Source organism: Harpegnathos saltator, unplaced genomic scaffold (genome assembly GCF_003227715.2).
Source record: "Harpegnathos saltator strain DR-91 unplaced genomic scaffold, Hsal_v8.6 scaffold432, whole genome shotgun sequence".
Taxonomy (NCBI): domain Eukaryota; kingdom Metazoa; phylum Arthropoda; class Insecta; order Hymenoptera; family Formicidae; genus Harpegnathos; species Harpegnathos saltator.
Genome location: NW_020230242.1, coordinates 4,599 through 76,687, shown reverse-complemented (window position 1 = coordinate 76,687; position 72,089 = coordinate 4,599). Strand labels below are relative to the sequence as shown.

The 72,089-nt window shown below is 39.9% G+C and overlaps 3 protein-coding genes across 3 annotated transcripts in view; 2 read left to right on the top strand and 1 right to left on the bottom strand.

The window, feature by feature from the left end:
* Positions 1-25,906: 25,906 nt before the first annotated feature.
* LOC105192669 (uncharacterized) lies at positions 25,907-26,629 on the top strand. The gene has a single exon (XM_011156944.1). It carries the CDS (start codon positions 25,907-25,909, stop codon positions 26,627-26,629), a length of 723 nt encoding a protein of 240 aa, XP_011155246.1.
* Positions 26,630-41,372: 14,743 nt separating this feature from the next.
* Positions 41,373-53,863, top strand: LOC105181092 (secretin receptor-like). The gene is given in 5 exon segments (XM_025301584.1): positions 41,373-41,742; positions 46,612-46,784; positions 47,501-47,622; positions 53,262-53,303; positions 53,391-53,863. Coding segments are annotated over 5 exon segments (795 nt in total). The 5' UTR covers positions 41,373-41,479; the 3' UTR covers positions 53,586-53,863.
* Positions 53,864-68,150: 14,287 nt separating this feature from the next.
* The window catches only part of LOC105186183 (zinc finger CCHC domain-containing protein 8 homolog), a 4,275-nt gene continuing 336 nt past the window's right edge, over positions 68,151-72,089 (bottom strand). The window contains exons 1-7 of the mRNA XM_011146228.3: positions 72,001-72,089; positions 71,370-71,634; positions 70,362-70,657; positions 69,861-70,074; positions 69,241-69,421; positions 68,814-68,992; positions 68,151-68,738 (exon numbers count right to left, since the gene is read on the bottom strand). The exon at positions 72,001-72,089 is cut by the window's right edge and continues 336 nt beyond it. Coding sequence (XP_011144530.1) covers positions 68,325-68,738; positions 68,814-68,992; positions 69,241-69,421; positions 69,861-70,074; positions 70,362-70,657; positions 71,370-71,634; positions 72,001-72,089 — 1,638 coding nt within the window. The 3' untranslated portion in view covers positions 68,151-68,324. The remainder of the gene's footprint in view (positions 68,739-68,813; positions 68,993-69,240; positions 69,422-69,860; positions 70,075-70,361; positions 70,658-71,369; positions 71,635-72,000) is intronic.

The window sequence follows — 72,089 nt, the reverse complement described above, 5'->3', positions numbered from 1 at the left end:
TCATATAATAAATTAATTTAAAAAATTTGTGTTTTACAGAGAAAAAAATTTACAGAGAAAAAAGCGATTCAACTTCTATTAAAATTTCCTTGTCTTTTTCCTGTATATACAGTAATTGTAAGAAAAGAAAAAAGTGGAAACTAAACTTTGAAGCGATGTGAATCACTATGTGAAAGACGAGAAAATTTTTATGGCACATTCAGGTATATATCTTATCGCTGCTTTCCTATATATAATATCAGGTGTAGTAAAAAGAAATCCATTATTTTTCCAATAGATGGCTTTAGTTATCTGTATCTCGCGTTGTATAAGTCCGATCGGGTTCCATTAGATGGCGTTAGAAAGATGAGATTTCGTATTAAAAAAACTTTTCTGACAGTTTTGTGATTAGTTGACTCAGTTTTGTTTGAGCGCGCGTCAAAGATGGACACTAGCAAAGAGAAAATACGCTATATTTTACAGTTTTTCTTCGATAAAGACGAAAACGCAAGCCAGGCGGCTGAAAATGTGAATAGTGTTTATGGTCCTGATACTGTAACAGCCAATCACGCGCAATTTTGGTTTCGTCGATTCCGTTCCGGTTTTTTTTCGATGTTAAAGATGCACCACGCACTGGAAGGCCAATTGTCGAAAATATCGATAAAATCATGGACATTGTCGAGTCCGACCGTCATGTAAGCACTGTTTCGATTGCCCAAGAGCTAAAGATTGCACAAAAAACCGTTTGGAACCATTTGAATAAGGCTGGATACAAAAAGAAGCTCGATGAATGGGTGCCACACGAGTTAACGCAAAAAAACCTCATGGACCGAATTTCCATCTGCGAATCGCTGCTGAATCGCAACATTCGCAAAATCGACCCATTTCTGAAGCGGTTGGTCACTGGTGATGAAAAGTGGATCACTTATGACAACGTCAAGCGAAAACGGTCGTGGTCGAATCGCGGTGAGCCGGCGGAAACGGTGGCCAAGCCAGGATTGACGGCCAGGAAGGTTTTGCTGTGTGTTTGGTGGGATTGGCAGGGAATTATCTACTATGAGCTGCTCCCCTACGGCAAAACTCTTAACTCGGAACTGTACTGTCAACAATTGGACCGTCTGAAGGAAGCAATCGCCCAGAAGCGGCCAGCTTTGGCCAATAGGAGAGGAATTGTGTTCCATCAGGACAATGCCAGGCCACACACATCGATAGTGACTCGCCAGAAGCTCCGAGAGCTTGGTTGAAAGGTTCTTATGCATCCACCTTATAGTCCGGACCTGGCACCAAGTGATTACCATCTGTTCCTGTCCATGGCGAACAATTTTGGTGGTGAAAAATTCGCTTCAAGAGAGGCTTGTGAAAATCGACTGTCTCAATTTTTTGCCAATAAGGACGAGGGCTTCTATGAGAGAGGCATAATGAAATTACCTTCAAAATGGCAACAAGTTATCAAACAAAACGGCGCATATTTGACCTAAATCGGATCATTCTAACTATGGTAATTAAAGCCTTTAATTTTATGCAAAAATAATGGATTTCTTTTTACTACACCTGATATAAAAGTATTAATTGCGTATTATTTGTGCACACATTTATGCACATATGTTACATTTATATATATGTACATACACAGTCTGTCCCAGATCCAATGAGACTGGTCTAAAAAAAATACAAAACGTTTATTATTTTGATTTTTTATTCTTGTTTATTCAAAATAGTCTCCTTCTAAGTCAATACAGCGCTGGAAGCATTCAACAAATTTTTCGAAACATTTTTTATACTCATCGGCTGGAGTGGCCTTTAGTATGGCGGTCGAAGTCTTTTGGATGACCGGGATGGTATCGAAACGATTTCCTTTCATCGCCAATTTCAGTTTGGGAAATAGCCAGAAGTCGCACGGAGCTAAATCAGGTGCATACGGTGGATGATCGATAACAATGATGTCTTTTTTGGTCAAGAATTCACGTACCATGATGGCTTTGTGCGATGGTGCATTATCGTGCAACAAAAACCAACTGCCTGGCTCTCGATATTCCGATCGAAGTCGTCGAATTCTAGCCCACAATCGTTGTAGAACTCCCAGATAATACTGGGCAGACACACAACGGTCGCTTCGAAGAATTTCTTTGACTTTCTCGATGTTTTCTTCATTGCGAGTAGTTTTTAGCGGCGGTGCTCGGTCATCGTCTGCAAGGTCCTCACGACCGTCACGGAATCGGCCAAACCAACGGAAAACCTGTGCACGGGACATGCATTCATCCCTGTACACATTTTTTAGCGTTTCGTACGTTTCTGCACCACTTTTACCCAATTTAAAAGTTGGTTTTTCGACCGACGTACACAAAGTGACTTTACATAAAATGACAAACCACAGTGAAATATCAACCGAATTCGCTCAAATTTTGAGGTTAAGTAGATGAAGGGTAGAACATTCACCTACCATTATTCACTCATAGATATCGCTGCGCTAAGAACTTTGATGGAACCAGTCTCATCGTATCTGGGACAGACTGTGTATGTATCTATATATGTATAATATATATGTGTATATACAGGGTGAAGAAAAAACCTCGGGACCCCTGAAAATTTCGAAAAATATACACTTAATAAATAATGTTTCAAACAAAAGTTGTAGCGTTGAAAAAGATCTATTTACCGATCTTAACAATTTGACCTTGGGTGGCGTCATCAAGATGAGAACAAGGTCACCTCGGATTTTTTAAATGGAACCCCCAATTTTTTATTACATATTCGTATAGCCCTTCTTCAGACCTTTTCAAAGCACTATGATTTTATCCAATTTGAGTAAGCTGTTCCGAAATTATCGAGTTTTTTAAAGTAAGATATCTAGCCAACTAAGGCAAGGTCAGAGTGATCGAGTCAACTAAGACAAGATCGGAGGATGATCCAGCCAACTCGTAAAAATAATTGCGCGACTAACTTCCAGGCGTTGACTCCTATTGGCTTATCTTAATTTCGTTGATTGATTTATTTCAGTTATTTATTTATTTAAACTATTCTGCTGTTCGATGTTTATTTCTTCCATTTACTCATTTAATACTCATTACAGTTTAGTGAATCGCAAACTCGACTGAAATTCTTGTATTTTACAACTACTTCTTATAACTAGCTTCAAACTGTTTCTTAATAATTTTCAAAAAAATAGAGGAATTTCAGTCGATTTTGCGATTCACTAAACTGTAATGAGTATTAAATGAGTAAATGGAAGAAATAAACATCGAACAGCAGAATAGTTCAAGTCGCGCAATTATTTTTACGTTGGTTGGATCATCCTCCGATCTTGTCTTAGTTGGCTCGATCACTCCGACCTTGCCTTAGTTGGCCGGATCATCCTCCGATCTTGCCTTGGCTGGCTAGATCTTACTTTAAAAAACTTGATAACTTCGGAACAGCTTATTCAAATTGGATAAAACCATAGTGCTTCGAAAAGATCTGAAGAAGGACTATAAGAATATGCAATAAAAAATTGGGGATTCCATTAAAAAAATCCGGGGTGACGTTGTCCTCACCTTGATGACGCCACCCAAGGTCAAATTGTTAAGATCAGTAAATAGATCTTTTCTAACGCTACAACTTTTGTCTGAAACATTTTTTTATAAAGTGTATATTTTTCGAAATTTTCAGGGGTCCCGGGGTTTTTTCTTCATCCTGTATATATGTATATATATATGTATATATATATATATATATCGATTCTAATATGAATTATTTTAATATAATATAATTCATGTTTCTTTTTATTGTTAGACATATGGTGATTTAAACAGAAAAATTTGTGGAAGAAGAAAGAAATTGTCCACTTTCAAGCTAACATTGCAACCAAGACTGTTATCATAAGTTCATCAGAAATAGATATAAGACGCAGTTTTGTCATTGTCGACAATCAGCATTATATAAAGTTAAAACTCCTATAATGCTGAATATCCTAAGGAATGTGAACAAGTAAACCTTTTTCTACAAACATGTATTTATAGTATTCATACAAAGTACGATAAAAAATTTACTACAGTTAGCACTTTGATCAAAGAATATGAACATTTTTTCTTCTGCGAGTATTATTTTTCAGTTCTTTCTTTCTTCAGGTTTTAGTTATAAAATAGTGTTTATAATCTTTCCAAAGCATCGTTTTATTAACATTATTAAGAACATAACTTACGTAATGCAAAATAAACATTTAATATTAATTAGGACACTCATTAATCAAAATGCCGATTTGTTTTAAATGCAAGAAAGAATTTCGTAATGTTCAACTTTTGCGCATTAATTTCAAATTTAAACACAAAAGAAACATACACTACAATTGTGCAGAAATGAATTGCTATAGAAAATTCGATACTTTGGAATCGTTAAAAAGCATTTAATTTATCATCATAATATGCAACAACCACAAAGGTTAACTATAAATCAAGATAAAGAATCAAATAACGACAATATTGATAATTTTGATTTGCACATAGCTGTTTTTCATGTCATTAAAGAGAACGAAACGTTGACAGGAATAAAAGAAGGAAGCATTTTTAATCAATTAGAAAATTTTCATATGACTTTAAATTCTGCTTTAGATTCGATGCGTGATTTCGCCAAAGGAATCTGTCATTATGATATGTGTCATATAATATAACACTGTATAGAATATGATTATTTTAGTCTGAAACAACTAAATAGTCGAATGTCTGTATTTAACTATGGACCTATAGATAAATCGTCTGAACCTCCTTTTATTTTTAAAAAGCATCTGGACAGCTTAACATTAGAAATGAGTGCTACTCACACCTTATGTTTTGTAAAATATTTTGGCCTTTTGATAGGTGATCTGATTCCTGAAAGTGATACTTTTTGGTTGTTGTATAGACTTTTAAGAGAGATTCTTGACATTGTTTTTGCCAAAAACATGCAAGAAAATTGTCCTGATATTTTGCAAGTACTTATAAATGAATACCACAAGTTATATAATATATTATAAGTTATATAATACGTTATATTTATTACTAACAAAAAATTATTTAAAACCAAAGTATCATTTAATTGTTCATTATCCTAATTTTATGAAGAAAGCAGGACCTGTGTGTCAATTTTCATGCTTCAAATTTGAAGCAAAACATAAGTACTTATAAATGAATACCACAAGTTATACAATATATTATAAGTTATATAATACATTATATTTATTGCTAACAAAACATTATTTAATACCAAAGGATTATTTAATTGTTCATTATCCTAATTTTATGAAGCAGGACCTGTATCAATTTTCATGCTTCAAATTTGAAGCAAAACATAAGTTTAAGAAAGGCGGCTTCTGCAAGTATTTATGTAAGAAAAATACAGCTTATACAATTGCTATAAAGCACCAATTGCACATGTGTTACAGATTTTTAAGTTTTTCTTCTATTGTTCAAACTTTTTCAACTGGACCTTTAAAAAACATAAATGAATTGAAACAGACTTAGATTTTAGCTTCTTTACCTGATAATATTAAAAAAAATTGTAATTTAAACATTTGTAAATGGATTAATTATGAAGGAACTCGTTTTCATGAGAATTTAATTGTTATTATTGACGAAAGTGAATTTGGGCCATTATTTGGTTCAATTAGTGCTATAATTGTATGTGAGCCCACAGTGATATTCCAATGTCAAATTTTAGTTACTATAGGATTTAATGAATATGTTCGTGGTTAGCAAGATTAAGTAAGATTTTCAGGATCAAAAAGAAACATTAATATAAATGATCTTTATGATCCACTTCTATTGAGTTTAAACACAAACGTATATAATGAAAAATATGTTATTATGTGTTACGCACTTTAAGTTCTTTTTCATATTAGGTATATATTGCTGCGCCCGTGTCTTTGGGAGACATGTTATCCCCACGCTCCTGGGAGTGGACTGCAAAGGAATCGAGTAGAGATTGTTTGACAGCTGTTGTTGTAGAGGAGGTTGTTTAATAAATAAAGGAGAGAAGGAGAGATGAGAGAGAGTCGCCCTGGTCTTGTCACGACGAACGGACGTATTAAAATAAAGCTTCTTTTGTTTTGTTAATTCCGTGTTATTTTTCTTGCGCAAGGACGCAACATTTTGGGGGCTCGTCCGGGATCGACGTCGTGCGGGAGCATTGACGCGATTTTTTTTTGTCCGAGTGAAAAGAAGTGTTGTGAGAAATGTTAGCCCGCAGCAGAAGCCCGTCAGACGGTTGCGGCCGGACAGGAAGCAGAGACAGAGGCTCCGACGTTGATAGCAGCGATACGAGAGTTGCGTCAACTACGCGAGGAACGGGAACGAGAGCGACTGGAGCTTCAGGAGTTGCGACAAAATCGGAGGATGGAGCAGCAAGGACAAGGGGAAAATTGTCAAGGCCAGTGTCAAAAGTTTCTTAATTTAAAACCCGATATTTACGACAGTACTGAGTCTTTTTATGAATATGTCTCTCAGTTTGAATTAGTTGCGCGAGCTAATGAATGGAGTGAGGGGGAAAAGGCTTTAGTTTTTGCGACAAATTTGAGAGGGAAGGCGCGTTCAGTTTTAGATGGGATAGAACAAAATTTAGATTATAATGAGTTGAAATCGAAGTTAGAATTACGTTTTAGAGAAAGTAATTCTTTTCAGCATTTTTATTCTCAATTTATTAATAGGAAAATTAAAATTAATGAAGATTTTGCGTCTTATGGGGGGGAATTAGAAAAATTAGTCAAGTTAGCTTATCCAGAATGTAAAAATGAAGTTCGTGACAAAATAGCTTGTGCCCAATTCATTTTGGGATTATCAGAAGGCCTAGTTAAACAAACATTACAGCTTGAGGGAATTGTTTCTTTAAAAATAGCAATAGAGCGTGCGAAAATTATTCAAACGATTTCGGTAAGTTAGCTACTTATCAGTTTAGAAAAAGATATTAAAAGTTATTTTTATTGCTGTAGATTTTAGTTAAAATTGTAAAAAACAGATACTCTCTTTTTCTTGTGTGAATTTCAGGAAAGAATAAGGCTGGTTGTGAAATTGATGAAGCTTGGATGACATCGAAAAATCTAAGAAGGCCACCTTACTCACGGTTTTTGACCGTGGTTTTCCCGTGAGCCAGAGGGCGAATGCCAAGGTGGGAGTAAGGGGTGTTCTTTTAAAGAACGTTTGGTCCACGGGATATACCCCCCCTTTATCCAAAGAAGGAGCTGAAGAACGGTGAGCTGAAACTTCAAGAGTTAGGTCGACAATTTTTCGGCCTGGTAGCTGTTGGGACAAGAAATGGCGTAGTCAAGAGAACCTGAGACAGCAGTCCAGGTTGTGACAAGGAATCGCCAGAAGTGCCTTGGAGCAACAAAGATGGTGTGAAATTTTTGGAGACTCGTAGAAGAGCATTGAGAGCAACTTTTCCATGAAGTTGTCGGGACGACAATTTTGGAAGAGGGGGGGCAGTGCTGCGCCCGTGTCTTTGGGGGACATGTTATCCTCACGCTCCTGGGAGTGGACTGCAAAGGAATCGAGTAGATATTGTTTGACAGCTGTTGTTGTCAAGGAGGTTGTTTAATAAATAAAGGAGAGAAGGAGAGATAAGAGAGAGTCGCCCTGGTCTTGTCACGACGAACGGACGTATTAAAATAAAGCTTCTTTCGTTTTGTTAATTCTGTGTTATTTTTCTTGCGCAAGGGCGCAACAATATATACATAATATATATATACATAATATACAGGGTATCCCATTTAACCTGATAAATCGTAATATCTGGAAAACTACATGTCGGATCAAAAAAAGTGGGTAATAAAATTTGTTCGTCTCGAAGAGGGACATCCAATGATATCAAACTCGACCTCCCACCCCACTCCCGGGGGTGGGGAGGGGGGACAACTTTGAAATCTTAAATGGGAACCCCCATTTTTTATTGCAGATTCGGATTCTACGCCACAAAATACGTAAGTTTCGTCCGAAACTTTTTTTTTATTCGTGATAGATGGCGCTGTAATCGCAAAAAATTAGATTTTCTGCAATTCTCCAGAAATAATCATTGGATTGAAAAATAAAAAAATACAAATTGACAGCATCGTCAAAATTTCTCCTACATTCGCCATAAATGAAAATCATTTCAATTTTTTCTTGCACAGTTACATAATTCATGATGCAAAGTCAGAAGAGAATGATAGTGGCATGGAATACTCTTCAAAAATTGATCACGCACCTCTCCTGATTAAAAAGGTAAGGTTAGGTTAGGTTAGGCTAGGTTAGGTTAGGTTAGGTTAGGTTAGGTTAGGTTAGGTTAGGTTCCCCCCTCCCCGTGGGTGCCACCTTGACGTGGTGGGGAGGCTTGAAGGTCCCGATGATGTACAGAGCTGTACCGGCGGGGGTTTCGGCCCCTGGCAGGTTCTACCATGCCGGAGTGGTCTGTACGGAGGGACTGGACCAAGAGCACCCGACCGGGCTGAGTGACCAGCCTGGTCCATGACCAGCATAGTCACAGAGCGGGTGGGAGGAGATCATCATCCCTGAAGGCATTGCACGCTGGTGCTCCGGCAGCCGACAGGGATGACCTCCTCCACACTCGCTCCAGGAAGGAGACCTCTCTCTCCGAGGCATTGCACGCCGGTGTTCCGGCAGCCGAAGAGAGAGAACCCTTTCCTCCCGCTTCGGTTGGACCGTTACCGTTAGACCGGGGCGGAGGGACGTACCCGCATCCAGGGCTCCACCCCATGGGGATCCTCCTCCCCCGTGGTGCCTGAGATGCGGAGGGGTACTCCGGGCCGCTCGGACGTTTCCGAGGTCGGGGTCGGGGTACTCTACCGCGTCCTGAGAGATCCTCCCCTCCGAGGCATTGCACGCCGGTGCTCCGGCAGCCGAAGAGGGGAGGACCTCTCTCCCTCGCTCGTCCCAGCCACGGCTGGGCGAATGAAGGATCCCATACCCGGGTCTGCACACCGTGGGACTATTCCCACGGTACCTGGGGGGTGGAGGGGATGTCCCGGGCCGCTCGGACTTATTCCGAGGTCGGGGTCGGGGCACCCTAGGGTGACGAGGGGAGAGGACCCCACCTTCGTCTCGAAGGTGGACTCCCCGACTTCCCTCACCCGTTCGGCCCCGGTCGAACGGACAGAGGAACCCACACCCGGGTCTGCACACCACGGGGCTTGCCCCATGGTACCCGGGGGGTGGAGGGGTGTCTCGGGCCGCTCGGACGTATTCCGAGGTCGGGGTCGAGACACCCTCATGCGCCAACCAGAGGACTCACTCCCGGAGGCATTGCACGCCGGTGCTCCGGCAGCCAAAGGGAACGATCCTCTCCCTCATCCGTCCTGGCCACGGCCAGGCGGAGAGAGGTACCCACACCCGGGTCTGCACACCGTGAGGGTTTGGAACCCCTCACGGTACCCGGGGGGTGGAGGGGTGCTCCGGGCCGCTCGGACGTATTCCGAGGCGGGGCCGGAGCCCCTGTGTGCTGTGCCCGAGGGAATGCGATCGCATCACCCTAAAGCGGACCCTCGGGCGGCGCGAGCACGCTGGCTGCCATGGGGGAGACGTTCCCGGTGGGGTGCGACACCGGTGAACTATCTCCTTCCATGGGGCCCCCCGCGTGGCGGCGCTCTGCACGGTGCCCACATTGTCGGAGGTGTGGGACCCCCGAAAGCGGTCTGGCCACCAGAAATGGTGGTCAGGGCGCGTGTAGGGGGCGGGAGGCCAGTGCCGACGATGATACATTCCGTCGGCCCGTGCCATATGGTGCTCCTCCGGGGGAACTCGGAGGCTCCCCCTTTCCGGGGGGATGCGGGCATGCCCGGGCACCGGAGCCGTGCAGAGTTGTGGGTTAGAAACCACCATGACAGACTCAATAACTTCAAACGACCTAACGGATTTGGACCAACGTATGACGACCCTGGCAAGCAAGGATAGGAGTGAGGAGGCAACCGGTCACTGCTCTCGCAGGAGGGCACCGGGAACTGTCACCTCAAAAAACCACCCGGAGCAGGTGATAGGAAGGATGGAACTAAGAAGTTCTAAATCCCTGAAAACCAAAGGGAATATAGAAGGGGACAGCGATAGATCGAGATCCCCTAACGAAATTGACATCGTTGGGTCGGAGTCTGACTCCAGCTCACTAGAGGAGCTGGAGAAAGAAAGGAAGACAGGAAAATTCGATATTCCACGTAACACGGATGGAGAGACGGACGAAGAAAAGTTCGCCGAAAAAGCCCTCAGAGGAAGAGGAAGGCCTGAGACAACAGGGGAATACCGAAAAAAGAAAATCTTCCTGCAAAGAAAGCAAGAACTTCTAGCCCAAAGGAGAGAGGAAAATATTATGAGAGGGATGGAAAATCCGATAGAGGAGTTCCAGGACTGCTCTAGGAACAGAAAGTACAAGGCGGAAGTAAAAAGACTTATGGACGATATGGAGGAAGCCCCCTTCAGGGAATTGACGGCTTCCGTACTGGAAGCCTCAATGAAGGTATTGGGCTTTTCAGTTAAGTCAAAGAACCTGAAGGGGACGCATGTAAAAGCCCTGCGAGATGCTGCTGCCGCAATAGCAGCAGGCACAAATCTCATGGCTAAACACATAGCCAACGAAAAATGCGGGGACAACCTTGACATAATCGAGGAACTCAGGGTGGAAAACTCCAGCCTGAAGGAATCCCTGAAGGATGTCCAAAAAGAGCTGGAAGAAATAAAGGAAACGCTCCGGAGTATAAGGGAGGTAACGCCCCTGGTGGCATTATCCCCCCCGCCTCCGAAACCGGAAGGAAACATAGGTTGGAGTGTAAAGGGGGCACCGCAGATGACTCCGGGTGCCTCCTCGCCTCCGACCTATGTCGAGATGGAAAAGGGAAGAACAGAGGGGGGAAGAATCTCCCCTCCAATAGCAGATATGATGGAGGAGGAAGAGGACATACCCATTGGGGTGATTGAGGTGCAGAAAGGCCTCATCCCAAAAGCTATAATAAACCCGGTGGAGGAGAACAAAATGGAAGCCAGGGTCGTCAAGGCTGGCAGAAAGGGACCAACAATTAAGGAGGATATTCCACTCAGGATAAAAGTAAGGGTGGAAAAAATAGAGGAGGCGAAGAAAGAAAAGGAAGAGGACCTGGAGGAAAAGGTGACAAGGGTAGTACTAAAGGTACTTGGAACCTGGGCGCCGCGAATAAATAATGAAAAGGAGAAGGAAACCCTCTTACAGAGAACAGAAGGGAAAAACAAAGGGAAAGGGGGAAATAAAGGAGGAGAGAATAGAAAAATAAGAGGAGGCCAGCTGAAGACCCAGGAAACGGGTAGTAGACAGCTTCAGGTCCGGAACTCAGAAAAGGAAGGGCAAATAATAAACAAGGAGGAAGCACCCACTCCAATGTCCTACGAGACGCCATGGTCGAGGGTGGTAGGAAGAAGGGAGAAGAGAGAGATTAGAAAAGAAGAACAAAGAAAGGAAATAGAAAGGATAAAGAGAGAAGAAAACAAGAAAAAGGCGGAGGGCAAAAAAATTAAAAGAAAGGTCCCTAACACAGCGGCTGTCACGATAACGGCTGACAAAAGCCAGTATAAGGAACTGTTGGCAGAAGCCAAAAAGAGAATCGACCTAACCCAGCATAGGGATCGACAAACTAAAGACCAGAGTCGGGATCACGGGAGCATTGGTGATGGAGATTCCGGGTGAGGAGAGAGGAAAAAGGGCAGATATCCTTGCAGAAAAACTAAGAGACGTACTGTCGGACAAAGCGAAAATCGGCAGACCTCAAAAAATGGGGGAACTCAGGCTTAGAAACTTGGAGATATCCACCACGGAGGAAGAAGCCGCAGAGGAAGTGGCCAAGGCAGGTGGATGCGAGAGAATAGACGTCAAGACGGGGAAAATGAGAGTGGCCCCTAATGAGGTCAGATCACTGTGGATCCAATGCCCCATACTGGCAGCCAAAAAGATAGCGGAAATGGGGAACATTAAAATAGGGTGGACGCAGGTAAAGGCAGAAATGCTGCAAGCGAGACCCTTGCAGTGCTATAAATGTCTAGAGCAAGGACACGTGCAGCAAAACTGCAAGAGTAACATAGATAGAAGAACCAATTGTTATAGATGCGGAGAACAAGGGCACCTGGCAAGAGACTGCGAATCGAGAGTCAGGTGCCAAATATGTGTCGACGCAGGAGTGCCAGCAGGGCACAGAATGGGAGGACCAGCCTGCCGACCACCAAAAGGAAGGAGGAAAACTGCGGGAGGGACAGTAGAGAGGCGAGAGGCGTCCGCACCGAAGCCCCAGGACCCTCCTGTCCCCCCCAGCAGCAAGGAAGGAAAAGAAAAGAGGGAGACGGAAGATGGAGAGACACGGAAAACTCCATCACCCCTCCCGCAGAGGAAACGACTTCCACCACCACCACCCCCTCCACCCTCCACGCAGGCGGAGGAGGAGGAAATGGAGGTGGAAGAGAAGAGAGGGGAGAAGCGTCCACGTCCGGTGGAAAATGCAGAGAGCGACGAGGGAGAGCAGCCTGGTGGGAAGGTCACCATTAACCCGACCGACAAATAATGACCACCAGGCTGTTACAAGCAAACCTGCACCGCGCCCGCCAAGCTCAACCGTTGTTCGAGCACTCGATGGCGGAGCGCGGTGCGGGGTTAGGGATAGCGGCAGAGCCCTATTATGTCCCCAGAAACCACCCAAGGTGGTTTGGGGACGACAGGGGCTCTGTCGCTATCACATGGAAGGCGAGCGAAAGCTCACCCCCGGCAAAATTCCTGAGTCGTGGCTGGGGGTACGTCGTGGTCAGGTGGGGAGTGACCATCGTGGTTGGGGTATACCTCCCCCCAGTAAAGAGCCTGGATCTGATTGAGTACAGGTCCAGGCTCCAAGAGATAGGAGATGCTATCAGACAGCATCTCCAGGGTCCTGTCATCGTTGCCGGGGATTTCAATGCAAAGTCAGAAGTGTGGGGATCCCGGCGCGGTGACAGGAGAGGGGAGGAAACAGTGGACTGGGCCGCGGGCCTGGGTCTGCACATCCTCAATGAAGGAAATAAATCCACATTCGTGGGGCAGCAGGGGGAGTCAATTATTGACTTAACGTGGGCAACCCCTGCTGCCATGAGGAGGGTGCAGACCTGGAGGGTGGCGGACGAGATTGACACATTGTCGGATCATCTGATAATAGAGATGGAACTGTCTGTCACCCCCAATGGCCTGCGGCCAGTCCAAAGGAAGGAACCCCGACCCGGAAGATGGTCACTGACCAAGTTAAACAGGGAGATCCTGGAGATCTCCCTGGAGGGCTCCACCTGGCCACGACGAAGGGAGGGGCAGGACCTTGACTCTGAGGTCATGGAGGTTATGGACATACTCGCGCAGGCGTGCGATGCCTCCATGCCCAGAGTCAGGTCCTGCCCGAAACGATCCGCCTGGTGGTGGACCGACGAGATAGCCGACTTGAGGCGCAGGTCGGTCCACGCCAGGTGGACGTTCCGGAAAGAGCGGAACAGGCGACCCCCGGACCCTGAGGCCACTCGGGCCGCCCGGATGGAATTCTGCAAAGCAGCGGTGGAACTGAGAGAAGCCATCGGGGCGGCCAGAGGAAGAGGGTGGGACGACCTCCTCCTCTCACTAGACGCTGATCCGTGGGGGCGTCCATACAGAATGGTCATGCAGAAACTGAGACCATGGACGCCCCCTAAGACGGTGACGCTTGACCCCCGGTTCTTGGAGAGGGTGATGGGAACCCTTTTCCCGGTTGGGGAGGGTAACCCCATCACCCCATACATCCTACCATCCCCCGAACAACAGGGGGAGGTACCAGGGGTCACAGAGGAGGAGGTGGCTGGGGGTGTCAAAAAGGTCAAGAACGGGAAAGCTCCCGGACCGGATGGCATCCCCGGCCGCGTCCTAACCCTGGCCTCAGGGTATTTAAGCGGGAGGTTCGCCTCGCTGTTTACGCGAGCCCTCAGGGAGAGAAGGTTCCCCCCAGTCTGGGGGAGGGCCAATGTGGTCCTCCTCCAAAAAGAGGGCAAACCGGAGGACTCCCCCTCCGCGTACCGGCCCATATGCCTCCTGGACGAAGCGGGCACTTTTCGAGAGAATCATCGCTGCCCGCCTCCAGGAGCATATGTCCCGGGAAGGTCCCAACCTCGATGACGGTCAATATGGCTTCCGGGAGGGGAGATCTACCGTAGATGCAATAAAGCATCTGGGATCCCTCTCGGAGGCCATCGTGATGGAGGGCGGGATGGCGGTGGTGATATCATTGGATATCGCCAACGCGTTCAACACCCTGCCCTGGGGTAGGGTGGTGCAGGCAATGCGGGATTACTTCCGCTTCCCACCCTGCCTCGTGGCCGTCGTCGAGGACTACTTCCGGGGTCGGCGCCTCACATGGACGGACGCCTACGGCAAGGTGCGCGAGAGGGGAATGAGTTGCGGGGTTCCACAGGGCTCAGTCTTAGGCCCATTACTGTGGAACCTCGGATATGACTCAGTCCTCCGGACAGCCCTCCCCCCCGGCTGCAGTATCGTATGTTACGCTGACGATACTCTGATACTGGCCGGGGGGAATGACTGGGGGGATGCCGTAAACACGACCAATATCGCGGTGGCAGGAGTTGTGCGTGCCATCCGCAACCTGGGCTTGGTGGTGGCTGAAAGGAAGACCGAAGCCATCTTCTTCCACAAAAAGGGAAGGAAGCCACCCCAAGCCTGGGTGCGGGTGGGCGTAGTCAGGGTTCCGTTGGAGGCCCAGATGAACTATCTGGGCCTCAAATTGGACGGCACCTGGTGCTTCAAGGAACACGTAAATAGACTGGTCCCCCGACTAAGGGTGGTATCCGCCCGTTTGGGCAGGCTCATGCCCAACGTCGGGGGACCAGATGGGAAGGCTCGTCGCCTCCACGCAGGAGTTTTGAATTCGGTGGCGCTGTACGGTGCGCCAATCTGGGCGGAAGCCCTGGCCGCCAGTCGCCCGATGCAGGCGCAATTGCGCAGAGTGCAGAGGGTGCTGGCGGTCAGGGTAGCACGGTGCTACCGCACCATGTCCTGCGTGGCGGCGACGGTCCTGGCGAGCATGCCCCCCCCTGGAGCTCATGACCCTGTCGTACAAACGAATGTACGACAGGAAGCGTGAGCTCATTCGTACAGGGGGAGGCGGAGAACCGCTCGCCAGGGCCATACGTGAGATGAAGCACCAGACTCGACGGGTCCTCCTCGAGAGATGGCAAAGGCTCCTGGTCAACGCCAGGTACGGGAGGAGGACCGTCGAGGCCGTCCGGCCCTTCCTGCAGGAATGGGTGGGAAGCGGGGCACGCGGAACCCTGACATTCAGGATGGCACAGGTGCTCACCGGGCATGGATGCTTCGGTGAGTACCTGTGCCGCATCGGGAAGGAACGCACAGCTTCCTGCCACCATTGCGGACATGACCATGACTCCGCGCAACATACACTCCAGAGCTGCCCCGCCTGGAGTACCGAGCGCGGAGTCATGGTCCGGGCCCTGGGCCAAGACCTCTCACTCCCGAGGATAGTCGGGGCGATCCTCGGGAGTGAGAAGAGATGGGACGCATTCTCCTCCTTCTGCGAATCGGTCATGACGCAGAAGGAGGAGGCGGAAGAGACGCGGAGAAGGGCAGAGGGTCGGGGAAGGAAAAGGAGGCGGCGCGAGAGGCACCGCCAGTGGAGAGCGGGGAGGAGTAGGAGCAGGGAGGGGGACGCTGACTCGTCGGAGGAGGACGAGCTTAGGAGGATGGTGGGTCCACCCCTCCTCCTCCCCCCTCCCCCTCCTGCTCCGCCCCGGACACCAGCAAGACGGGGAACCCGCAGGGGGCACGGTGCCCCCTGCAGAAATCAAAGAAGAAGTGGAGACAGAAGGGTGGCGGTAGTGGTACTGCGCCGACTCACCCCTCTGATAGTGGCGGCAGCTATGCTGACCGCCCCCCCTGCAGTAGGGGTGGCTACGGCGCCGCCGCCGCCGCCACCCCCTGCTGCCCCTCCAAGGGCAGCAACGGGTGAAGGTAGTGGCTGGAGGGCAAGGCTTAGGCCAAGGCCCTACACCCACAGGTCACCGACTCGCCCGAAAAAGGGCGTCGGATAAAAATAAGGGGGGGAGAGGGTATCGATAGCGATAAGCCGTCGAAAAATGCCCCTCCCCCCCTGATCGCAGATCCGAAACGTATTTCGGATATGCGGGAGGGGGGTCACTAGGACCCCCCACCCCATTCCTCTGCGGAGGTGGGGAGAGCCCGGCGACTAGGGGAGTATATCTCCCCGCAACCGCCGGGCGGGAGGGTGGGGTACCGGGCGGGGACTCCCGGTGCCCCAACTAGCCCTTCCAACGTAGGGTGGCTGGCTGATACGGTGGGTCAGTCAGTCACACAACGAGTACTACTGGCGGCACCTCGTCTGGTCGGGAATGGTGGTTGAAGCGGGCTTCGGCCAGCTTCCCCCTTCCCGTCCAAAGAGACGAGGCGTGAGGGGTAGGAAAGGGGAACGGTGGTCGAAGCGGGCCCTCGGGCCGGCTTCCCCCTTCCCCTGGGGGAGCGGTGGTCGAAGCGGACCCTCGGGTCGGCTTCCCCCCTCCCCCACCCCGCCCCTCAGGGACAGAAGGTGCAAACCCGGACTCGGGGCCCCGATCGCAGTTACACGGCACCGGGGCCCCGACCCAAGTCCCTTCGCAGCGCCACCCGGGGAGGTTTTAGCCGGTAGGAGTCCGGCATAACCCTGGCCTTTCCCCGAGGGTCAGGGTATCCATGATGGATTTCCTCCTCGTCAAAAAAAAAAAAAAGTCTAATAATGATCGTCTCTTAAGGGGGGAACCTGGTTTATAGAGTCAAGATTTTCGAATTTTTTTTTTGCTTAATCCATAGTTAAACTATTCAAGAATATATTCCCAAAGTTTCAGAGCCCAATTCAAAGTATTTTAAAAGTTATAGAATACATGGTGAGTCAGCGTCGCACAAGTATACGAGCGCTCGGCCGGAGTAGGCTGCGCGCTCACCCGATACAGATACGTGCTATATGCCGGCACGGTATTTGATTACACATTCCTATAGATTGTCACGTAGATATATGAATGTATGCGTATCTATGTGTGTATACGTATGTATAGTTTATAGTTTCAACGATCAGTCTTGCTCTGATTCTCGACGAGTAAAAAGTTTCTATTTAGCAAAAGTCGTTTGACAGTTTTAAATATGTATCCAAAAGGCTCAAGAAATACTTCGCAGCGCATTTCGAAACCGCCGAAAAGAAGATTTCGTGGCAACCAGCATTCCAAGAATGAAAGTGATAATTTAGACGAGAGCATCAGTGCGAAAAAATTAAGTACAGCGAGTACTGATAATATTATTGTGAATCCATTACATTATTATAGAATCATAGAAAAAAAAAACTTATAAGTCCATTTTGACTTTGAATCCGTATGGCAAAGATTGCCCCGTAAAAAAAAAGTGAGTGCGTCGGACACGTTTAGAAGCGGATGGGGACGCGGCTTCGAAATATAAAAGAAGGAAAAGCTTGGCGGCAAGGGGAGATTGACCGATCTCGTCATAAAAAAATTAACCACTTACTACGGTTTAGCCATAAGACGAAATGTAGATTCTGTGGGTGATATAAAAAAAAAGTATAATGGCAACACTACCACTATTGCTCGACCGATGAAAAGCCGAAACATGGAAATTGCCCCGCAGGCGCCGACAGTTGGTGCGAGTGGTGCAAAGCTGAAGCCGCCGGTCAACTCGTAAACTATAAACATCCTGCTCCAGTTATAAAGCCTGATATTGAGAAACACCTTACTTCGATCTATGAAGATTTTTTGACTAGATGTTTAGGCGGGCACACAAAATTCCAACGAATCCTTCAATTCGACTGTGTGGCGTATCGCTCCCAAACACCTCAATTCGGGCTTTAAAATTGTTCAAATCGCTGCATATTTGGCTACTGGCATCTTTAATGAAGGCTACACTGCCATTTTATTAACAATGCAGTTATTAGAAATCAATATCGGCCAGCAATGCAAAATGTTCACTAATAATTACGATGCGCAGCGAGTTACGAGAGGGGAGCGGCGCCGAAGCAGCACGACCAAGGAAGCTCGCACAGCTCGTAGACTGGAGCAAATGCAACGAAACGAGTTTTATGAAGAAGCTGAAGGCTTGCAATATAGCCCTGGTATAGCTGATTAGCATAAGATTGCGGTAAGTCTCCAATAAATGATATTTTTTTGTATCACAAACTTTAAACGCATTTTTCTCGAAATATCATTTTCGTACTTTCTTAAAATCTGCGGGAAAGATAGAAAAAAAACTAATTGATCAATCGACTTGATTCAAAGTGCGTTAACTAGAGAATGAACAACCATTCTATGTGAACCTCAAACATTGGTAAAAACATTAATTTAAATAATTGTTATTGCATAAAAACGGAGGAAATTTTTTCTCAAAACTGTCATTTTTTTGTTCAAGTGCTAAAAAGTTTTGTATTTTACGGTTTCTTAACCATGTTGTTGGTTTACATAGAATAAAAATACATGAAAATTAATAATCTTTTTGGTTTTTTTGTTTCAGATCAAAATTGCAGGCTACATTTTTCCCGCAGATTGGCAACTCGGTTGGCGAGGCGCTTTGATTAAAGATACACCATGGCGCCATTTTGCAATTATTTTACAATATAAAAATTTTTTTTACATCTTCAAATAGGCAGTTAAATATTATAAAAGTTTTAGGAACCTCAACTGCATCATTGTCAATAAAAAAAATTCATAAAAATCTTTTTTTTAGCCTCTTAAACCAGATTCCCCCCTTAAGTTCTATGGGCGCGGACGATGGAGAGATGCCACTAACAAATTAATTATGCAAAATCATCCCGATGGTGAGAGGCGAGGGGCCTGACCTAAAACAAGCACCCCGAAGGGAACAGAAAGCTACTACGTCCTCGTCGTTGTTCCTGGGTAACGCTAAAAGTAGTTTCTCGGAAAAATTCAACGCTATCTATCACGAACGAAAAAAATTGTTTCCATAAAAACTTCATATAAAATCTAATTCTGCAATGAAAAATGTGGGTTCTCATTTGAGATTTGAACGTTACCACCCACCCTACCCCGAGGGGATGGGGGGGAATAACTGTTATTATGTTTTCTAAAAATATTTTTAAAAATATTGAACAGGTATTTTTTATTTTTCAATCCAATGATCATTTCTGGAGAATTGCAGAAAATCTCGTTTTGCGATTACAGCGCCATCTATCACGAATAAAAAAAAAGTTTCGGACGAAACTTACATATTTTGTGGCGTAGAATCCGAATCTACAATAAAAAATGGGGGTTTCCGTTTAAGATTTCAAAGTTGCCCCCCACCCCCACTCCCCGGGAGTGGGGTGGGAGGTCGAGTTTGATATCATTGAATGTCCCCCTTCGAGACGAACAAATTTCATTACCCACTTTTTTTTATCCGACATGTAGTTTTCCAGATATTACGATTTGTCAGGTTAAATGGGACACCCTGTATACAGGGTGTTTGATAGCTGATCATGCAGACGAAAGTTGGAGATAGATTAAGTGTAGCCGAGAAAAAAAGTCATGTACAATAATGTCAAATTGGCAATAGTTACCGAGTTATTAATTAAAACATGTGAGCCAACGAGCGCGTAGAGAGCGGAGGGCGGCCGCAGTAAGCACATAGACATTTGATACAGGCGGAGTCAGTGAGTGGCGGTAGACAAGCGCGCGCGGCGAGGGGCAACGTAAGCGACAAGAGGCGAACGCGCGCGACGAGGAACGAACGAGCTTTTTCTTTATAGGTTTTTCCTTATAGCTCGCTCGCTCCTCGTCGTTCGCGCTCGCTCGCTCTTCGTCGCGCTCGCTCACCTCTTGTCGCTTGTGCTCGCTCGCTCCTCGTCGCGCGCGTTCGCCTCTTGTTGTTTACGTTGCCCCTCGCCACGCGCGCTCGCCTACCGTTACTCGCTGACTCCGCCTGTATCAAATGTCTATGAGCTTACTGCGGTCGCCCTCCGCTCTCTACGCGCTCGTTGGCTGACATGTTTTAATTAATAACTCGATAACTATTGCCAATTTGACATTATGGTACATGACTTTTCTTCTCGGCTATACCCAAATCTATCTCCAACTTTCGTCTGCATGATCAGCTATCAAACATCCTGTATATACCTAAGGGTGGCCCACGTAAAGTGTTACAAGTCCATAACTTTAAAAATATTTATCAAATCAAAAAATTGTTCATAAGGAAGTTTTATGTATTCGAGAGGCCTCTCTAATTACATAAACCTAAAGTCGACTCCGCTTCCCCTTTAAGAGGGAACGAGCGTAACTTCTTAATTTTAAATGTAATCCTTTATGAAATGTTGCATATTTGGATTCTACGGGAAAAACAAATAAATTTTTTCTGAAACATTTGTTTGGAAAATGCTTCTATGAAAAGTTATAAGTATTTAAACCTTTAGCGATTTCATTCAGGGTTGAAACATTTCAATATATACATGTATAGTCAACTTTTTAATAAAGACATCAGTCAATTTTCTTTTACCACCAAGTTTTTTTGTTTTTTTAATATTTCGGAGCCGCGTGCCCATCTTTTTCTCAACATGTCCAACGCATTCACTTTTCAGTACCGGAATGTCGTCGCCATATCGATTTAGATCTACTAAAATGGCCTTGTACGCTTTGGAATCACCGTCTCCAATGTATTAGGAGCGCAAAAAAGTTCTGAGCCTTTTTTTGCAAAATTCAAAATTTATTTAAAAACAAACAAAACTATATTAATCAACGAAATATTCCTCGTTTGCATCGATGACCTTTTGCCATCTTTCGGGCAGCTTGCGAATTCCCTGATGGTAGAAGCTCACCGGCTTCGAGGCGATAAAGTCATCAATGCATTTTTGTATCTCTTCAAGTGTCACAAAATGTGTATCAGCCAAGAAATGCTGCAGAGACCGGAATAGGTAGTAATCGGAAGGCGCCATGTCTGGGCTATACGCCGCGTGCGGGAGAAGTTCCCAGCCTAACGCAAAGATATGGTCCTGAGTCATTTTCGCAACATGTGGTCGGGCATTGTCATGAAGCAGTATCACTTTACGACGTCCTTTGCCAGTAAATGGCCTCTTTTCTTCAAACGCATCGCTCAAATTGCTCAATTGTTGCTGATAGCGATCTGCCGTTACTGTTTCACCCGGCTGTAACAACTCGTAATACAATACACTTTTCCAATCCCACCATATGCAAAGCAAAACCTTCTTGGCGTGGATATTGGTCTTTGGCGTCGATGTCGAAGGTTGACCAGGGTCAACCCATGATTTTTTACGCTTCGGATTATCATAAAGTATCCACTTTTCATCATCTGTAATGATTTGGTGCAGAAAATCCTTTTTCCGGAACCTTGAAAGCAAAGTGAGTGCCGTGTCACGCTGTCGATTTTTGTTGTCTTCGGATAGTGCATGCGAAACCCATCTGCCTTCCTTTTGAACTTTTCCCATTGCATGTAAACGTGTGGAAATGGCTTGTCGCGTAACGCCAAGTTGCTCTGCAAGCTCCTTTTCAGTTTATGCAGAGTTTATATCCAACAATGCTTGCAGTTCGTCTGTTTCAATCTTTTGAGGGCGTCCAGCACGCGGTTCATCTTCAAGACTGAAATCTCCTTGGCGAAATTTTTGATACCACCTTTTACACGTAGCATAACTTATAGCGTTCTCTCCATATGCAACACAGATCATTTCAGTGGCTTCAGCAGCATTTTTCTTCATATGAAACGCGAAGTGGATGAAAAATCGAATATGCTCTTTTGTTATTGCCATCGTGAACACTGTTGATTTTAAGGTTATGTGCATCAAACGCCAAATCGCACGATGTTTCGAAAGACCAAATGTCACTGCTTTAAAACTGCAAGAGGGCGGGAAAATTAATGCAATTTAAATTGTGGTTTCAGTAGTATAAAATCTAGGGCTCAGAACTTTTTTGCGCTCCTAATAATTTACTTACGTCACTCCGAATTTTTCCTTAGACCTTAGAAACATTTCTTGCACAGCGTCGACCACCATTTTACCCGCGGAACCGGCATGGTTTGCAAAACACTCTTCTTCGTACTGTTCATACCACTCAATGTACTCTTCGGTACCTTTTTTCTTGTTCCAAAACGTACAGGCTTGGCAGTAGCCACTTTTTACGACGAGATCTATTACTTTGCCAGTATAATTTCCGTTCAGCATCGTTATACCGTATAGTAAAGTAAACCCACGTTTCTTCCATGATCCATCGCCAGATATTTTGAACTCTGTTGGAGGTCTTCCATTGTTGACATTTTCTTTTTCTTCTTCAACGGCTTTTTTACATAAAATATGCAACACTGAATGCGTCACTGTGTGTGTATACTAATATGTCGCACAATCTGATCGTATGCAGTTTTGTTTATACTTTGAATTGATATCCATTAGTCTACTAATATATTTTTATGCCTTCTTGGCCGATACCTAAGAATTTCATAACAAAGACGATTCTCCGATTTATTTCGAAACTGGTATTAATCAATGGCCCTGAATTCATTTCTTTGTGACCACAAACACATTTAACAATAAGTTTAAAACCAAAACCGCAGTTATCGGATTCTTCGAATTTTACATTTTGCTTGCACTGCCTACAAATAAGCAACTCCGCGAGTGCGCCAAACACTGACAAAAATTCTACTATTCTATAATAATGCATCGGATTATAAATTATATCTTCACTACTCACACTCTTTATTTTTTTTCCGCTGGCATTCTGCTCCACATTCTCATTGTCTTGTTCCGTAAATCTACTGCCATGAAACTGTCTTTTTCGCGATCTTGATGGACGTTTGGACTCTCCATGCTTCTTTACCTTGTGACCTTATCTGCATAACGCGTATTTGTTCCGTGAGCTGCATCTATCGAACCACTTCGAATTTCGCTCCATAACTTTAGGAGTATATTATCAACGAATACTACTATCGATTTATGTAAAAAAAAATCGAAAATTTTGACTTTATAAAGTAGGTTCCCTACTTAAAGGGGAAGCGAAGGCAACTTTACATTTATGTAATTAGAGAGGCCTCTTGAATACATGAAACTTCCTTAAGAACAATTTTTTGATTTGATAAATGTTCGTGAGTCCGCTTGGAAATATGAAAAACAAAGAAAAAAAGGTAAACGAAGTTTCAACGAATATTTTCGTATCGCTGCCGTGTTATGATATTTTGGGATAGCAGGCAGAAGAAGCCTCGATAAAGCGACCCAGTTCCAAAATAAACAGCCGAAGCATTACATCCAAATTCGTTCGATCGCTCTATTGTAATTTGAACATTGTTGATCTCAGCGAAGTAACGACACGGCTGAATCTTCTGGAATTTCGACAACCAAGCTCGTGCCTAGACCGACACGAGACATTGGCGGCGAGAAAGAGAGGAGATATATATATATGACTATGGAAACCACAACTTCACTTCGCGTTCCGATTCAATTCTTTCTCGACGCCTGATCTCTCGTTCAGGTCCTCTCGCGCTTCTTTGTTAGCGGTTGCGACTTGCGTTGCTCACGGAGCAAAGCCGATCACTGCGTTGGTCCTTTGATTTTGCGCGTGATAATTATTTTCTGTTCTCTTAGATCCTTTCTTTTCTTTTGTTGTGTAGAATTTTGGTATTCTTTTTTTTTTGTTTGTGATTAGGTTAGCTCGTAACACCGCCCGACTGGTGCGGTTCGATTGTGTGCGAGGTTGACCTTTAGATTAAATTCAGCTAAATTCAATCTGATCAAAGACGGCTACCCGAGCAGAAACGAATCTAGTCAGTCCAATTTAGAGACTAGTAGCGAGCTAGTATTGACTAGATAAGTTTTCTAGCTAGTCATTAGCTCGTGATTGGCAAAATATTCTTAACCAGTCTTACTAATCCAGTTGTTGTCTAATAATTATACTGAAAATATGATGTTAGATGGCGCTGTTTCTTCAGAAAACAATCTAGTTATAATCTAGTTGCTGGCCATTTTTAATTGATCAGCAGATCCAAGAGAAAGGTTATGTTATTTCATAAAAATATGTTTCGTAATAATCTAGTAGTAACATAGATAGCATAACTTATAGATGGTACTATTATATAACGCTAAGGCATATAGCGAGCTTGTCATGATTAAACAGCTTGTACTAATTAGAAAAAATCTACCTTTTTTCAAGTATAATTTCCCGAAGTTATCCCGAGTAGAAATTGATCTATCTTGTTTTAAATAATTTTCTGAAGTTATCCCGAGTACAAATCGCAGGATCGTTTAGTCGTATAGGTGTAAACACCGATAAACATACTTAGAAAAATTTTAAAATCTTTTATAAATCGATGTGGTGAAAGTCGATCGAATTGTAAAAAAACAATATAAATATTCGAGATGAATAAAGCATAGGGTCAAATAGAAGTCAGAGAGAAAACGAGTAAATTGGCGAAAAAGACTGTTGTAAGCTCGATAGACTTTTGGAGCGAAGGAAGCGAGGAGATCAAATGATTAACCTGTGTTTAGCGTGAGATAACGAATTTATTATTTATATTCTATTATTATTATTACTATTAAATTCTCTCATTTTACATGTATATAAGCTGTCATGATTATAACACGCCCAAAGTAAAATTTACAATAATTATGACAAATATTACGGATAAAGCCTACATAGACTAGTAAATTTGTATATTGCATCTTCGATATTTAGTTTTCTTTTTTTAATGCTGAGCTGTAAGTCCAGTCTGCAAAAGATGTTTCAAACTCTAAGCTTTAAGAAATTGGCCAATCATAATTGAATGTGAGAAGAATAATCGATTGTGATTGTTCAATTTCTTAAGACTTAAAGCTTAAAACAACTCTTGTATCTATAGACCGTAATTTATTTAAGGCTCAACTTCCAGTATATATAGTTACACTAATAAGTTAATATCAACATTATTATGTTCAATGTCTTCATACATTCTCAATAAGAAAATATGTGTATAAACAATCAGTAAGATATTTGATAAATGCAGTGTGCAACTATAATTTTCTAGCATGGATGATATGAATATAAAAGAAAAAACACGTAAACGTATACGAAAACATCGGCGCATTCAATCTGCATTAGCAAATGTTGCTTCATGTTCTTATTTTAGAAGTATGCATACATTACTCTATAATTTGTAATAATTTATTAATTAGATTGAAATAACGTTGCAAAGACGTTGCGATGTTGAATATTAAAATATAAACATATTTCTAATGTTCAATTTCTGTTTATTTTTCTACATTGCTTATTTCAAGTAATGTATTCAATTTAGTTAATTTAGATATGACATATCTATTTATAAATTAGAGCTTACACAGAAACAATTAGAAACATTAGAATGCTCGCGAACTTTTAAATATACTTTCTTCAATGAACGACATTACTAACAGTAATGATTACTAACGTAGTAATGATATTACTAACAGTATTCTTTATATTGTTATGTTCTTTATTATTATACAGATGAAACTGATGATATAACATATGATACAACTGATTTCCATGAAGATATTGCAAAGAAAGTATCACGACATTCCAACAGTGATGTGAGTGAGAGTGCAGTACAATATCATAACATTAATATCGATACTTTTGAGAGTGATAATGTTAATTATTCGGAACATGATACAAGCATAAATGAATGTGATGTAGATAAAGCACAGGATGATTTTGAAATTGATGAATTTGATGTAGATGAATCGAAAGTAAATACATCACAGGATGATTTTGAAATTGATGAATCTGATGTACATGAATCGAATGTAAATATATCACAGGATGATTTTGAAATTGATGAATTAAGAAGATAGGCAGTAGCCTGTAATATTCCAAGCGCACATCTTGACAAGTTATTATTAATATTGCGTAAAAGACTATTGCCACAACTTCCTAAGAGTAGTGTTACTTTTTTAAACACTATAGGGGCTATATATAATATAAAAGCAATGAAAGGAGTAGGAGATAGTATCGGTGAATATGTATATTTAGGAATTGAGAATGGTCTTAATGGATATGTAGATCCAAAAGTACATAGAAATGATAGCATACTTCTCCAAATAAATGTTGATGGGGCATCTCCATACAATTCTAGTACGAAGCAATTATGGGCCATATTGTGCAAAGTTCTTTTTAATCCAAATATATATTCACCTTTTACTGTAGCGTTATATTACGGAGATACAAAACCAGGCAATGTAGATGAATACATGAATGATTTTATAGAAGAGATAAATTTATTACAAAAGAACGGTATTGTCGTAGATAAAAAGAAATATACTGTACAACTACTGCATATAATTTGTGATATCCCTGCAAGGAAATTTTTAAAACAAATTAAAGGACATGGAAGATATGCAGCTTGCGAACGGTGCGAGGTGAATGGAACACGTGTAGGATATCCTAATCAACGTGTTGTTTATCCTGATTATGATTGTCATCCAAGAACCGATCAATCATTTCGAGAACAGCGGCAAAAAGAACACCATCTAAATATGTCACCATTATTGCACATACAGCCACCAATCGACTTAATTTATAGTTTTCCTATAGATTATATGCATATGTGTTGTTTAGGAATCATAAAAAAGTTTTATGTAATGGATCTACTCTTCAACAAAACTGCTGTGCGATTAAAGTCAAGTCTTAAAAAAAATTATCTGAACGAGTAACATTTATAAAACGGTTTATTCCCAACGAATTTCAGCGAAAACTACGGCCATTCGTACCAAATTTAAAAGCGTCGGAACTGCGTTTCATAGCATTATATACTGGTCCTATTATATTCAAGGAAATAATATCGCCCGAATTATATGATCATTTTTTACTTCTACATGTCGCTTTACGGATATTATGTACGAAGAATGTTGCACAACACTTTAATGATACTGCGCGATCCTATTTAAAAACATATTTTGTCCTTTTACCTAAGTTTTATGGTAAAGAATCTCATGTATTGGGTGAGTGCAAAAGTTCGTGCGGAGTTTGTGAGTAAAAGTCACACAGTGATTAGGCAAACAAAAATCTTTATTCAATCAATGATATATTCTCCATCGTTTTCTATAATCTTTTCCCAACGTTCTGGCAGCATACGGATGCCTCGATCATAAAAACTGCGCGGTTTAGATTCAACGAACGAAGAGACGCCGTTTTTTAAGGCCTCCAAAGAGTCAAAGGTTTTTCCATTTAAATAATTTTGCAATGACCGGAACAAGTGATAGTCAGATGGTGCGATATCAGGAGAATACGGTGGATGCGTTAAGACATCCCATTTCAGGCTCTTCAGTTTGCGCAGCGTCTTTTTCGAAACGTGTGGTCTGGCGTTGTCGTGATGAAAGACGACTCCCTTGCGATTTGACAAAATCGGACGTTTCTCTTTTATTTCTCGATTCAGATTGGTTAATTGGCGACAGTACTTGTCCGAATCAATCGTTTCGCCAGCGGGGAGAAGCTCGAAATAGATTATGCCCTTGCAATCCCACCAAACAGAGAGCTTTCATCGGGTGCAAACTGGCCTTTGGCATTGCGTCACTATACTCACCTGATTGTTTCCATGTCCGTTTGCGCTGAACATTGTTGTAGAGGACCCATTTCTCATCGCCCGTCACTAGTCGATCCAAAAACGACTCGTTATTGAGCCGCCCGAGTAAAGAAACGGCTGCAGAAATTCGCTTGATTTTGTTCTTCTCGGTCAGCAAATGTGGCACCCATATATCGAGCTTCAAATCGAATCCCATCTTTTTTAAACGCCGAAAAGCGGTTGATCGGTCAACGTTTAGTGCTGTAGCAACTTCTTCTGTTGAAATTCGCGGATTATTGAGCACTAAAGTACGCAAAACATCATCATCAATGTCAGAAGGTCGACCAGAGCGTGGCTCGTCTTCAAGGTTAAATTCTCCGCGCCGAAATTTAGCAAACCATTTTTCCACAGTTCGTTTAGCTGGTGCTTCATCCTGATAAACATCCTGAATGTTTTTTACGGCTGCGGCAACGTTTTTTCCCTTCCGAAACTCGTAAAGCATAACATGTCGTAAATGCACCTTATCGATACTCATTTTTAAAGTGATATTTCTCGAAGCAGTTTGTATGAAAACAAATGATTTTTTTTTTAATAACAGCTGAAGACGTCACCTTTCCAACGTTATATAATATGTAGATGGAAGTATTAATGACAACACTTTACGACGCTTATAACTCCATCTATTGAAACTCCGCACGAACTTTTGCACTCACCCAATATTAAATGCGCACTATCTTATCCATTTAGCGGATGACGTTAGATAAGATTATACACTTAATGATTTATCAGCATTTCCGTTTGAAAGCCAATTAGGGGAAATAAAGAAATTATTATGTACTGCTAACAAACCATTAGCTCAAATATGTAGACGCATACATGAAAAGAGAATTATTAAAAGGAAAGCTGCAATTCAATCAGCATTTTTTATTATAACAAAGAAAAAAGTTACACATAATAATCGATTAATATTAAAATTGAAATATAAAAATGTTTATATTAGTGCAGAGCAACCAGATAATATATTTATGTTAAACAATCATGAAATTGTCAAAATAGTAAGTTTAGGTTATTTTTGCGAATCTGCAGATGATATTCAAATAACTGCGGTATGTGTGTGTGTGTGTGCGTGTGCGTGTGCGTGTGCGTGTGCGTGTGCGTGTGCGTGTGCGTGTGCGTGTGCGTGTGCGTGTGCGTGTGCGTGTGCGTGTGCGTGTGCGTATGTGTGTGTGTGTGTGTATGTGTGTGTGTGTGTGGTGTTACAGCAGAGATAAGGACCCTACAGTTTGTCACTCCTGCAGTAATTAATGACTCCAAACCCTCTCTGCTGTGTGTGTGGTGTGTGTGTACTAATAGTGGGTATGACTGCCTCGTGCGCGTATTACCTCATTCATACGATCAGGCATACTCCTTATTAGTCTTTTAATTTCATCCTGCGTAATTGTATTCCATTCGTTTTTGAGAATTATTCGCAGTTCTCGCAGTGACTGAGGAGCAGGTACGTGATTTCGTACTTTCCTGCCGAGGTTGTCCCATAAGTGTTCGATTGGATTTAAATTTGGACTATTTACTGGCCAATCGAGTCGATTTATGCCAACTTCATCGAAGAAATCAAGCACTCTTCTCACAGTGTGTGGTCGAGCATTGTCTTGCATAAACAAGAAGTTCTCTCCGATGAAGGGTGCGTACGGAACAACATACGGAATGAGTATGTCTTCCACGTATACATCTGCGTTCATATTCTTGTCCAAAAAGTGCAGATCTGTATGAGCATTAGCTGAAATTCCTGCCCAAATCATTACAGAGCCTCCATTGTAGCTATGCCTCTCACTTACCGTACAGTCTGCAAATCGTTCTACACCGCGACGATAAACTCGTTCTCGTCCATCTGGAGAATAGACACAAAAACGAGATTCATCGCTAAAGAGTACTTTGCTCCAGTCTGCGTAAGTCCAATCTCTATGCTCAACTGCAAAATTGAGTCGAGCTACGCGATGGTGACATTTAAGCAAAGGTACAGCTGCTGGCCTGCGCGAAAGCAGATTTTGTTCCTTTAATCTTCTCCGAACGGTGTTAACGGATACATTAATGTTGCGGACATCCCTTAAATTGTTTCTAATTTGAACAGATGTTCGATGTCTGTCTCTTAATGAATTTGAAACAATAAATCGGTCATCATTGTGATTGGTACATCGAGGACGTCCCGAACCAGGCCTTCTATGAAAAGAATTGGTTTGTAAGTACCTGGCATAAGCACGTTGCACAGTTGACATTGACAAATCAAGTGCCTGAGCAACGTACCTTCGACTTCTGCCATCTTCAATTAAAGCAATAACTTGAGCAGCCTTTTCAGGATTTATCGTCGCCATAATCGACGCAATAATTTCGATGCGAAACAATCAATTATGGTTTAAATTGATGAAGTTGCACGAAGCAACGCGCCTCGAAAGGAAAAGATCACGGAAAAAGAAAAGTCGCACGAGGCAGCGCTTATCGGAGTGAACACGTTCGGAAAAGGAAAATTGTTTGTCTTTGTTTATTGTCTTGGCACATACATTTAAGAAAAATCCAGTCAAGCCAGGCGTTAAAGCCCGGCGCACCGACAGAATCTCAGTCAAGCCAGAACGTAAGCCCGGCGTACTGACAAACTCGCGAAGTCCAGCGTACAAGAGATAGTGCCACTATCGGCGGTGGACCGTACGAAGGCCAAAAGCTATACGAAGGCAATCTCTGATCGTCTCCGAGGGTACTCTTATATGCCCTGGGCAGCTCGAACTCGCGTGCGAGCCGAGGGGCTCGCGCGCGCGACAACCCAGATCGCCGCGTCGCGGCGGCTCCGTGGACTAGGAGCGCCAGGGAATTTCGACGTTCAGGTGGCGTCCAGCGACTCGGCATCCCGCGCGCCGGGTCACCGCGAACTCAGGCGCGATCCTGAACAGCATATTCAAGCTGTGTACCATAATGGCCAATTGTACGGAGAAGGTAGAGAGCTAGGGACAGCTTCGCGAACTAAAGTGTATACCACAGTGATCATGCGTAACTGAAGGGTAAAGAATGATAACTTTTAATAAAAATTAAATTTCCAATTCGCAAAATTGTGTAAATTATTGTATAGAGAATAATGAACGCGGCTATTGAAATTATGAAAGAGCCAAACGAACCGCAGAGCCTCTTAGCCCCTTAAGCCTCGCTGAATCGACATTTGTTGCAAATTCGAAATTGAATATCTCGACACCTAAATATCCTAGCAGCAAATTTCAAAAACGGTTTGAAAGCTTTGAAACCGTACTTTTCGAAAGATCTATCGAAATTGTGCGCAACGATATTTTTTCAAAATGGCGGGTGATAAAAAGGAGAACATGAAAAGTTGCTAAAAAAAGGTTCGAGCGTGCGACGACGCATGGAGCAAAGTAAGTGTCGCAGCTCAATGGGACGAAAAGTACCTAAAAGTATAGAATGTTTTCTTTAAAATACTTCGTTATAGAGCTTGATGCGATACTTATTCACTGAATTATGCAAATTTAACAAGAAAACTGCATTTTTAGCAAAATTTGGAACAACTCAGTGAAAAATGATCACATCGAGCTCGGTAAAGTAGCATTTTAAAGATAACACTCTATACTTTCATGTGCATTTGGTCCCATTACGCTGCGATACCTGATGCACACCATGCATCATCGCAAACACGGACCTTTGATTATCAATTTTGCATCCTTTCACTTTATCATCCGCCATTTTGAAAAAAATGGCCGAGCATAATTGCCATTCAGATATTCTTAAAGAGGACGTTTCAAGCTTCAATTTTGCATTTCTGCGCATATTTGTATCTTCATTATTTACCAAGTTATGATCATTTGAAATTTTGTAATTTTTTCCCAAATTTTTAGTGTACCAGGTTTTTTGCGTTTGAGTGTATATATATATATTATTTTTCCCTGTAGGTTATAATAATTTTTTCAAATTAACTAGTACAACCAGTAAGAATAAAGTACAGTAAGAATAAATAATAATCCTCTTAAAAAGAATTAAATAATCTGTGTATAAGAGGAAATTTATATTAAAATCAATAAGATTTGCATTATACATATAACATATAATCCCTCTAACTTTAAGAATAATGTGTTTATAATATTTTCCTCTTAATTTTAAAGGAATCCTCTCGAGGCTATATACTATAAAAATAAAATTTTCTAAAATTTAAATGATTTCACTTGTTCCGAAATTACTTTTCTTTGGGTGCTTTGTTTATTTTTCTTTTTCTAAAATAATAGTTATCTCCGGCAATGAATATATTTTTCTTGATAATAGAATCTTAAACCATATTTGTCACAAATTTTTGAAAAGTCATTGTCATGCGTTCAAAAGAGGAATTTATCCTCTTCTCAGAATATCACGAAGCGCTTATGTTCCACAAGGGAAGCAAACCGAGTTTCTGTTTTAATTTATCCTTTATCGTCTATTTATCTATTGTCTGTTTATTATCTATTTTATTTTCATGCTGCGGTACAATTCGTATACAATACAGAGGTCTGCTTGAGTATGGATTCGTCGTTTGCGCTAAACTTTTGTTGCCACACATTTTTGAGGAGTTTGGTTACTAACTGGTTAATCAAAATGAGTTTTTCGAAGAAATTTACGCAAGTAACGACCATTCACGACGTTACATGAATTTAGAGAAGGTAATATGCGATGACAAAAACAGTATTTGCACCTAACAATACACACCCAAACTTTGGGAAATGACGTTGGTCCAAGAAATTTAAAGACGGAAATTTCAATCTACGGCGATGAGCCTCGATTGTGGGCGATCTTTTGATTTAATAGACGTCGGTATTGTTAATGGAAACCGGGAGTCAAAACTTATCATGCGAGGAACCGCGCAAAAGGAATTTGGAATCTCTCAATGAACGACGGCCTTTCGTTAAAGTCTTTCCACTTTGACCTAAAAATGCTATTATTTGTTATTCAAGCCAATAGATCCGGCACGTTTGCAAAAGATGCTGCCTCTCAGCCAGGAGTCGAGCTTGCGGTCCTTTAGTTCTATTTTTAGCGAGAATCTCAATTTTAGATTTTGTTTGCGCTAAACGCCAAAGCGCTACAGGTGACTCCTGAATTTACTTAAAATAATTTCATGCTCTCGCGAAAAATAGTCTTTTCGCGCGATGACTCTCCTCGTCGATCAATATCGCCGCGATCAATGCGATTTACATCCAAATGCTGTATGCGCTACGCAGGGTTGGGAAAGTTATCTAGTTTGTAAAAGTATCTAGTTAAAGTTATAGTTTTTTTCACTGAAAAAGTAACTAATTACAGTTACAAGTTATCTTCAAAAATAACATGTGACAGTTATAGTTGTTTAGAAAGTAACGAGTCGTTACTTTTCAGTTACTTTTTTACAATAATTGTACTATTATTTTAGATTTTGTAATTGTGTAAATTCCTTCAATTGTGTATAAAAGTGGTGGTTTGTTGATTATTATATTTCTCATATTGTATATAATTTTACAAATTAGATTCATTCATTTAAATAAGCAATTCATATTTATTCTTTAAGACTATTAATAACAATTATAAGAAAGTGAATGAATTTGATGAGAATAATAGACACTAAAAATACTAAAAGTAATCTTAACATCAAAAATTAAATTCTTTCACTAAAAAATATATTGATATTTTATAAATAAAGACATACACTCATATGTTTTCTTAAATTTGCAATCAAAGTTCTACTTGCATAAATAATTTTAAACACGCAACAACGTGTTTTCCAAATGCAGTTAGAATAACTGTACGCTTATTTGATATCAAGCGTCGCACGTTGCGTTATCGCGCTGGTCTGTCAGAAACTTAAGTTTAATATATAAAGTAACCAATATATAAAGTAACCATTAAAGTAACTATTAAATTAGTTAAGCTAGTTATCAAACAAATGTAACCAAGTTAAATTACAGTTACAGACGGCAAAAACGGAGCGAAGTTGAGTTACCAAAAAAAGATAACTGTAACTGTAACTTCGTTACAAGTAATGAGTTGCTTCTCAACCCTGGCGCTACGCCACGTGACGTGTGTGGTTCGTGTTTGAATTAAACTCTCGCCATTGTTCGCATTGATAACCGAGTTCGTCGATGCATTTCGATCGCTTCGCATTCGTTTCAATCCACTGCACCCGCGCGACCGCAATCGTTCCGACGCAACCGGTGCTCGATGATTTGACGAAAAAGTACATGACAAATTCCGGTACGTCCCGGGAGAATATACGTCGAGAGTCGCTCGGGGGAAAACTCGCGAAAATCGTGGGGAGCACGGCGTTCTCGGCCGGGTCGAGAGAGAGGAAAAGAAGACCTCTCGTCGGGCGCGCGTTCGTCAAGAAATAACATTTTTACAAATTCAAACTTTCTGCAGAAATGATAAATATATGCGCTCAATTCAGAATGAATGACGCTGGCCAGGATGGCATTGTAACGTCAAGCGTGGGAAATCTCCGGAATTGGCAATCGTGCGAACGATGGTGAGATTTATCGCGAGCGGAGCGGATATTCGCGGATTTTGTTGGTTGCATTTCCGATGGTGTATTTCCGCGCCGCGTGCAAAGTATCGAGCCGTGTCGATATCAAACAGCACAGATCATGCGATCGTTGTTGTCAGTGTCGACGTCACGCGACGCAAATTTAGCACGATCGATCGGCGGCGATGTACGGCTCGATTTCTATTTGACAATACAACAGGCATGGCATCGGCAATTCATTCAGTCCCGCAGTATTAATAGATCGCGCACGCGAGCGCCAATAAACCGTGATGTAGCGCGCAAGTGATAGCGTAATCTCTACATCGATACATAATAAGCCGAGAGCGCGGCAGCGGCAGAATACAATTATCGTTTGTTCGCGTTGATCAAATTTATCGTGTCACCGCATGCAACTGCGATATCACTTCCGGGTCTATGTTAATCCGATTCGGCCGACCGGGATCGAAGGAAAGAGGCCCGGACTCGCGCGTATCTATCTTATTACCGTATCAAGTGCCGTGCAATCGGAAGATAGAAGCCGGAGACCGCCTATAGCCCCGGAACTTCATGAATTATTTATCGCCACCGGGGCCACCGGACGCGGGAGAGCCGTTTATTAAAGCCACGGAAATTACTCGTACTTGATTTTCATGATTATGGGATATTCACTGACCCGAATACACGCGCGGCCGAATTAAACGCATGAATTTGTCGCACTCGCGCTGCGCATACGGCGCACACGATATCGCGTTGGATGTGCTTCCGCTTTGCGAGGGCACTGAACGATTCCGGGGTGGTTCTTGCCGGTTATCGCGAGCCACGTATTTATCACGCGCATGTCGATAAACGGACGCGTGACTCCACTTTTCGAGCGTAAAATTAACGTCGGGGCGTCTTCCTGTCTCATTACCCGCGAAATTCGGCGTATCGCGTTTGCTTATACTTTCACGCAAACAACAAACCGCCGTCATCCCGAGCAAAAAATTCTTAGGGCTATCCTCATGAAGCATAAGGTCCCGATAAGGCTGAAAGTAGGATGCCCTGAAAAGGGATGTCTATCATTATTATTACGTCAGGCTCCAAGATGGATCTTTTAAGGATACCTTAGATCTTACGAAATATGATTTTGATAAGGAAAACTGATAAGGACCTTAGAAGGATTTATTACGAGTGCCTTAAATTTAACAAATAAGGCTTTGATAGGGAAAGCTGAGAAGAGCCTTAGAAGAATTTTTTAGGAATGCCTTAGATTTTGCGAAATAAAGCTTTGATAGGAAAAGCTGAGAAGGGTCTTAGCAGGATTTTTAAAGGATGCCTTAGATTTTGTGAAATAAGACTGATAGAAAAAACTGAGAAGGGCCTTAGAAGGATTTTTAAGGGATGACTTGGATTTAATAAGTAAGGCTTTAACATGAACAACTGATATGGGCCTTAGAAGGATTTTTTAAGGATGCTTTAGATATACAAAGTCAAGTTTGTTATAAAAAATTAATAAGATCTGAAGCATGTAATAAAATTATCATAGTTCAGTATTGTTTTAGCAGGTATGCTCTATCTTATTCTTTTAAAGATTTCTTAATTATATCGTAATTAAAAATAAATTTTATTAGTTTTATTTCATTTATTAGTTTTATTTCATTAGTCCTTTCTAAGGATTTTTCTAATGTTGCCTTCGTTTTGAAATGCAGCAAACTTTAATGAAACCAATAGCAGGATTATGCGTAAAGTATGCTATATTTTCAAAATAAGAAATTCTTGTTATATAGGTTAAAAAGAACAAGGTTATAAAGAAATAAAGAAATTGCAGTCTAAATTTCTTGGAATGAAAAGAACGAATATTTTTACTCCAGCAATAATAAAAATATTTCGAATCGCAATTGCAAGAGTGAATATCTCAAATTTTAGAATGGATTTTAACTCCATATCTTAATATGATCCCTCGATACCCTGAGGTCCTCTTAATATTGTCTCATAAAACCCCTGTTAATATTTCCTCTTAAGATCTTTATAATATTGCTTTATAAGAACCCACTAAACCATTTATTATATATCTTGTAAGGTCCTTATCTTTCTATCACTACTAGCTCTGATTGATGAACTGAATGTTAGAGAAAAATAATCAGGCCCTTACCAAAGCCCTATTAATTTTTCTACTCGGGATGTCGGCCATCGTAGAATTCTGCTGCAGCGACTGATGGTAAATTAATATAAAAATACACAATTTCCAAATTGAAATAAATTTTTCTGTAGTACCAAAATCAACCAAAAATATATTAGTTTTAGGATTTTTGAGCATAACTTCCTTCATGGTAAAGAAACCGGATTCAAAATTTTCACGAGATGTTGTTTGATTGAAAGTATTATGCTTTGTTCGGTAAGCTGCATCTGTTATCAAAACATGTTATGACCTAATATATATATCCATACACTTCAAACCAAGTTATGCTCAAATATCTTAACCCTTTGTGACGCAGGCAGAGACCTACCTATATTCCGTCAGTTGTTTATATTTTATGAGCAGTTTTAACGATTGATTTCTTAGCAATTATATTTTTTAGCTTCTTAAGACCCTAACTAATGTAAAATAATTGTGATTACTTATAAATATTTTAAATTTATTATTGCTAATAGTAAATAAGTAAACACAATAAAATGTTTTTAAAAATAAATGTATGGCAAGGCGAAGAATTAATTATTTTTATCTGAGAATTGATACGCAAGGATTTGTTTGGGGCGTTGATTACGAATCTGTTGTCAGATTTTAGAAATTCAAAATAAGGAATCCAATATGGTGACATAAAATTAAAAATTCAACCAATTTCCGTGAAACTAGGTATCTAGGGTTTTCTTGGGCCACTGATTACGAATTCATTATCAGATTTTCAAAATTCGAGATTATCAATCCAATATGTCGGGCGAAAAACTTAAAAAAAACTTCAATTCTAGAAACATTGATATTGAGGGATTTTTAGGTCGCTAATTATGAATCCATCATCAGATTTTCAAAATTCACGATGACTGATTTAATACAGCGAGAATTTTAAAAAACCTAGATTTGTACGCCATTTTGAGTTTCGAAAATCTGACAACGGATTTGTAATTAGCGACATTAAAAACCGCTAGGTACCTAGTTTCACGGAAATTGGTTAAATTCTGAATTTTACATCCGCCATATTGGATTCGCCATTTTGAATTTCGAAAATCTGACAACGGATTCACGTAATCAGCGACTCAAAAAATCCCTGAATACAAAATTTTATAGAAATCGGTTGAAAGGAAAAATTCGTGGCTCAAATGGTTAAAGGTAGTATATTTTTGGCCGGTACTGCAGATACTTACAGAAGATCGATATTTGTGAGAGCGTCGTGTCTACGCAGGGTCAACCCGATTGGTCCGACAAATTCGTCGCAGTTTTTCGACGCAGATTGATATTCATTACTGAATCTGAGTTTTACCAGACGAGTTGACTCGCCGGTGCCACGTGGATTTACTTGTTCGGTAGTAAAAGGTTCATCTATATTTTGTGCGCAACTAAAGCCTGGCTGGTACCTTATTCATAAATAGCAGTGGAACGTGAAAGCATGGCCTGCAGCTTACGTGCTGCCGCACTATTAATAAGAAACGCGACGTGTGTGTGTGTGTGTGTGTGTGTGTGTGTGTGCGGTCAAGAATAATGCCGTGCTGCCCAGCCGCATTACGGAGCGGAAGAGTTAACATTGCGCCAAAGCTCAAAAACATCGACATCCGGTCGTCCGGCCGTAATAAATATAAAAACAGGTCCTTTGGACCCTCCGTCGTGCGTCATTACCGATTTAAATATTTGATGAACGGGAATTTTACTGAATTCGTCTTCGCTGTGCGTTTCCTGTTTGCTCGCCAGCCGAGAGCCCAAAACGATTGCCCGATTCGTTTCTAATCGCAGGAGTGGCTGTCCTTAAGGCAGGCTGTCGTGTCCGAGTTCCATAAACATTTCGTGCCTAGTGGACATTTGTCATACATAGGACAACGTTACAACGTCCTATAACTAGCCGACTTTGCTTTGCAGATGAGACGAAAGTATATTTAAGACAAATGCGACGTATTATGTTAGCGGAAAGCAGAGAAGTTTCGCCAGAACGTATAAGAGCAGTAAAAGGCGAGAGATCGCCTTTTGTTTCTCGAGCCACATTTCTGTCTACTATTGAAGAAAAGACCGAAATCAAAAGAGAAAATGAACGGAAAGACGAACAAGGTAAAACGAAAAGACGAACGAACGGATCCAAGGTGAGAATATATTTGCGATTGTTATAAGGACAGCAAAAAATTAATGAAATTTACGAGGCATGATATCCTTTATGACGCTTATGCTCTCCTTAGGAATCTTCACGTATTTTCGGTAAGTTTGTAATTTATCGGCGCCTTTATTTCCGCCGTTATGTCGACAGTGCATGAAAATTTGTATCTGCGCCGATACATCCAGGTCACCGCGCTAAAGATCCGGGAGTTACCTCTTGATACGTCATGTACAGTCTGTCAAGTAAGAGCGTGGTCGGGTTAATTTATAAAAAAATATATTAAATAAAATTTTTAAATACATATATGCATTGTATTCGATGAGAAGAAGGATGCAATAATGTCAATAATGCGTCCAGTCACCACCGGCGTCCATAATTGCCTGGCATCTCCGAGGCATGCTTTGGATCAAATTGACGGCGTATTCTAGCGGCAAGGATCTCCAAATCCGACGAATCTCGCAATATATAACTGTTCAAAGTGTACGTGCGTTTTCCACGAAGCTTCTGCTTCTGCTAATGTATGCCCACACATTTTCTATGGGATTTGCATCGGGCGACTGCGACGCCAATCCAATGTAATGATGCCAGATTGCTTCTTCCACTCGGTACAGAGCTTGCTGCGGTGTTCAAGATCGTTGTCCTGCTGCAGAATTCAAACCTCATTTTTATCGACGAACCAACGTTTGGCAGACGGTAACAAAGCCTTTTTGTATATTTTCAGCATTTTCTCGGCATTCAGGTTGTAGGTAAACAGGTGCAAAGTGCCAAATCCCTGCTTTGAGAAGCAGCCCCAAAGATGCACCTTTACTCCGTGTTTTACTGTTCACTGGACAAGCCTATTGGTGGAAGTCGACCAGGCTCGCGTCAGGATACAACGTGCCCATATAGAACATTCATCGGTAAAAATTACGTTGCTATGATCTTGATCGATGTTCTCGTGGGCCCAAGCGAGTCGCTTCGTCACATGTTTTTCGGTCAACAGAAGTTTCTTTATTTTGTTGCGCCATTTCAGGTCATGAGTGCGGAGATGAGTTCGGATAGTTTCAAGCGATATATCTAAACCTTCTGACTTTAATTTTGCTTGTCCTTGACGTAGTGTTAAAGCAGGATTCCAACTGAATCTTTCTTGCTAGTATATCAAGGACAAAGTATCCATCTATCGGCTCACAAAAGATTTAGGGCGGTACCGTTTATCAGTTATAAGTAAGGCCGACCACGCTCTTAGTAGACAGACTGTACTTTTTTGAAAAGCGTTCCAAATATTCCGACCCATGAGCATATGATTATTTTTTCGTTCATGTCTGGAGGCGGAGCATGATTGAACAAAAGAAGTCGACATCAAATTAACATATTCCTCTTCATATACAGGTTGCGTGAAAAGTTCGCGAAGCGAAACTGAAATAAAGAATATCTAATTCTAAAAATGATTTTATTCTTCAATATAGTCTCCATTAACTTCAATACACTTGGCCCAATGGCTCTCCAATAATTTTATTCCATCGCGGAAGTGTGTTTTTGGAAGGTCTATGAAATATGCCTCTACGGCTGCTATAGCTTCTTCATTCGACAAAAAATGCTTTCCACGGAGGAATTGTTTCAGGTTTCGGAACAGATAGAAGTCGCTGGGTGCCAAATCTGGCGAATACGGTGGATGATCAAGCAATTTGTACTTCAATTCAGTGAATTTAGACATTGACAAAACATTTGTGTGAACAGATGCGTTGTCTTGGTGAAAAATGATTTGTTTGTGCTGCAAATCAGGTCTTTTCTCACGAATTTTTGCGTCCAATTGACCCAAAAGGTTACAATAATATTCAGAGTTAATTGTTTTACCTTTTTCCAGATAGTCAATTAACAAAATCCCTTTAGCATCCCAAAAAACTGATGTGAAACCTTTTTTTGCCGATCTTTCATGCTTTGTTTGCTTTGGAGCTGAATATCCAGCTTCAGTCCACTGTAAATGTTCCTGTTTCAATTTAGGATCATGGTGATATGGAACTATGGATGATCCAAGTCTCATTCATAGTTATAAAACGACGCACAAAATTGGTTTTATTCTTCTTAAAACGATTCAAATGACGCTGAGAAATTTGCTTTCGAGCGAGTTTTTGTTGAATTGTTAACGTATGCGGAACCACTTTTCCAAACACCTTTTTCATTTGTAATTCTTTATGCAAAGTATGCCGTACCCGTTCATCTGAAATGCCTATGGTATGAACAATTTCACGCGTAGTCACACTTGGATCTTCAGAAACAATAACATGTATTTGCTCAATGATTTCTGGTGTTGATGTGCTTTTTGGACGTCCACTGCGTGGATCATCTTCAATGCTTGTACGACCACGTTGAAACTCAAGTGCTCATTTACAAACCATTGTTTTTGAAGGAGTAGATTCCCCTAACACATTTACCATCTCGGAATGAATTTCCATTGCCTTTAAACCTTTTTTAACAAAGAACTCAATCATTGCACGCTGTTTCAAATTTTCCATTGCAAACAAATATACTGACCCGTCAACTTCAATTGGCTTGTAAACACAGAAAGAATTGACAGATGGAAATGAAACCTAACCTAGGTTCATGTGAAGAGTGATTCCATATAACCGATTACAATTTATAATTCTACCGTTTACTTATAGATTCCGCTCCGCGTACTTTTCATGCAACCTGTAAGAGGAAAATTAATTGATATCAGAGGGAATCCTCTTGAAATAAGAGGAAAATGGTTAGAATAATGTCTAATAAATTTTAGATGAATCGTTCTTTTTCTGTAAAAGGCTTTTTTTGTTTAGAATATGAGACTCGTACAAAGGTCACGTTTCGCGTGACTATAGTTGGTCACTGTATAGTTGCCAATTTACGTTATTTTTTGTTATTCTCGTACGTTATCCTCGTATTGCTTTTCGCCAATTTTTCGAGTCACGCAACAATCTCCGCGCGAAATATTCCAAGGAAGAGAAATGCTCGTGAAGAAAACGGTTGCGACCTCTCCGTCCCCTTCTGCGAACAATTTGATTTATCGTTATCGTACATATCTCAGACGTATATGTGTTGCTGTAACATATAACGAAAATAATTTACGCAAATTTGGTAATAACGGTCAATCGCATCATCAAGAAGCACGGCGCCGTTTCTATCAGATTTTGCAGCTCGATGTCACAATTGCTCTGATTGAGCTACTGTCGCGTGCGCAAATAGTTGAGCAGTTTTGAAAGGACTTCCATTCATGAACTTCCACGTATCCTTTGCAGATCCTTTGCAGATATATTGCCGTGTATTGTATGTGCTCTTTCATTACTTCCTATTAACAAACTACGCCTGGATGTTCTGCGAGGATCTCTATTTGCACACCTTACTGGTAAACGCATTCACCAACGAGCACAAATTAGTGAATTGGCTGATTGGACTCGGATTGTCGGTGCCGGCTGTAATCGTCACCTTGTACATGGCACTACGCGCCTCCAGCAACGATCCTGCGGACATTGAGCAGTAAGTAATAATTTGCCAGTAGACGATCGCGTTGAGAGGATTAGCCCGCGAGAACATTTAACGAAGAAATCGTAAATCATCGCGCGACGATGAGAGTGCGGTGGCGAAAACCGAGAGAAGAAAAAGGAACATTAAGCGGGAAATTGACACTGTAGAACAAATCTGAATAATTATGCAAGATTGTTCGGAACAAGACCGAACATATGATAGCTCCGGAGAGCTGGCTGATAATAAGGGATCGCAGAGCGACGTCCGCCAGCGGCCGGGCCACTCGAGTCCTCTCGACGACCGACCGGTCGTCCTGAGTGAAGGCTGGGGCCCCGTAAGGCGACCACGGACCCTGCTGAACACGCAACACCGCGCGCCGACGCACCGCGCTCAGGGACGGCGGCGAAGCGATCGAGAGAGAGAGAGAGGACACGCACGCAATGATGTAGAGACGCCGATGTAAAACGCAACGAACGCAGTAGACGCAATAGAGTATCGCGGAAGTAACGCAGTAAAACGCAAGTGAAACAACGCAGGAGAACGACGCAACTATATACAAGCGAACAACGTCGCGAACGCAAAGTCTCGCATGACACACGTGTGTGATGTCAACGGTGCGCGGCGCCCGGAGCACGTCAAGCACGTGTAACGAAACGACCTCCGTCGTTTCGGACGGTCTGCCCTTCCGGATGTAACGGCCAATAGCCAGCCACGGTCCCGAGGATGCGTGGGAATGGAGCTCGGAGAGCTCCGGCTCGCAGGACGACCGAGTCGCTCCTGTGAGAAAGCCAAGTTCCCAACGGATACTTGGAAGAAGGAGCGCGAAAGCTCTAGGACAACCGAGCCGCTTCTGAATCGCCAAGGCCCCCCTACGGACGCTTGGGAACGAGGGAGCTCGAAGCTCCGAGGAGACGGTCGAGTCGCTCCTAAGATCACGGCAACGCCGTGAGCCCGAGATCACAAGACGAGATTCGAAACATTAGCCTCAACCCAGCAGGGTGTATTGGCGCCACCTTCAACTCAGCAGAGTATATAGAGCGGTGGTTCGAATCTAAGACGGAAGACCGAACACGCCCTAGGAAAGCCTAGAAAAAAGCACGTCAGTAATCACCAGTACACGATGCACGAACGCGTAGCATAATTCGCTACCAAAAACTGGCCAGGCAGAAGACAAGGCAAGGCAAAGCACAAGGCACGGCGCGCCCGGTTATATATCCGGGCGGTCGAATCTTGCCTGTGGGCAGCGGAATCGCGAGCCGTGCCGTGTAGCGGCCGCGGTTGAACCTACCGGGAGTCCCCCGCCGCTAGCGAGAACGCCCCGGGAACCAGGCCGCCCGCCCTGCAGTGTCGATTCCGACACCGACTTTCCGTACGGCATCACGTGCCATACGGAACAAAGATTAAAAACTAAAGAAGGAGAAAAAATAAAGAAGAAAAACTCAAAAATAACAATATATCTTTTTGCGTAATAAGAAAATCTCGAGAAGCAGCTCTGACAAGAAGTAGTTTTATTTTTATCGTAATCAATCCCTGGGTACGCGCATACACGCATTTTGTGTATCTTCCGACATTAAGATGTGAGATCGGGTCCGATATAAGGCCATGGACATAAACAGGACTTGGTCTATTGAATTAAAAGCTTAAGGGATCGTAGTTGCTCAAAAAGGTGCATGCAGTTCTTAAAACAGTTCTTTTCAAAACTTCGTATTTAGCCTTGCGGCAGAAAATACGTCAGTCATTTCTTTCAAAAGTATTTGTAATAAGTGTTTCTACGTGATCTACGATAGTGTTTTGGAAAGCTCTCGAGATAAGCTACAAGATATGTAAAAATAGGGGATTCTATATAAAATATTGAAATCGACATTCACGTGACCTTCAAATGACTATCCAAGTCATTCAAACCAATCAAACTAATGACACCATCTTATGTCCCCCTTGAAACCATACAACTTTTATCTGAAACATTTTTTTCAGAAACGCTTAGTTTTCCAAAGAAATGCTTGATACGGGTGCGCTGATGCACCATGTATACTTGAAGTATACACTCTAAATACTTCCGTTTAAGTTGGAATTAACTAAATATTACTTCCAAGGGTATAAGGAAGTGATTCCAGCCATTTTGGTCCAATTTTAAAGGGTGCCGAAAACAGGCCTTAGGGACCTTTCTCCTTTGGTGATTTTTTTCACATTTTGGAGATTAGTGAAAATTTTTTGGGAAAAGCATAAATCTGGTAAATTTTGACAGCCGGTACTGAGAAAAATTTCCACAATCGAATGTGAAGAAAATAATTGGCTGTGATTGGTCAATTTTTTTACAACTTAAGGTTTACTATATCTATTGTATTAGGTACGCAACTAAGTTCTCGCTGTTTTTTTGATGAAAATGCAACTTTATTGTGAAAAAATGGTTACAAATGAATCATTCAAAATATTGCCCATCGCTAGCGACAACTTTTTCCCATCTTTCTGGCAGAGCTCGAATACCGTCACAATAGAAGTGTTCGTCTTTTGAGGCTATCCACGAATCAAGCCATTTTGAGATGTCTTCATATGAGCGGAACTGCTGATTAGCCAGACCATGTGCCATCGAACGGAACAAGTAATAATCGGACGACGCAATATCTGGGGAATATGGCGGGTGGGGTAGGACTTCCCATTTGAGCGTTTCTAAGTAGGTTTTAACGGGTTTGGCAACGTGAGGCCGAGCGTTGTCATGCTGTAGAATCACTTTTTCGTGCCTCTGCTCGTATTGTGGCCGCTTTTCGCGCAGTGCTCGGCTCAATCGCATCAATTGAGTTCGATACCGTTCCCCAGTGATGGTTTCGTTCGGTTTCAACAGCTCATAATAAATAACACCGCCCTGGTCCCACCAAGTACACAGCAAAACCTTCGCAGCGTGAATATTCGGCCGAGCCGACGACGTAGAAGCATGATCGGGCAGTCCCCATGATTTTATTCTCTTTGGGTTGCTGTAATGAATCCATTTTTCATCACCCGTAACGATGCGATGAAGAAAACCCTTCCTTTTTTGCGCTGGAGCAGTTGTTCACAGGCGAAAAAACGACGCTCAACGTCTCTTGGCTTCAAATCATAAGGAACCCAAGTTCCTTGTTTTTGAATCATTCCCAACGCATGCAATCGCTTGGAAATGGCTTGGCGGGTAACTCCTAATGCTGAAGCAAGCTCTTTTTGCGTTTGGCACGGATCCTCATCGAGCAATGCCTCCAATTCAGCGTCTTCGAAGGTTTTTGGCCTTCCTTCACGCGAACGGTCGTCAACATCGAAATCACCATCTTTGAAGCGACGGAACCAATCACGGCACGTTGTTTCACTTAGAGCAGCATCTCCGTAAACTTTTTGGAGTTCTCGATGCGCTTCAGCCGCCGTTTTCTTCGAATGAAAGAAGAAAAGCAACACTTCCTGCAAATGACGATTATTTGGCACAAAATAAGACATTTTCGCACAACCAAAAGTATATGACGCAAAAACAAAATCACTAATGTGTCAAAGCGGTTTGTTTACCATATGTCTAAGCTTGGTTCATGACGTTTTGGTTATGTCACAATCGACCAGCACTTACTACTGGAGCCATTTCTTGAAAAACAGCGGGAACTTAGTTGCGCACCTAATAGATTCAGCCTAAAAAGAGAGTGGCCAACATTTTCTGATTGGCTGATTAATATATAATTTCCACGAGTCCTTTGATTGGGTGGAATTGATTGGGTGCATTCAGTATTATAATCGCTCACTGAGTACTAAGTGAGCTCTTGCATTTGATTGGCGTATATTTTTGGATCTAAAGGAATATGCCAATCGGATGTAAAAGCTGACTGAGAGCTCAGTGAGCGGTTGTAACACTGCTACGTAGAATGCATTCATTGGCTACGTTTCAATATTCACATATAAACACGGACAGTATAACCACAGTTATCACAGTAATGACACTCTCCAAATTTCGCGTCTCCAAAAATGAACTGCGCATGCGCAGCTGTGTTACCTAACTAATAGCGTTATAGACATCTTTTCTATCTCACTTTCTCGCAGAAAAGATATATTATATGTCTCACTCTAACTTATTATACTTAGTTCAGCAGTATAGCTAAAAAGTGACCATCTTTCTGTCACAATTGTTAATTTCAATTTCTGCTCTCTCTTTCTATCTTTCCCTCTCTCTCTCTCTCTCTATATATATATATATATTTATTTACATTTTGATTAAATCATATAGAGTACGATTCATTAAATGTTGCAAATGCTTTGAACACTGTATAATAGCCTTCCTTTTAGCGTTCAAAGCGTTTGTACTCGTAGTCTCAAGTAGACTGTGTTTGCTATTGGTTAGATAACAAAGGTGTAATTCATTTTTGGAGACGCTAACATCAAAGGTGCCGACAGAGAGAGTCGCTACTGTGTATACTGTGGTATAATCACCCCTCATCATTACAAAAGGAAGGAACGAAGATATTTCGAAGTTATAATATATCTTAAGACTAAAAGAAGAAAAATAATTGAATTGAATTGATATTAAATAACTTTGAGTCTATCAAAGCTATAAAAGAATACACCAATAATCACTGAGCGCTCACTAAGCTGCTTCCTCCGCTGAACGCGACCATTCTATCTTCGTTTCTCATTAAAAATCGACAAATCCGAGTAATCTATCTATACTCATAATTCTAGGTTTGCGCATGCGTTATTATTAAAAACAAATAAGAAAATTGAGATTTAGCATAGTTAGTGAAAATTTTTGTCAATTTGGTGAAATTGTTACTAAAAGTGAGGAAATTTGAAGAATTTTTGCATAAAGATTGATGAAAACACATAATTTTGATCTGGCAACACTGGTTGACGGCGTGATGCAACGATTACTGTCACGATTAGGTGCTGGATCAACGAGGGCAGCTATATGAATGTGCTTGTTTATCCCGTGTACGTATCCACCATGTTGAACCTGCTCTTCCTATTTAACATCGTGCGAGTGCTCCTCATGAAGCTGCGCGCCAGACCCGCCGTCGGAACACGCCCATCGCGATTCATGCTGCAGGCTTTCAGATGACATACGAGCTGAATTCTTTATAACTTGTATGTTAACCGTTGCGCGTCACGTTTCATATCGAGAGACGGCGCGGGAAAAGAGAAGAAAAGAAAATAACAATAAGAGCGCGGAGTAACGAACGGGTCTCTTTTCCGCGCGGCAGTCATCGACTGAAATGTATCCTCCTCGCGAGGAATTATTTCTCATGAGATTGCTTCGATCGTCCACCCGTTAGAATTCGCTCGACGACATCTTGAAGCGGCGTCGTTAGTCGCCGATAAATCTGCCGTAGAACTTTCGCTTAAAGCACCAGTCTCTCTCGTTTAAAACCAAGTTAATACTTTGAACACTGAGAAAAATTGTATTAAAATTAAACAAATATTTGTTCGAATACATTTATGACTGTGAATACATTTATTTAAATTAAGCAATTATTTTCTAAAATTCAAGAAAAAAGTTTACATTCAGAACCTCTGTATTTCATTTTAGAAATTGGTCGCTTAATTTGAATAAATCTATTCACAGTCGTATTCAAACAAATATTTGTTTAATTTTAGTACAATTTTGTCTCAGTGAATGAACAAATGACTGGTGCTCTTTGGGATAGTCGCGGAATGATTTTAGTCGTTGGGAAAAAATGACTGTGTTTCTTTTTTCGAATACGAAACTCGCAGTAATATTTATCACCGTTGTCGATATTTTACGAAAATAACGTCTAATATTTTGTCATCAGGACAACGTTATTGTTAGTACCTCTCTTGGGTCTTTACTATTTAGTGATTCCATTTCGGCCGCCCGAAAAGCATCCTTGGGAGCAGTTTTACGAAGTCCTTTCTGCGATCATAGCTTTCTTCCAGGTGAACGCCTTTAATCTTTATCGACGACCTTCGAGAGAATTTCTACTATACAAGTAAAATTAATTCGACTGATCAAGACTGAATATATTATATATATAATCATAGTAATAGTGAGTATAATAATAATAATAATAATAATAATATTTTATTATACGCTTGATATACAAATGTTGGACGACGAATAAATATGATCGCACGATAAACTTAAATCTTCTCTTCTTGTTGTTAAAAGGCACGCGTTTTATTGAGAAGTGACGGACGTGTTGAGAAACTTTGCGTACACGAATGTACTCTTCTGCTACGTACGATCAATATTCGAATATTTCGAGGCATTCGTCATCGTGGAGTTAATTCGTCTGTCATTCTTCCATAAATTCTTGAAATAATATACGACATTTAAAGATACAATGTTTAAAATAAAAAAAAGGGAAAGAAAAAGTATGTTATAAGTAAACAAATAAATTGGCGAGTGAAGTTTGGGATATTAAAATACATAAAAATATTTCGGATACGATGCGATTTTGCGCGCGCTGATAGCTTTCCACAACAAGGAACAGGATTTTTTTGTTTTCTTTTGAAAACTGCCAAGCCCGGGACTGGAAACTCGAATAGCCGGAAAATATTGCAGTTAGAAAAAATGCATATGTATGTTTACTTTTTGTGAAATCAATCGTACTTTTAACGGTAAAAATCAGTTCAATTGCGTTAAAGATGTATTTTTTGTACAGGGTGCGTACGGTATTTGAGAACACTCATATATGTGAATGTAATTTCTGGAGAACAATTTTGTTTGTTTTTTTTCTTGTCAGATCATCAATGGAGGACTATGGAATAACGCAAGAAATGAAGAGACATGCAGTTATCGTCGCTATATGCGCGAAACACACCAATTTAGAAATCTCCAATTTTCTCAATTGCGCCCGATCATTCGTACATAAGGTTCGTGAATTGGAAGCATCAGCTGGCGATGTAGAAACTGTTGCAAAACGCAAAAAACATGAGGAACGTTCGGACACTACTAGAAATATACAATTTGTCCAACAAGTGCAAGAGATCGTTGACGAAAGTCCTTCAAAGTCCATGAGGGCCATTGCGAGGGACCTGAATGTCTCTGACTGTCTAATCCGTCGAGTTGTCCACGAAGACCTCCGCTATACGTCCTACGTTATGCGCAGAGGACAGCTCATGTCGGCACAAACTCGGGAACAGACTTATCCGAGGAAAACGTCTTTTGAACAAGCTTAAGCACCCTGAAGTCCCTAACATGTTGTGGTTTTTTTCTGACGAAAAGAATTTCGACCAAGACCAAAAAATCAATCGGAGAAATGACAGGTGGTTATGCTTATCCTACTGAGGTTCCCCGTGTTATGCACACGAAGTTTCCAGCAACTGTCATGATTTTGGGAGTTGTGAGCAACGAAAGACATGTTATGCCACCCCACTTCTTTCGTCAGGGGCTTCGGGTGAATTCTGCCGCCTATATCGAGGTTTTAGAAACAGTTGTGAAACCCTGGATTGATAGTGTACGTTGGGACAGACCATACATATTCCGGCAAGACTTTGCTCCTTCACACAAAGCCATGATGATACAAGATTGGATGACCGAAAATTTCTATGACCACATTACCCCAAACTTATGGCCACCTAGCTCCCCAGACTTTAATCCCCTGGATTATTACGTATGGGGCGTAATTGAGCGGGAGACCAATAAACATCCTCACAATAATATTTCATCACTGAATTACGCTATAACAACAACAATGATCAAAATGAATAGAGAGCATTTGATTCGGGCATGCAATCGTTTCCGACCCTGGATTAAGTACGTTATTGCCGCTAATGGGGATTTTATTGAGTAATTGTATAGTTTAGGAGTCAATTAACGTCGTGTAAAAATTTCATGGAACTATAATAAATTTTGCAAAAAATATGAATAAATTAGTTTTAATGTCATTTGTCCTCAAATACCGTACGCACCCTGTATATGCGTGATGGAAGAAATACAAGCTGCAAGCTAGGAGTTTTGCAATTATCACATCCATGTTCAGCAAAAAATACTCACAAAGAACATCCGCGAAATGTGCGTCTTCGATTTCATTGAAACTTGGCATAAAAAATCGTACAATTTTTGTTTAAAAATCTTTTTCCTATCTGCAATAACTATTAAGACATAACATAAAGGGGATGAAACTCTGAGGGGCAGTTTCACCCCTTAAACCTGAGCTATTGCCGATAAAAAAGATATGAGTCTCTCTGAATTTTGGCTACTCTACAAATATTAGGTGTAGTAAAAAGAAATTCATTATTTTTGTATGAAATTGAAGGCTTTAATTACCATAGTTAGAATGATCCGATTCAGGTCAAATATGCCCCGTTTTGTTCGATAACTTGTTGCCATTTTGAAGGTAATTTCATTATGCCTTTCTCATAGAAGCCCTCGTCCCTATTAGCAAAATTGAGACAGTCGATTTTCACAAGCCTCTCTTGAAACGAATTTTTCACCAACAAAATTGTTCGCCATGGACAGGAACAGATGGTAATCACTTGGTGCCAGGTCCGGACTATAAGGTAGATGCATAAGAACCTCCCAACCAAGCTCCCGGAGCTTCTGGCGAGTCACTATCGATGTGTGTGGCCTGGCGTTGTCCTGATGGAACACAATTCCTCTCCTATTGGCCAAAGCTGGCCGCTTCTGGGCGATTGCTTCCTTCAGACGGTCCAATTGTTGACAGTACAGTTCCGAGTTAAGAGTTTTGCCGTAGGGGAGCAGCTCATAGTAGATAATTCCCTGCCAATCCCACCAAACACACAGCAAAACCTTCCTGGCCGTCAATCCTGGCTTGGCCAACGTTTCCGCCGGCTCACCGCGATTCGACCACGACCGTTTTCGCTTGACGTTGTCGTAAGTGATCCACTTTTCATCACCAGTGACCAACCGCTTCAGAAATGGGTCGATTTTGTTGCGATTCAGCAGCGATTCGCAAATGGAAATTCGGTCCATGAGGTTTTTTTGCGTTAACTCGTGTGGCACCCATACATCGAGCTTCTTTTTGTATCCAGCCTTATTCAAATGGTTCCAAACGGTTTTTGTGCAATCTTTAGCTTTTGGGCAATCGAAACAGTGCTTACATGACGGTCGGACTCGACAATGTCCATGATTTTATCGATATTTTCGACAATTGGCCTTCCAGTGCGTGGTGCATCTTTGACATCGAAATTACCGGAACGGAATCGACGAAACCAAAATTGCGCGTGATTGGCTGTTACAGTATCAGGACCATAAACACTATTCACATTTTCAGCTGCCTGGCTTGCGTTTTCGCCTTTATCGAAGAAAAACTGTAAAATATAGCGTATTTTCTCTTTGCTAGTGCCCATTTTTGACGTGCGCTCAAACAAAACTGAGTCAACTAATCACAAAACTGTCAGAAAAGTTTTTTAGTACGAAATCTCATCTTTCTAACGTCATCTAGTGGAACCCGATCGGACTTATACAACGCGAGATACAGATAACTAAAGCCATCTATTGGAAAAATAATGGATTTCTTTACTACACCTGATATTTGTCAAATTTCGTCGAAATCGGAGACGCACATTTCGCGAATATTCTTTATCGGTCGATTTCTTTCCGACATAAGTATTGGAATATCAGACATTTTTGACATAAATGGTGAAAAAAATAAGAATGACTCTTGGCAGATGTCGATAAATCTCAATTTTAATTTTGTTTGGAATTGTTTCGAGACTCCAAGAATGTTTCGCTTCACAACTTAATTTGCAAATTACTGAGCGCTAAAAATAAGATGGAAAAAATGGAAAAATAACAATCTCGCTGGTAAAACACACTTCGCTAAACAAGACTCTCGATCTGAGATTACTTGATTAAGTAGATTAAATAATAAAAAAAGATTAATCTTAATCAAGCGAATTGATTAATTAATAAAAGAATTAATTAAAGCAATCTTAATTGAAAGATAGTGATAGCTCCGCGACGTTGCATATAATAAAGGAGTCGTCTGTGTACGCGCACTTTATATTACAATGTGCTGCATGAAAAAGAGAAAATATTCTTCCAATTATACTTTGACATTTGAACTCTTTTTATTACGCGAAAATTCTGGGTTCAATGATACATTCGGATTTTAAATAACAGCATTGCACCGTATTAAGTGTAATTAGTTATCGATAAAGCGCTTCATATACCCGACGCTTTGTGCAGAATAAAATGTCATCGGAGTAAATGAACATTGTTAATAAGTCTTCTGTCGAATTAAGCGTGCCTATACGTGCCTGGAGCAACCAAAATTGACGTGGAATTGCTCCCATGGCATGGAATCGCACGACGCCACCAACGTAATTACACCGTTACACCGTTACGGACGAACCGCCTCGTTTGCGTAAAATTGTATCGGATCAATAGAATCGCGATTTCATTGAACGACACTGTTATACACGAAGCATTTTCCTCGGCATTTCACTTGCCTCAATTTAAACTTCCTTTTTATTTTACCGGGAAAACTCCATCGTTAACCCTTTAAAGCATGGTGGGGTCCTACAATCCCACCTTATCTTTCTTCATTTTTAGTTATTTTAGCTATCTTTTGGATATTCTCGTCCGAATTTTTTTTACTTCTAAGATATGTTAGATATTGATATACGTGCTGAAAATGTAAAATGTCAATTTTTTTTTAATTTAAGCATCCTGTAAATAAACAAATTGCATAAAATTATATATTTTTCAGTAAAAATTTATTTAACGGTAATCTATAAAAACAGTCGTAACGAAACTTGTTCATTTTACGTTTTTGAGATCGCCGATTACGAATCCGGGGTCAGAATTTCAATTCAAAATGACGGATTCAATATGGTGGACAAAAATGTTCAAAATCCTTCAATTTCGACAGAAATAAGTACATGAAGGTTTTTTGGGTCGCTGACCACGAATTTGTTATCAGATTTCGGAAATTAAAATCCATAATATCATATCAAAGTTAACCATTTGAAGTCGCCATATTAGATCCGCCATTTTGCATTTTTAAATTTTGACTCCAGATTCGTAATCAGCGACGCAGAAAACCCCCTATATACATAATCAGTTTCTTTTATTATTGCATAGAAAAATTCATGCTTCAAAGGATCAATATCTCTTGGCAATGCAGCATGTAGCAAGGAACTCTTCGAAAATCCATCGGTTATCTTTGCGAGTTGTTTGTCAAGCTTATTCGGCCATGACTGCAATAATCTGCCACAAAGCAAAGATACGCTGGTACGAGCACAGAAGTCTATGAATAATATATATATCAATATTACGAATTGATCTTGATATGATATTTTTCATGATATTTGAATTGATATTTTTCATTTTTTTCATTTATTTCATTTTTTCACTTTTTCATTTTACGATACCGCGTCGATTTCGCAATCTGGCGAATCGTAATCTCTCAATCTCGCACAATGGTGTACAACGAAAGCGTGCAATCCGGTGACATGGATTAAATTTGAAAGTTGACCGGAAGTGTAGCTCGCTTCTCCGTAATCTGCGTGAAGCGCGTTGCAGTAAAGTCGACGGACATTTCTGCCGTTCTGCATTTTCTCCGACCTCGAATATCGAAATAAAACGCCATTTCTCCTTTTTCCAGGGCCTCTGTGTGGCGGTACTTATCGGCTTTTGCAACGGGGAGGTAAGTTCCACAGCGCGGTTGAGCGGCCACTTTTGCCTTTCTCGTAGTAACAATATGTAATGATATTTTTCCTCGTGGTGTTCCCAGGTAATGGCGCAGTTCAAGAGGAAGTGGGAGAACAACGTGCTGTTGCGGAAATGAATTAACTCCTGCACGACCACGACTGTCTCGGTATGTGATATTGACGAAAAGTTCGGGATGGGTTTTTGCGGCCGAGGATCGATTTTAAACGCCACCCAGCTTTCTCACTTACTTTCTCACGCAAGGAAAAACTCCCGTTGAGGAATAAAACCCGGTCGAGAGCGGATGGATCAAGAGGAATGCGGCGAGGATGCATTCTCTACAAATTGAATTCGTTATCTCTAAAATCACGGGATTAATTGACAAGTCTCCCTGCTCCTGCCTATTCTATCTCGTCGTCTGTGTACTCTTGCTAACCTGTTGTTCTTCATTTTCTCTTTATGCGAACGACTGAACCAACAATCTCTCACCCAAACGCTTCCACGCGATGAAGCCGATGATCGACAGCTCTCTGCTAGTATTTGTTATTTTGCTTGCAACACCCAAAAAAAAGTAATTTCAGAACAAAAGGAATTATCTAAATTTTAGAGGGTTTTGTTCTCATATATGGCCTCAAGAGGATTCCTCTAAGATCAAAAGGAAAATATTATAAATACATTATTCTCAAAATTAGAGGGATTATATGTTATACATGTATAATGCAAATTTTATTAATTTTAATATAAATTTCCTCTTATACACAGATTATTTAATCTTTTTTTAGGACGATTATTATTTATTCTTACTGTACTTTATTCTTACTGGTTATACTAGTTAATTTGAAAAAATTATTATAACCTACAGCGAAAAATAATATATATATATATATATATACAGATATATTATATATATATATACGAGGGTGGTCCGATAAGTACTACATGGGCTGAAAAGTCTTTGGCTTAACAATGAAAAAACGATTTTTTAATGAAAAAAGTGTTTTATTCCTCGACATAATCTCCATTTAGAGTAATGCACTTAGTGTAACGGTCCGCTAACATTTCGATGCCGGTCTTATAGTGCTCGGTGTCAAGTCCCAAATAGGCATTTGTTTCCAACTTGACCTCCTCATTCGAGTAAAATCTTTTACCAGCGAGCCACTGCTTCAGTCGGGGAAAAAGGAAATAGTCGCTGGGGGCCAGGTCTGGAGAATACGGGGGATGCGGGACCAATTCATAGCGCAATTTCTTTAATTTATCGGTCGTATCGCGAGTCGAGTGAGCTGGAGCATCGTCTTGGTGAAACAAAATTTTTTTCTTTGCCAAATGTGGCCGTTTGACCTTGACCTCGTCGTCCAATCGATCCAGTAATGTACAGTAATATTCTTTATTGATAGTTTTCATGTTCCATGTTCAAGATAATCAATGAATATTATGTTATGCGCATCCCAAAAAATACTGACCAAAACCTTGCCGGCTAATTGTTGTGTCTTCGGGCGCTTCGGACGGCTTTCACCAGGCAATAACTACTCCGCTGACTGCCGATTGGACTCCGGTGTGTAGTGATGGATCCATGTTTCATCCATTGTGACAAATCGACGCAAAAACTCCTTCTTATTGCGGTTAAACAGGGCCAGATTTTGCTTTGAAAGTCGAACACGTTCCGCTTTTTGCTCAATTGTCAAAAAACGCGGCACCCAACGCGCGCAAAGCTTTTTCATGTGTAAATATTCATGAATGATATGACCAACGCGTTCCTTTGAGATGCCTATGATGTTAGCTAGCTCACTCAATTTCATTTTGCGGTCATTCAACACGATTTCACTGATTTTCTAGATGTTTTCTGGAGTAACTGCCTCATTTGGCCTTCCTGAACGTGGTGCATCATTTGTGCTCGTACGGTTACGACGAAACTCAGTAAACCAATATTTGATGGTTGAATTCGGTGGGGCAGATGTGCCATAACATTTATCAAGCCATGCCTTTGCTTCAACAGTGTTTTTTCCCATCAGGAAGCAATGTTTAATCAAAACACGAAATTCACTTTTTTCCATAGTAAAGATAAATTCAGAGGTAACGTCACTTCGAAAGCTATAACTTGTACACGAGTCAACGAAATATCATGAAATTTTTACAGCATCTAAGTTAAGGTTGGTACTCTATAGGAAATATAAGGATTTTTAGTTTGTGGCGCCATCTATATGTCAGGCCAAAGACTTTTCAGCCCATGTAGTACTTAGCCTACAAAAGAAAAACGAAAATTTTGGAAAAGTGGCGATTTATTTCTCAACATAGTCTCCTTTTAGCTCGATACACTTGACCCAGCGATGCTCCAACTTCTTTAACCCGTCTGAAAAATACGTTTTCTCGAGGTCTGCAAAGTAGGCCTCCGTGGCAGCGATGACCTCCTCATTCGACTCAAATTTCTGCCCGGCGAGTGACTTTTTCAAGTTTGGAAACAAAAAGAAGTCGCACGGGGCCAAATCTGGAGAATACGGTGGATGGGGCAGCAGTTCGTAGCCCAATTCGACCAATTTGACCGTGGCGAGGGCGGAGGCTTGAGCCGATTGTCATGGTGGAAGAGCACTTTTTTCTTCGCCAAATGGGGCCGTTTTTTCTGCAATTCGGCGAAATAATTCGAATCGGCCCAATAATTCGACATAGTACAGCCCTGTGACCGTTTTACCCTTCTCCAGGTAGTCGATGTAGATCACACCTTGTGAATCCCAGAAAACGGTGGCCATCACCTTTCCGGCCGATAGGACAGTCTTCGCCTTCTTTGAAGCACGTTCGCCGGGTGAAGTCCACTGTTTCGACTGTTCCTTGGTCTCTGGTGTGTACCAGTGGATCCATGTTTCGTCGACGGTCACGAAACGACGCAGAAACTCCTTCGGATTGCGCTTAAACAGCGTCAAACACTGCTCTGAAGTGATCTCACGGTTGCGCTTGTTGTCCGGAGTGAGCAAACGCGGCACCCATCACGCCGACAGCTTTCTCATGCCCAAAATTTCATGCAGGATATGACCCACGCGGTCTTTTGAGATGCCTACTGTCTCAACTATCTCGCGCACCTTCAATCGGCAGTCTGCCAATACGAGATCGTGGATTTTTGTCATGTTATCCTCCGTGGTAGCCGTTTTCGGGGCACCTGGGCGGTTCATCAAAAACCGACGTGCGACCACGTTGAAACTCGTTAAACCAATTTTTGACGGTCGCCATCGAAGGAGAAGAGTCATCGTACACAGCATCCAAGCGCTCTTTGATTTCGCTGCACGATTTCCCCTCCAAAAACAAGAATCGAATCACCGACCGATATTGCTCTTTTTCCATTTTTCTAAAATCCGCGGACACGCCCGCTTTCACACGCGGTCAAAACAAAACTACGAGTCCGACTCGGCTGAAATTTCAACAGTAGCCGTCTACGAGAATGTACTACACGATAGTAAATTTCTCTTGCGATAGTGGCGCCATCGGGCGGTGAGGCTAAGTACTTATCGGACCGCCCTCGTATATATTTATTTATTCCCCTCCTGTTCCCTTCCCATCTACCCTTTTGCTCTCTCCTTCTGATTTCGCTCCTCCCCTTCTTGTTATTTTATTTTCTCCTCTTTTCTTTGCCTCATCCTCTTATCGTTCTCTCATCATTTTATTCTCTTCTTCGCTCACTCTCTCTCTCTCCCATTTCATACTCTTGCACCCCTTCATTATCTCCCTCTCATTTTCTTTCTCTCTCTCCCTCTCTCTCTCTCTCTCTCTCTCTCTTCTTTTTTCTTATATTTTCTTCTTCTATCTCACTCTAATTTCATTTACTTCTCCCTCTCTCTTACTCACCCCTCTTTATTCACTCTTTTTTTCTTTTATTCACACCTCTTCTTTTTCTCTCATTCTCTCTTGTGTCTTCATTCATTTGTCTACCCCCATCTTTCCCTTTTCATCATCTCAACCTTTTTTTCTCTACTTCCCTAACTTCCCTAACTCTTCTTTACAACCCACTGTCACTATTATTGATCTGAGTCACTCCGACTTTCACCCTTATTTGCAGTCGCTCTTTCTCCTCCTCCTCCCCCTCTCGCTCTCTCTCTCTCTCTCTCTCTCTCTCTCTCTCTCTGCTCATCCTCTTCCGCTACTCCAATCCCTTTCCTTGTCCTTTCTGTTTTTACTTTCTCTTCTCCTCATTTTCCTTCTTTCTTTTTTGCCTTCTCTTCTTCCTATACTTTTTCTATTCCCTTTGCATCTCTCTAGCTCATTCTATCACTATCTTTCTTCTTGCATCCTTTTTCCGTGCTTACTTGTTTATGACACACGATTTATTATCAGTTACAATGCACCGCGTTGCCAATAAAAACTGCACAATCGCAGCTTGACGAGCGAATGTTAGTATAGTATACGTGTGTTCGTTAGTGTAGATTAAAATTCGAGGCTGACCGTGTTAGTCTGCATCGCACCATTGACGAGTCGTGCATAGAGAAACTTCAATTTGGGAAATGTTACATTCGTGCATCAAACGTAAATTTTTTTCCTTTGAAATCGCAGGGATGCTTTCAAACGTGTTATGTTCACGAATCATTCAAAGGTTATACACTCGAATTTTATAAATTATTACCGCAGGCTAGTTTTATCAATTTTTGTATATCTGCGATTTCTCTGTGAGGAAAAAAAGCAACGACCCACTGGAAATTTATCAAATTACGCGCAGAAATTTCGAAATATTTCTGGAAGCCATGAAATCAGAGAGTTGGCGGTCGAATGGAGAGTAATGCCTAAGCATGTTTATTTCTCGCTCAAGTTGTTCACGTGTTAAGCAAAAATTGTTGCGATTTACGCGAGTGGCGCGCTCAAATTCATAAAAAAAAATTCTATTTGTAAAGTGATTTTTCTCATAGTCTTATATTTCGCTCAAGCGAAGCATTTTACAAAAAAAGGATTCCTCTTTCGATAAAGCGATTAAAGTGAACCATTCATCTAAAATTTATTAGATATTATTCTGTTTTCCTCTTATTTCAAGAGGATTCCTTCTTATATCAATTAATTTTCTTCTTATATGAAGAGAATTATGTTGATTTCAATGTTGGCTTCTTTTGTTCAGTCATACTCTACCTCCAGACATGAACGAAAAAATAATCATAACTCATAGGTCAGAATATTTGAAACGCTTTTTAAAAAAGGTATGTATGTTGCTGTAACATACAATGAAGATAATTTACCTATATTTGATCAAATACGGTTTATAATCTATTGCAAGAAGTTGAATAATATATTCTCTCTTTTCACTATGTTTCATATAATTGGTTCTGATGAACATCTTTATAGCTATGAAGTCCGTAACAAAACTGATTGGAAATTTGTTTGTCATGATGATCTTATTTCATTCGTGTCTACTTATTGTAAAACTGGAGCCAGAATACATATATACTGTATATGTATATATATAGCTAATTTAATTTAAGACATTACACGTGAGGTTGTGATTGGTGTGTACGACATACACTGTGTTACATCGATTCGTTCCGCGAGAGGGGAAATGGAGGTCCCCCTCTCTGGCACGCTATTGTGCGCCAGCTCTCGGCGGCCGGCCACCCGAGCACTCAACTTATCGACGACTTTACCGACACTGCAATGGTAACACGAGCAGCGAAAGAATAGTTGTTGCGTCGATAAAGACATGTATGTGAGAAAGCGGGAGAATATAAAGTCTGCCACTTTTATTTGGAGAACTTTTGTCACAATGTAAATCGTGTTATTATTTACATAATAATATTAAATAGATAAACATAGAAAAAAATTTTATACCGTCACACATAGGAGATATTGGATCTAAGTGAGAGATTGGTGCGGTGCATATATGTGACGTTGATTGCAAGCAAATTGAATTTTTTTATTAATCAAATAATTATGCGCACACACGGAAGTGTTCCTTTGTTAATATTTGGGTGGTTCTGAAAAGAGCCGTTTGATGCTTGGTTCTGAAAAGAACCGTTTCAATTCCGTCGACACACGTCTCCAACAAGTTGTTGCACGCCAAGGGCATTGGACGGATTATTAAAACGGTTCTTTTCAGAACCAAACATCAAACGGTTCTTTTCAGAACCAAACATCAAACGGTTCTTTTCAGAGCCACACAAATATTAACAAAGGAATACTTTCGTATGTGCGCATAATTATTTGATTAATAAAAAATTCAATTTACTTGCAATCAACGTAATATATATGTACCGCACCAATCTCTCACTTAGATCCAATATCGCGTATGTGTGACGGTATAAAATTTTTTTCTATGTTTATTTATTTAATATTATTACGTAAATAATAACACGATTTACATTGTGACAAAAGTTCTCCAAATAAAAGTGGCAGACTTTATATTCTCCCGATTTCTCACATACATGTCTTTATCGACGCAACAATTATTCTTTCGCTGCTCGTGTTACCATTGCAGTGTCAGTAAAGTCGTCGATAAGTTGGGCACTCGGGCGGCCGGCCGCCGAGAGCTGGCGCACAATAGCGTGCCAGAGAGGGGGACCTCCATTTCCCCTCTCGCGGAACGAATCGATGCAACACAGTGTACGTGTGGAATATAACAACGTCTTCCGACTGATTGTGAATGTAACCTAATGAGCGTGCGATCGAGGGAACGAAGATACAAGAGAGTTTCAAACACTAATCTTTTTATTAGCTATACAGATTGAAAAATCCTTTTGCACAATGAAAGTACTTATAATAACGAAGGCCGGAAGACAAAGTTTTATGTAAAATTCAATGAAAAATTTTACAATTACAGTTTCCTTGTCATAACATTACTCCACACATGAAACAGACAAGGATAGTATGATTGTGTCTGCCTGCAGCTCCATCGATCATGATTATGTGGAACTAATCTACTGTTCTGTTTTATCCAAAAATGTAGCAAATACAATTCCGTATGCATTACATTTTTCTCAAACACTATTTTTTTTACACTGACTTCTAAGTTCATTTCTGTTACTTCAGTTTTATTTATTTTCATATTATGGCTAGTACGGAAGCAAAAGCTTTTGCATGGATAAACTGCAGAACTTTTATAATTAATAAGTAAAGTTACGAGCTGACACAAAACATGATAACGAAACTGTAATTTTGTAATTTTTCATTGAATTTTACATAAAATTTTGTGTTCCGTACTTCGTTATAAGTATTTTCGCTGTACAAAAGGATTTTTCAATCTGTATAGCTAATAAAAATAATAGTGTTTGAGAAAATTGAATCAATGTGTCGGTAAAACAGACAACTCCAGGATCCCCTTAAATTTTCTTAAACAAAGGCGCATTGGCACGAACGGCTCTAGGGTTTTCATCACCTACATATAAGCTATCGAACGCACTATGACTCGTTCGAAAAACGATTTTCTAATTGGCGTCATCCCCTTGTTAGATTTATTTTATGCTGACTTATGTACAAGACCTCGGCCCCGAAGGCGTTGTCGCGGGTTGCGTTTATTAGACGCATCGGTACGGTACGGTGCGGTGCGGTGTGCGGTACACGCGCATATACGGACGGGTAGGCCGCGCGGGAGGCGGGGCCTATTGCGCGACGCGTGTAGACGGTGACGGCGGTAACGGCGCGGTGATCGGTCTCGCCTCGCACGCTGGGTGTCTCGGACAATTATCGCCCAATACTCGGCTCGCAATCGCTCGCGTAAAGATGGTCGCCGGATCGGAGATTTTGACTCTCGGTCAAACGCATGCACGCGAGTCGCGGAAGACGCGCAAGGATTTCGTCCGTCGGGGCCGAGAACTCTCGACAGAGAAGGCGCACGCACCTTCCCTTTTTCCTACGTTCGCGGAGGAAAGCGACTAAGTGCTGCAGACACTCAGCGGAGACGGCGGACGCACCGTCCCGGGTCCTTGATCGCTAGACGGATCGCCCAGAGGCTGAGTACGCTCAGCGGAGTTCGCCGACGGACGAACCCCTGACTCAGGGCGGCGGGTAAGGGCTAGAGACTGCTGAGTACGCTCGACGGAGCATGCGCACGCACGAGCCCAGGAAGACAGGAGACGGCCAAGTATCGAGCACGCTCGATCGAGACTGCGGACGCACAATCCCGTTTGCTTAGTCGCCGGTCGCATAATCGGAAAGCGGAAGGCAGAGCGAAACGGTCCGGATATTCTCACTATCGGCATAAAGCGTCTAAATCGAATGACGGTACGGATCAGTCTGGTCTCGAGAAGCTCGATCGCCGCCGTTTTATAGTCGTATTCTCTACGACTGATATGGCGGCGATCGAGCGGTGCGCCAATCAACGCGAGGCACGGCGACAGCGCGTGATAACGGCCGCGCGCGCTAGCGGCGGCGCATGATCGCAGTGGCGCGCGATAGCGGCGGCGTGAGATAACAGCGGCGCGCGATACTTTCGATCGTTTGGGGTGGCGTATAGCGCCGTTCTTCGGCCCGACAGATGGTCGGTCGGGCCGGTAGTAACGAAGTGCATTTGCGCCTCGTTACAGATTTTTCTACGGAACTTTTTTATTACAAATTGATGTACAACGTTTTCAAGTATAGTTTTTGTAAGGATGTTTTTATTACAGTTATTAATACGGTTTTTTCTACAACAGATTTTGTACAAAGTTTTTTTACAAAAGTTATTTTTTTATTATAGTTATTAATACGTTTCTTTTACAATAGATTTTTGTACAAAGTACTTTTACAAATTTTTTGCACAGACAGACACGCGCGTACTTTGGCGCTTTTTTTTTACCTTTTTTAACGTAATATGCATCACTGCCAGCAATAGTTTCTGGACCGACTGGATCGCACTGTGCCCTGAGCAGCTGCAACGCTTCTCCAATCAGCTATGTCGGCGTGCTCCCAGTTCTCAGACTTCTGCCATTAATAGCTCGATAATTATTACCAATCTTGCAAAACGGTCTTTTATGTTTGGGACTTTTATGTTTATCTTAACCCAATCTAACTCCACACTTCAGCTTGGCAGCTAATTACCGGACACCCTGTATGCAGGGTGACACTTTTGGAAATTTCAAAATCATCAAATTAACAAAAGTCAGGGCGCTATTGTAACAATATATTCTTGAGATCAAGTAGAGTAAAAAAGTCTAGTACCACTTTTTCTTCCGACAAATAGCGAGATATCGTGAGTTAAATATTGAAAAAGTTATCAAATTTTCCTTAAATATCTCAAGAAATATTAGGCAAATAAAAAAATGTTTCAGACAAAAGTTGTTTAAATTAATTGGTAGAAAAGACGGTGTAATAAAAAATTGGGATTTCCATTTGAGAAAAGTAATGATCAGTGAATATCTCGAAAGTGGTGTCATTTGTAAACAAAAGTATAGTTGTTTTATGTCCTCCTTGAAATCATACAACTTTTGTCCGAAACATTTTTGCTGAAAATGCTTCGTTGAAGAATCATCGAGGTGCATTTTTTAAAATGGGACACCCTGTATATTGTAAAATATATAGTAAATAAATATATAGTAAAATATATTGTAAAATATATAGTAAATAAATATATAGTAAAATATATAGTAAATAACAGCAAATGATAAATTGCGTTAATTGTTTATGAATTTTTTAATGCTTTCGTATCGATATTTTCATGAGTTTCGGGATGTTATTCCTGCGTTTGCACGTATGATCGGTATTGCATTCGTGATGTTTTCGAGCCGAGCTTTGGATGCAAAAAGATGTACGTTAAAAGAATCTTCTTATAGAAAAATGTAAATATGCTTTTATTCCATAAGAATAAGTATTATGTTGTATTTGCCCAATTTCTTTGATATACAGGGTGCACGATTTATCTGAAGACATTGAAATATCTCGAGAACTATGCATTGGATAAAAAAAAGTGGTTAATGAAAGTTGTTAGTCTCGAAGGGGGACATCCAATGATACCAAACTCGACCTCCCACCCCACTCCCTGGGGGTGGGGGTTGGGGGCAATTTTGAAATCTTAAATAGAAACCCCCATTTTTTATTGCAGATACGGATTCTACGCCACAAAATACGTAAATTTTGTCCGAAACTTTTTTTTTATTCGTGATAGATGGCGCTGTAATCGCAAAAAATTATATTTTCCGCAATTCTCCAGAAATGATCATTGGATTGAGAAATAAAAAATACCTGTTCAATATTTTTAAAGAACATAGAGATGTTCAACATTTTTAAAGAATATACATAAAGAACATTTTTAAAGAACATTTTAAAGAACGCCGGATTTCTTTCTGTGGGGTTACCCAAAAGATAAGGTTTATCAACAAGTGCCAACAACTCGTGAAAACATGGTAGAACGCATAAGAAACGCTTGCGCTGAAACTCCCGCAGATATGCTTCTATCCTGTGTACAGTCATTTGAAAAAAGGATCAATAAGTGTATTGAAGTTGAAGGTAAAAATTTCGAACACTTACTCTAATTAATTGAACAGTGAGAGGCAAGGGGATTCACATTAAAAAAGCACCCGAAGGGAACATAAAACTACTACGTCCTCGTCGTTGTTCCTGTGTAACGCTAAAAGTAGTTTCTCGGAAAAATTCAACGCTATCTATCACGAATGAAAAAAATTGTTTCAATAAAAATTTCACGTACAATCTAATTCTGCAATGAAAAATGTGGGTTCCCATCTGAGATTTGAACGTTATCACCCACTCTACCCCGAGAGGATGGGGGAGAATAACTTTTATTATGTTCTTTAAAAATATTGAATAGGTATTTTTTATTTCTCAATCCAATGATCATTTCTGGAGAATTGCGGAAAATATAATTTTTTGCGATTACAGCGCCATCTATCACGAATAAAAAAAAAAGTTTCGGACAAAATTTACGTATTTTGTGGCGTAGAATCCGTATCTGCAATAAAAAATTGGGATTTCCATTTAAGATTTCAAAGTTGCCCCCAACCCCCACCCCCAGGGGGTGGGGTGGTCGAGTTTGGTATCATTGGATGTCCCCCTTCGAGACTAACAACTTTCATTAACCACTTTTTTTTATCCAATGCATAGTTCTCGAGATATTTCAATATCTTCAGATAAATCGTGCACCCTGTATATACGCAATGTTAATTAATTAAACTGATTAAACATTAATACGTGTTGTATCTTTAATTTCATATTACCACTTGAAGTAGACATGAGAATGCGCGATACTACCTTCACATTGTTCGCTCAATTATAATTGCCGTCGTTAATCCACATCGCATGGTAAAAATTTGGCATACGAGCCAAAACTCATACTGTATATATACATATATATATAAAAAGTGGAAATTATTCAATCAAATAATCGCAGATAGATATTATGTATTTCTTGTAAAACTAAATATATATTGTTTGTATAAAAATTATTTATAACAAATGAAACTAAGTACTCTATAAAATTTACAATTGTCAAATACGTTTTAAATATTATACTTTTAATGATAAAATATAACTGCTAGTGACATAAAATGATATATTTGGTATATAATTTTTATTATTTTAATTTAATTTTTAAAAACTGTTTCTAGATATATATAATTTGTGATGTTTACTTTCAAGAATTGGTTTGATGAATCGCAGATCGTTATTACATAAATTTTAGTTCCCTCAACATGTATATAATATATTGCACAAATGGAGTTTTAACTACATCTAATAAAAATTACTATTCAGAAAAAATATATTAATAAAAAGATAGCACAGTACGTTCTAAAATTATCTTATGGACTTAAGATATCGTGGGACACTGTTAGAAAATATCTTAGACATGTGACTCTAAAGTATCTTGTACTACCTAGCTGTTAAGACTCCTGGAAACTTGTCGCGGACATACTGATGTGATCATATTGGATACATTACTGCTTCGAATATTGTGCTTCTTTTTTGATAGTCAATTAATGATCATAAAACAATTGTAATATAAGGACTAGTTAAACGCATTATATAATTATTATATGATAACCTCATGTCAGTTATTTTATAATTGTTGATTGACTATCAGATAAGAAACACAGTATTCGAAGCACTTTAAAAATATGCTTTAGCAATCTGAAATATTTTTTCATACAAATACCTTTTTATTTGGAAATAGCACGAAATAGTATTGTACATGCATTTTTCACTTCTGATGCCATCAATCAAAAGATTTCCACGGTGAAAGATCAGGAGTCTTAATGTATTAAAAAAGAATAAATTATAAACGAGAATTTTAGAAGAATAAAATAAATATTATAAACTTAGCACTAATTACGTGATGAAAAGTCTTATCTATATCTTTGTACTTTCGAGAAGATAATATAGGAATTATATTACTTTTTTGTGTATATAATTCATAAAATATAAATAATAAATAATTTATAAGTTATACATTGCAATATAAAGAAAATTATCTGCAGAATCTATACTTATAGTTTATAAATTTATAAAAAAAATGTTGACCACATTATAGGATTTAATTACTATACCATTTTGTTTAACTTTTTACATTAAAATTGTCTTAATATATTAATATGTCTTCCAAATATCCTTTTGTAAGCCAAATATATATTATTACACTGCTCAAAAGAATTATAGCATAGATAATTTATTGCCGAAAATTGGCCAACTTTGACTGGCGATTACTTCGCGAAAAATTATTGTAGATTAATGACTTTTTTTTCAAAATGAAGCTTGAAGTCTCTATTTCAAAAATATATCTCCATTTTTGGCATGCGATGCACCCCTACTCCTGTAACCCCTGACATCTGAGGTCATGTTTGGTATACTGAAAGTTGTAAAGTTTGACGAAATGCACGCCTATTCCTGTAACCCCAGACATCTAAGGGCATGTTTGGTATACTGAAAGTTGCAAAGTTTGACGGAATGCACGGACGTGGACAATTTTTTTTCGGGGACGCCATTTGCATCGTCATAAAGTTCAAATCTTCCCTTTTAATTTGAAAAAAAATGGAGTCGCTACAATTTTTTTTTTCAAATTGAAAGGGAAGATTTGAACTTTATGACGACGCAAACGGCGTCCTCGAAAAAAAGTTGTCCACGTCCGTGCATTCCGTCAAACTTTGCAACTTTCAGTATACCAAACATGCCCTCAGATGTCAGGGGTTACAGGGATAGAGGTAGGGGTGCATCGCATGCCAAAAATGGAGATACATTTTTAAAGTAGAGACTTCAAGCTTCATTTTGAAAAAAAAGTCATTAATCTACAATAATTTTTCGCAAAGTAATCGCCAGTCAAAGTTGGCCAATTTTCAGTAATAAATTATCTATGTCATAATTCTTTTGAGCAGTGTACATATTATTAATCACAAATCTAATTTAATTTCATTACTTCATAATAATACAATTCTTAAATAATATTCTGTAAAATTATGTATAAAAGAACAATGGGTAAAAAACATCAATTTTGGCCTCTCATGGGAAATGGACAAAACATATAATTTCCAGAGGATGCTGAACACGATGCCGTCGTTAGTTTTGGTTTAAACGGGAACATGTTCTAGTCCGAGGATCTGTTATCCAATAATCGAATGGCCCGGGAAGCCATTGTACAAACTTTGAAGCTATTGTAAACTCGTGTATTAGCTAAATTAGCTGAAGACAGTTTAGATTTTCGATTTAATAGAATTATTTTCGATTTAATAGTTGAAAGTGTTCTTTTTATGCAAAATTTGCTGTAATATACACGGCATCACAGACCACTCGCGCCACCCGAGTTTTTTGTAAACACGACATTTTGGGGAAAAATGTTTCAGACAAAAGTTGTATGGTTTCAAAGAGGACATATAATAACTATATTATTTTGTTTATAGATGGCGCTATTTTCAAGATATTCACTGATAATTACTTTTCCTAAACGGAAACTCCAATTTTTTATTATATCATTTTTTACTACCAATTAATTTTAACAACTTTTGTCTGAAACCTTTTCCTATTTGCCTAATAGTTATTGAGATATTTAAGGAAAACTCGGTAACTTTTTCAATATTTAACTTACGATATCTCGCTAACTGTTGTCGCAAGAAAAAATGGTACTAGACATTTTTATTCTATTTAGTCTCCAGAATATATTGTTATAAGAGCGCCCTGACTTTGTTAATTTGATGATTTTGAAATTTCCAAAGGTCGATAAGTTAACAAAAAGTAAGATTTTGTCTGAAACATTTTTCCCTAAAATGTGTTTACAAAAAACTCGGGTGGCACGAGTGATCTGTGATGCTGTATATGTTATAGCAAATTTTGCATAAAAAGAGAACACTTTTAACTATTAAATCGAAAATAATTCTATTAAATCGAAAATCTAAACTGTCTTCAGTTAATTTAACTAATACACGAGTTTGCAATAGCTTCAAAGTTTACGCAAAGGCTTACCGGGCCATTCAATTATTGGATAATAGATCCTCGAATTAGAACATTTCCTCGGGTTTTAAATAAAAACTAACGACGGTATTGTATTCAATGAGTTAAAATCTTCTAGAAATGTTTTGTCCGTTCCCCACGATGGGTCAAAATTTGCCTTTTTCACTTATTGTTCTTTGTGTAATTTAAATTGCAATATATATTTTCGTTCTTTCCAAACACAAATTTAAATATATGCATACGTTTTACGAAACTGTTAATTAAATGCTATTGTAAGGAGTTAACGTATCTTCATACTATAAAACGCCCCCATTTTTACATTCTTCTTAATTAGTTGTTAGTTATATATCCAAAATTGTACGTTGTCTCTTAAAATTATATATATGTGTATATATTTCTCTTGAATATTTCAATTCTGGAAGCATGATAAGTTATACATGGCTTGACATAAAAATAAAAAATATAATTAAAATTATAAATGTTAATGTATTTTTACATTATTTACTTAATTATAACTTATTCTAAATTATTAAACTTCTTATAAATTATACACGTTTATGTGGAAACATCTATTTGAAATCACAAATGTCTAAAGATATCTATTTACATTTGCATTTATAAGCATTACTAAATATCGCAAATTCTGGTGCGTATGCACATGTGCATGCGCATTTGTCACTCAATTTTTTTATAAATTGTAAATTTATATTCGATGAATTTTTGTCATAATATTTCTGACTTTTTGCAATACTTCTGTCATTTGTTCATACTTACCCGTTGAATCGGGCAAATTTTCAAAATTTAAAACATTACAAATGTTTCTGGAGAATTTTTCTGATGATGGTAATTTGTTGTACGGAGAGATACTTTGTAATATTGGTGTACCTAAATCTACCAACTTAACCGAATTTTTACTTGTATTTAAAGAGTTTTGCAAAGTAGAACATTTAATTTCAGTGTTATTTTCCGGTGTAATCATAATATCGAAATTGCTTTTAAGTGAAACATCTGGATTAGATTGCGAACTGGTTTCTTCAAGTTCTACAAGTAACTGTTTTTTCATGTTTTCTAATTCGGGTAAAGATGGTGAATTTGCTCTGCATAAGGTAGTGTCATCCTAAAGAATATAATAATCACAAATTTAAATCATAAATTCAGAAGAAATATCATAGTAATATTTTTCATAACATACCGTATAGGAAAGTAATTCTTGAGATCGCGAATCCAAATCTTCCATTACTACATCTATTCCTGGTGATGGTGGTGGCGGTGGTGACGGTGGTGGCGGCGGTGGTGGCAACAATGATGTTAATTGGTTTGGTAATGGTGGTACGAAATGTCCATTAACAACCACATTTTCGATAGAAGCTTCTATTTAAATAAAATAAAAAAGTTCTTTGTATCTTAATAACATAAGAAAAAATAATATAACTTAATAACATAAGAATAAAAATATGTGTTAATAACATAACATAGTTGATAGCAAAAGAATTATCATTACTTTTCTATCTTCTTTTTCCATGATTGTTTCTAGTAAAGCAACTTCATACTAGGAGTAATAAATCTCATATATGTTATTTTAAATTATATTATATAAATTATATTAAACTATATTGTACCTTCAGCATCTTCTATGTCCATTTCACAAGATATTATTTTTTCCGAGACATTTGCTGATGTAGATAGTTTTAATTTCTTACGCTTATAACCATCATTTGTTTCTTTACCTTGCAGACATAATAACATCGCTTCTTTACTATGCATGGGATGCATTTGTGGTGCATAAAATTTATAACATTCCTGATTAATAGATTAAAATTAATAAAATGATCACGGTTCATAGATACATAATCTATTGTAGATGAAAAAAATCAATACCAATGCAAAACCAATGCAAAATATAAATTGCAAAACTCACTGGTATGGATCAAGGATGGCAAAAAACTGACTTGCTATATGTGAGATATGGGGTTTTTAAGTTATAGTATTCTACATATGGTAAATCTATAAATAATTTGTGTATTACTTTCTTCAAATTTTTTTGTACGATATTTTGTTCAAATTCTTATAGGAATCAAGATTTGTTCAACTTTATTTCTCATTTATAAATTCAGTTTTGCAATATATATCTCGCGTTTGCCTTTATTGACTTTTCTGACTACAAATTAAAAATATGTTGCATCTTATGATGCAAAATTATTTTCATAATACAAATGTCAAATATATAAGAATCACTTACATCAATGGTGCCAGGAGGAGGCGGTACATTAAAGCCAGGAAAATCATATATTTTTTTTATATCATATTGATCCCTATTTGTATCCATAGTGATTTCTCGTGATTCGTCATGTGTTTCAATTTCTGCTATCCCATCAGAATTAAATAATGATAATCCAGAAGGTTGTAAACACACTTCTTCTAACCATCCAGGAGGATAGCCAAGTGATCTCATTCTAAGAAAATACATTTTGGACATACAGAAAAAATAAAATCTTCTTAATCCATTAGATTGAGAATTGAATTTCTCTTCTTCTTATTTTAATGTAATACTCAACATCAAGTAAATATTTTTATAATATAATGAAGTAGAAGAACATTTACATGTTACAAATAGAAAGTGATATGAATTAGGTGGGAGAACCCTACTATTGATAATAGAGATAAATATAAATACAAATTTAAGCAACAGAAAGATAGGAAGGAGTAACTTTACAAAATTCAATGGATTATGAATGGATACCTGTATATATGCTTAGGTAATTCATTATCTTTTAATCCTAGGGCTGCACGTAGCTTTTGACTTAATTGACCAGGAATTATATGACTAAATTTTTGTTCTTCATTTAAATGGTAACGGACTCCTGATCTCATATGTTTTACAGCAAAATCTTTACGATTTTTATTAATACTCGCTTGATTTCTAGGCAACTGACAATCTCGCAGATTGTGATTACCTTCACAATTAAAACAACTCATTTTCGGTGCTGGATCTTTCAACATTTCAGAATCTGGTTCCTCAAATGTACTTTTATATTTCTGAAATAAAATAATGTTGCTTATAAAAACAATAAATATAAAGAGAATAAAATTTATATTCTTTAAATAAGTAAAATCAAATATATTAATTTTATATACACACATACATACACACACAACAAGATGTCATGTATACATCCATTTATATAGAGGTAGAATTCATAAAATGAAATTTTTGAATCAACAAAAATGATTATTTTTAAAAATATTTGATGGTTAAGGTATTAATTAAAAAATAATAAATAAATATACATGATAGAGTAACACAGATCTTTAGGCAAAATCTTATTCAAAATGATTTATTTAAATTTATAGACAATCTTTTATCAATGGGACAGTATATAATATTGGACAGTAGAAGTGTTCCATCTAGCATTACATATTGCTCGCTGTTGTTAAAAAATTGTCAATGAATTCAGACAGTTTCAATGATTCAATGATTCAAAGTTTCAATGAATTCAAAGTTTCAATGAGACTTTGCTGCAAAAAGAATTTATCCTACCTAATATATACATTTACTAATTTTCTTTAATGTTTCAATAATTATTGTAGTTGCAAGATGGAGTACAAAAGTCTTTTTCATCTAATTTGTTCAGCAAATTTTATCTTAGGAAGAAATATACATATTATCAGACACTATATATGTATATATATTGACATAGTTACTTAGTAATAATACAAAAATAAAAAATATAAGATAAAATTAACAAACCTTTCCATAAGTAGGTATATCAAAATCATTTGTTAACTTTGGTTGGGTATCAAATAGTAAATCACATGTAACATTGCTGCTTTCTATACTATGATTATTGGATAATGATATAATATTATTCTTTTTATTAATAGACAAATTATCTTGAAATATTTTCTTATCCCAGATTTCTAATACCAAATTGGATGTATTCACATCTTCCTCACAGGGCAATTTTGACTGCACTAAAGTATATAAGAAATCTCTTATTTTTTGTCGATATAGCCTGTAAACAGAAATTCTATAATCTATAAACAATTTATCATAATAATAAAATACTTTATGATTTAATTCATATATCTGACATCTATTTTATATATATATATTTTATATATATATATATCATAAAAGATGTTATATAAGTCATTTTATCTTTAATAATTTTAAATTTCAATGTATAAGATCACAATTAAGTGCAATTATTTTATTTTGAATTTATCAATAGATTTAAAATTTATTTCTATTAATTTAGTTGAACACGTCTGAATCTTTATTTTTATATAACTCTTGTTCTTCCAGAGTAATTTTTAAATTAAACATTTTAACGTGTATGCTTTTTGTACTCAAAAATATGTAAAATATATGATCGTACCGTGAAATACTCTCATCACGGAACATAACCTTAAAAATAGGTTTTAAAGTGATATCATTAAGTTGTAACGATGATGGATCTTCATTGGT

Coding starts and splice junctions, on each gene's coding strand:
- LOC105192669 (XM_011156944.1), top strand. CDS start 25,907: ATGAAAGGAGTAGGAGATAGTATCGGTGAATATGTATATTTAGGAATT.